This window comes from Chionomys nivalis, chromosome 12 (assembly GCF_950005125.1).
Source record: "Chionomys nivalis chromosome 12, mChiNiv1.1, whole genome shotgun sequence".
NCBI classification, from domain to species: Eukaryota; Metazoa; Chordata; class Mammalia; order Rodentia; family Cricetidae; genus Chionomys; species Chionomys nivalis.
The window spans coordinates 47,905,109-47,959,465 of record NC_080097.1 but is presented as its reverse complement, the minus strand read 5'-3'; the positions used below and the strand labels follow the sequence as shown (position 1 = coordinate 47,959,465).

The following is a 54,357-nucleotide window of genomic DNA, read 5'->3' as shown; positions in this document are numbered from 1 at the left end:
TTCTAGACATAGGGAAGACAATGGGATCTGTATGCAGAAAGAGCTACTACGTGTCTTGTAAACATACACACTCATACACAGAGAGAGAGAGAGCCAACAGTAACATTTTGAAATGTCTTTTGGAGATACAGATATTATGAAAGTCTCTAAGCTTTTGTGTCTGATATGTTCCACACAAAAGTAACGTCAGTATATCACAGACACTGGGCTATGTATGCATGCTCCCTCGGAACACAGTGGGAATGGGGTGACTCACAAGGAACACAGTAGGCATGGGGTGACTCATTCCCCTTTGGGGGAACAGTCAAGATGGAGAAATTGTAGGACAGGAGACCCAGAAGGCGCTGTTAAGAGCAGAGAAAGGGATCATCTATCAGGAATAAAAACATTCAGATCCCACAGGGATAACTCGAGATGCTGTCTGTGTGTCGTCTCCCTCTTCCTTCCATGTCGTAACCACTAATAGAAAGCTTTTAACAAGCGGGAACTTCACAGAGAGACTCAGCCACCTAGGCATTGTTAAAACTGGTCCTTTTCTGGATGAACCCGTTTTTGAAGTCATAAATGTTAACTGGTAATGCATGGTAATTTAGTATGACATCTCTACCTGCCTCCCCCAGGCCACCCCCTCACATCCCCAAAGGCTTTGTTTATTCATTTACATACAAGCTGGTCATTTGGAAAAAACCACTAGCTTGGAATCCAGACAACCGAAGTTCTAATTTCAGTTTGGCCACTTACTGATCCATTGTTAACTTAGGCAAAGCACGGACCTCCATGAGACCCACTTTCCTCTTTCCATTTAAATTAAAGACACGCAAATGCTGACGATTTAGGAGTTATGAACCATAAGGGTGCCATGATGGCTGAGAGGGTAAAGGCATTTGCCACCAAGTCTGAGCCCTGAACCTACATGATGGGCAGAATAGGCTCCCGAAAGTTGTTCCCTGACCCCCACACATGGTACACACATGCCCACATGACAACGACACACACAAATAAACGTAAATTTAAAACTACACTATTAAAAACAAAAATGATGAAGCATGTAGGATTTGTAGGGCTGCTTAAGTTGTAGGAGAGTCCATTGTTTTAGCAAGAAAGACTGGAAAATCATTATTTTTGTTTTTGGTTCTGGGGTTCATTTTTGGTTAGCTGATGCTCATCAAAATTGCCTTGCACTGTGGCTGCAGGCATGGAATTTTGAACGTCCTGAAATTCTCCAGAACTTACAATCACAGCTACGAGATTCCTGAGCTTTACATTCATCATTTGCACATTTCCCTGTTCAGTTTTTCTCATTAGATTTCTACTGTGTTTTAGACAGGGGTTTGGAGCACAGGCTGGTCTCGAACTCCCTATGTAGCCAAAGCTGTCCTAGGACCCCTGATCCTTTTGCCTCTCTACCTTCTGAGTGCTAGGATTGCAGGCTTTTGAGCCACCACTCCCAGCTTCATATTTCTTCCTTTTTTTAATCCTTGCATTCTCTGGTTCTCACTACAAGGTGGGTGCTCAGTGCATTTAACTAATTAAATGTGACTGGATTTTAAAAACCCAAATTCAGAGTTATTCTTACAACGGCATGCCATCTGCTGGTTCCCTGGTGTATCTGTCACTCAGCTTGGGGCAGTTCCTCCAAGACTCCCTTTTCCTCTGCAGGTGCTTTTCTGCCATCCAACCGGTTGCAAATTCTTATTTCTTCCAATCCTCTTCCACCTTCTGGGCAGTCTTAAAACCTGTCACGACGAGGTTTGCGTTACCGAGTTCCCGACTGACCAGAGTAACATAACTGGGCATGCTCCGTAGAGAAGGGCTGTTTTGGAATACAACCGTGGCAAGCCTTTAAGGAACATTTTTCAAGGTTGCTGGTTTCAGGATTGGATACATTTTCCTGCTAGCATTCTATCAAGACATGACAGCTCCTCCCACTCACCCTATAGCCACACTTTCTCTCTCTCTCTCTCTCTCTCTCTCTCTCTCTCTCTTTTTTTTTTTTTTTTTTTTTTTTTTTTTATCTCCGTGCCCAATTTTGGAGCCAGCCCTCCTTGGATGCCCTGGCCAATCAAGAGACCACACATTGTTGCCTAAGAGACCCCGGATGCCAGCGACAGGATTTATAGATGATGATTGGACTGCTGGGAGCGTTGAGGTGGGGATTGGAAGGAAGCTAAGAAAGCTGCCCCAGCGCAGCGATGGCAACCCCAGAGCCAAAGGCTTGAAGAAGGAGGCCGGCAGCTGAGGTGAGAGCTGTGGGCAGGGCAGGAAAAAGATGGAGATTCTGAGAGAGCTCCCTAACTTCCCACAAGCCTTTCCGGGGCTCTTGGGATTGCAGGCTGCTGCAGTTTCAGTGGTTGCTCCACACCTATGAAATTAACAACCACCAATTACGTGCAGGTCAAACATTAGCTTTAAAAGGCATGCATTACAGCGCTTACTCGGTTTTTAACTTGTTGGATATAAGGTGAATTCGCATTTAAACCTACCCCTCCTCTATTTCCTGAGAGTGTGTGAAATTCCCCGCGCCTGGCAACATTACAGTGTACTGTGGGTGAATTATGTGTTAGAGGAGAAACTCAATCCTCGTCTTCATTGTAGCCTCCAAAGGAAACCCTGACTGTCTCGAGTATTTTCTCTGTGCCGGGTCCATTATGCTCTGAGTTTTGGCGTGCAACTCACAAGGTTTAATCCTCACACTGCCCCCACCCCCCTTCTCCACCATGACATTTCTTCCTTCCGTTGAGTAACAAATACTTATTGAAGATCTTCTATGTACCACAGCGATTGGAATTGAGATACGCAGTGTCAGAAGACAAGCCCAGAAGGGTTTCATGCTACCGTCCTTAAAGTGGTTAGGCTGTCAGTGGATCTGGACAGAGTACAGGAAAAGACAGAGGAAGGCTGAAACAGTTCCAGTGAGCCGACCCAGATTTCATGTTGAGGAGTTGGGGTCCCACAGCCATTAGTGAGATTCACAGTTTTTTGTTGTTGTTGTTGTTTTGTTTTGTTTTTTAATTAAACAGTGACTTCACTGACTGCTCCTTAAAAAACAAACAAGCAAAAAGTATTGGGTGTGGTAGCATAGGCCTTTAATCCTATCACAGGGGAGGGAGAGGCAGGTGAATCTTTGTTAATTTGAGGCCAACCTGGTCTACATAGCAAGTTCCAGGTCAACCAGGGATATGAATCAAGACTCTTTCACATAACAAAAGCAAAAGCAAGGTAAAATAAAACAAAACAAATCTCAGGGCTCGGACTACAGTTCCATGGGTAGAGGGCTCGTCTAGCATGCTTGAAACCAGCACTGCATACGTCAGGTGTGTGGTACACACTTGTGATCCAGAGCTTGGGATGTGGAGGCAAGAGGATGAGACATTTAAGGCCATCCTTGGCTACATAAGCTGTTTTGAGGCCTGCCTGGAATAGGGCCTTCGTTGAGTTATTGTGTAATGGTGACGGTGTGAACAGGAGATTTAGAAGGGCCTTCGTTGGGTTATTGTGTAATGGTGACGGTGTGAACAGGAGATTTAGAAGGGCCTTCGTTGGGTTATTGTGTAATGGTGACGGTGTGAACAGGAGATTTAGAAGGGCCTTCGTTGGGTTATTGTGTAATGGTGATGGTGTGAACAGGAGATTTAGAAGGGCCTTTGTTGGGTTGTTGTGTAATGGTGACGGTGTGAACAGGAGATTTAGAAGGCCAGATCAGATCTTACAGCATGACTCCTGGGACTCTTGCTTGGCCGTTAAACAGAGCTTGGAGCCATATATAGGGGATGGGAGTCCTGGCCTACTTTCTACAGTTTTATCCCAAGGAATGTGAAGTATAATGACAGGCTGTCATTAAAAGGCAAAGAGGTCAACGAAAGCACCAGCACCTTGTGTCTCTGGAAGAGGGTGAGACGACCGGTCTGCTTTCTCCTGGTAGACACAGGGTCTATCCTTTCTTGTGTGTGTTGTGTGAAATCCTCTGTCTTTTGAGTGGTAGCCAGTAGTCTATTCTGTGAACTTGTGTGGTGCATACAAACTATGTATACTGTTCGTCTTCTGGGGTGGAGGGGGAGAGGAAAATTGAAAAAGGATAATCACAAAAGACGAGGCAAGACACCTCCGTTGGCTTGCTTCTGTACAACCATCACCAAGGTCTGTGCCTCCTGGCCAGGCCCACCTCCTGGAAACTACAGATGCTCTGCAGAAAATCTAATCAGAAGCGGTTTTCAGATCCAAGGAACCAACGAGAAGAAAACAGCCTTGCAGGCCCTGAGGGTGTCTCTGAGCAAATCTATCTTATCTTCATTCAGAAACTGTACCCAGAATACAACGAATGGCTTGCCACACACACTGGGAAGCAAGGGAGCTTCTCAGCTTAATGCAGAGGTTTTTTTTAACCCCGGGGAAGCAGAATCTTAGCTTCCTGTGATTTTTCTCTAGGAAGGAGACTCATCGCCTTTAGCTCAGAGGCTTCAGGTTTGATTTATTTTTTTATTTTATTTTATTTATTTTTTATTTTTTTGAGTTTGATTTGATCTTTCTATAACTGCCTGCCCTGTAGGAGGCTTCAGGTTTTAAAAGAGCTGCTGTCGTAAAAAGGCAGGGCGGGCGATGCTGGGCTCGGTGACAAATACCAGTAATCCCAGCCCTGGGAAGATAGAAGAGGTGGGGATCTTGAGTTTGAAGGCAGCCTGAACTTTATACCAAGTCCCTGTCTCAAGATAAAAACAAGCAGTGTACAATTTTTACCAGGGCAGATCTGAGCTTGGTGGAGGTGTTTGCCTGCTCACCTGCACCTGTATTTCTGGCTGCTAGTTAACAATGCTGCAAGGAAACCATTTCCTATGCCTTTTGAAACCTAGCGAAAACTGGAGTGACTTAGATAATGAAACATTAGGAGCCGAGAAGCGCCCAAAGGCTGGTCCGAGCCCAAGCTATGGCGGCAGGGTGCAACCAAGGGAAGGTGTTGATTAATGGACCTACCAGGGTGTAAAATATTGGCTCCATCTTCAGCTCTAACTTAAACTTGAGTGACTATTACATGTCAAGTGAGGACCTCAGAGATTTCAGATGTGGTGAATGGAGAAACCCCATCTCAGCTGAAAAGTAATGCATTAAAAAATTTTATGCATGTTTTTAAGGCAAAGCCTCATTAGACTATGAGGATGACTTTGAACTTCTGGCCTCTCACCTCTATCTCCTGAGCACTAGTATTACAGGCATATGACACCATAGCTGGTTTATGTGTTAGTGGGGTTAAACCCAGGGCATCGTGCAAGCTATGTAAGCACTCTTTTCTCACAGAGTTACATTTCCAGCCCAGTTGGTTTTTTATTCTCTCTCTCTCTCTCTCTCTCTCTCTCCCTCCCTCCCTCCCTCCCTCCCTCCCTCCCTCCCTCCCTCCCTCCCTTCCTCCCTCCCTTTCTCTATTTTTTTCAAAACAGGCTTTCTCTGTGTATCTCTGACTGTCCTGGAACTTACTCTGTAGACTAGGCTGGCCTCGAACTCACAGAGATCTGCCTGCCTCTGCCTCCTGGGTGCTGGGATTAAAAGGTTTGCACTACTACTGCCTGGTTTCCAGTTGGTTTTTAATTTGTTCAACATTTAATGCTATAGGGTCATGTATGGAGCCCCAGATCAGGCATTTATAAAGATGCCTTGACCATAGTTCTACCTGTGTGGGTAAACCCATCTTCAGAGAGAAGGAAGGGTAGAAACACCGAGGGCAGGTACTGAATCTTCAGTCCATTATAAAATATTCCATCATGGCTCACCAAAGGGCAGCTTTTGGGCACTCTATAAGTGACAAGACTGAAAGAAGTTACTAGTTACTCAGGCCACCTGCCCATCAGCCCCCAGCCACCTTGTCAAGACCTTTTCCTCTTTTCCAAGTATCATTTTGGAGGTACACATACATAGGATTTAAAAAACTGCACAAGAGCCAGGTGATGGCACACACCTTTAATCCCAGTGCGTGGGAGGCAGAGGCAGGCGGACCTCTGTGAGTTCAAGGTCAGCCTGGTCTCCAAGAGCTAGTTCTAGGGCGGGTTTCAAAACTACAGAGAAACCCTGTCTCGAAAAAAACAACAAAGAAAAACAAAAATTGCACAAAGTGGGTCTGGAGAGATGACTCAGAAGTTAGGGTGCTTGGTGCTTTTGTAGAGGAGCCAGGTTCAATTCCCAGCACCTGCATGATGATTCACAACTATCCATGACTCCAATTCCAAAGGATCCAATGCCCTTTTCTGACCTCCTCAGGCACCAGATATACACACATGCACACATGTAGGCAAAACACACCCAATAAAATAAATCTTAGAATTGTTTTTAAATTGCAGAGCCAGTATTAAAAACAAACTGTACAAGGTTAATTTTATAAAAGGTTGCAAAAGCAGAAACAACTAACAAATGAAGAAGAGGAAAAGGGCAGGTCGCTTCTGGGAGGCAGATGAGCAGGCACAGCACTGCAATCTGCTCAAGTCGCTAATATTACCCTCAGTGACCACCTCATGCAGAAAAGGGCAAGCCCATCTGTGACTTGGTCCAATCACCATCTGTTGTCAAGGAAGGGACTACTGGTGGCCCCCAAATGAATAAAAAAACCAGCAACCGCACACCTCTAAAGTCAGCCAACCAACCAGCAAACTGCACACCAGTGAGGAAAATAATTCCTCAAGGAAATTAAAGTACCTTAATTAAAAGTAGGTAGACTTTATACCAGATAACTAAAAACAACAGATTTCCCCCGGTAAACACATCTGTCCATCTCCAAAGGTGTGGCCGTGCACACTACATCAGTCTACTCCTTGAGTGCGTATTAGACTGGAACTTTTTTACCTCCCTGCTAAGAGTAGAGGAGGAGAGCTAATTTCACAAAGACAAAAATTAGGTATCTGGCCGGGCGGTGGTGGCGCATGCCTTTAATCCCAGCACTTGGGAGGCAGAGGCAAGTGGATCTCTGTGAGTTTGAGACCAGCCTGGTCTACAAGAGCTAGTTCCAGGACAGGCTCCAAAACCACAGAGAAACCCTGTCTCGAAAAACTTAAAAAAAAAAAAAATTAGGTATCTGCTTTGAGATAGGATCTCATAGGGTAGCCATAGCTGGCCTGGAACTCTCTGTGAAGAACAATGTGGCCTTAAATTCAAAAAATAATCCCCCTACTTCTGCCTCCCAAAAGCTGGGATGAAGGATGTGGGTTTTTTGTTTGTTTGTTTTATTGTCGTTTGTTTTTGTTTTTCCATACAGGCTTTCTCTGTGTAGCCCTGGCTGTCCTAGAATGAGCTCTATAGACTAGCCTGGCCTCCAACTCAAGAGATCCTCTTGCCTCTGCCTCCTGAGTGCTGGGATTAAAGGTATGTATCACCACTGCCTAGCTAAGGGTGTGTTTTATGTTGCACTGTGACTAAATTTGAAGCATTTCTCTTTCTGGCCAGTGAACTTCCGTTCTGAGCTAAGAATGACTCCGTACATCCATGATTCAGTGGTCTGATCCCTGTACAACTCACCATCTATATGATCTTGGGCAGGATGGGTAACCTCAGTGAGCCTCATTTTTTTTTCCAGTGGTCTAAGTAGCTAAAACTCACAATTGCTCCACCAGCTCATTGTAAACTTGTACTGAACATATGTATAAAGTCTTTGACATAAGCAAGACTCTTGGTAAATATTCTCCCCACCCATACCCTCTTTTAACATACAAAAAAGTTGTAATTTTTTTTTTAGTTTTCAGAAGGTTCTATAGTTCATTTCTTCTGATAGGTGTAGTCTTTCTGATGGAAGAATACCAGATCCTTTCATGATGGCCTTTGCACCTCCAAAAAGCACTGATGGCTCCAAAATGCAGACAAAGATGAGCACCTGGACACCCCTAAACCATCAACTTCTGAATGACCAGGTGAGCAGTCAGAGTATTTTATTATTTGGGTCCTGGGCGGGGGGAGGTAAAGTCCTGATAATCAGAATATGAGCACAAATTGTTGAAGATGGTACAGTCTTGGAACAAAAGACAAAACAACTTTATTTGTGTCTTTGTATGTGGACAAGACTAGAAATAGAGTTCTGCCCAAGGGAAAAGTCATTGTTCTTTCCTGCATTATCTACCCTAGGTGTGTCTTCTTTTTCCCATCACTGGTTCTTCTTGGAGCCAACAGAATTTGAGGGAGGGGATGAAGGATGTCTAGGAGGGCTTCCCCTGAAAACCAATCCCCGAGTTTCTGGGTAAACTTCTAGTTTATCCATTTAGTGAATACATACATTTCAGCCGAGTACTCGGTGGTACTGGTGTTCTCCTGAGAAGTCTATTTCCCAGTTTAATTCTGAGGAGACACAAGTAAAATACACCCGGTAGAAATTGCAGCAAGTGGCCGGGGTGTGGGAATGGCGGAGCTCTGGGGTATTGTCTTCCTGCTTCTGCGAGTTGCAGAACTCTGATCAGTCTCTGAGCATCAGGACCACACCCGCTTGGCAACGAAACACAATCAGTTTCATTGTGTAAAACTGACCTCACTATCTTCCCTCTCCACACCAGTCCTTCCTCCAGGTGAGAAACCCCACTTTATACCATCACGAGGCCATAAAAATCTCCCCTTTCCCTGCCAGGTGTGGGATTGGATTCTTCACTCCAGTTTACAGGCTAATAAGCGAGCCTGTTGCAGGCGGAACAAAAGGCAGTACTATCTCACAGTAAGGGACACAGGGATCTGGGCAGGGACAAAGAACTTCCAATCACAGCAGAGCTGTCAGGGTGAGCATTCTGTATCAAGCCTAAACACTGACTCTCTCCTGGTTGACCTCGGCCAGCTGAGTGATGCCCATCACCCAGATAGATACATGCCTGGCACACGGTGCTTTTCCTGACAGTTGAAGACCAATGAACCCAGGGAATCTAATCTTCATAGTGAACAATGACCATAAAGTCCTCCCTCTAGGCTGCCTTCCTGCAGTGTAACTTGGAAAACAGGGCCAAGTGAAGAGTGCTCGGTGCCTTCCCTTCTCAGCATGCCCAGACTCTTAGGATAGGGAAGCCATGGAGTATTAGATCCCTACACACCGTTGCCCCTCTGTCCCATCTGTTCTCTGGGTCTCTGAGTCTTCTCTCTAGGTCTAGGCAACCCAGCTCCACGTTCTTAGGTCACCTCCTGCCACCAGCCTTGCCAGGCACAGTACAGTAACTCCCTGGCTGTCGTCGCTGCGCCCACTTACTTTTCCTCTCTTAAGGCTCCAGAGAGATCTTTCTAAATACCAATCCTATTAGATGAGACTGAAAATGGGATTTACTCCAAAGAGCAAATTCCAATCCCCCACGCATCCCTGAGGTCCCTTCAGGTCCTGACCCACAGCCAACCTCCCAGCTTCCAGCCCTGTCTCTACTCCCTGGCACTTGAGGCCAGACGGGTGAAGTCCACAGTGCCCTCATCACCTCACTGCTTCCTGCCTCCTCTTTGTTCTCATTGCTGTTTCTAGATTTTCTGTTCAACGTCAGCCCTTCCAGACTGACGTTTTCCTTCCCCCACTCTCTGAAGACATAGGTCTGGGTGTGGCTTCCAGAACACAAGTCCAGTCCTCTTGCTGTTCTGTGTGTGTGCTTGCATGTGTGTGCACTTGCGTATGTGCAATTACAGGTGTACATGTGCATGCATATATACGGAGATCAAAGGACTTCAGCTGTTATTCCTCAGATAATGCCCTACCTTGGTTTTTTGTTTGTTAGTTTGTTTTGTTTGTGTTTGGTTTGGTTTTGGTTTTTCAAGACAAGGTTTCTCGGTAGCTTTGGAGCCTATCCTGGAACTAGCTCTTGTAGACCAGGCTGGCCTCAAATTCACAGAGATCCGCCTGCCTCTGCCTCCTGAGTGCTGGGATTAAAGGCTTGCACCACCATCGCCTGGCTCTAACTCGTTTTTTGAGACAGGGTCTCTCATAGGCTTAGATCTTACCAAGCAGGCGAGGCAGGCTGAGCCCCAGGGATCCCCTTATCTCTGACTCTCCAGGACTGGGATTTAAACACAACAGAACTCCTTGTGTTTTTTTGGTTTTTGTTGTTGTTGTTGTGTTGTTTTGTTTTTTTCCAGTTTGAGTTCTGGGGGATGCAGTTGAGGTTATTGTATTTGCAACCGCGTGTTTCATCAATTGAGCCCTTCTGGAGCTCAATTGACTTTTATCTTTGGGCCCTTCTAGCTCCTTCCTTGGCTGGAGTTGGGCTATTGTTTCTGCAATCCTAATGAAGTGTTGATCCCTCTTGGCAAAGCCCATAGTTAATCCTGGCTCATCTTGGAACTAGGAACTTTCTCCTTCTCTAATGTGAAGCAGGAGTAAAGGGAAGAGGGTTGCGTAAGAGATTGGAATCCTGAGAAATAAAGTGGAGAAAAGCTAAAAGGGAAAAGATCTTTAAAAAAAAAAAAAGACCCAAGACAGGAGAGAGAGGGAAGAAAGGAGGCCTCGGGAACAAAAGGATGGGAAGAGGCAGATGGAGCTTGGCCTCATAGTGCCAAATGAACGTATGGAAATCTTTTTCTTTCTGCACAACAATTATTTGTCGAGCACCTGTTGTGACGCTCGTAGCTCTCCGACAGTTTATATCACAGTTTATCCCTCCAACTTCAGTGTCAGATTTGGAAATCTGTTTTCTCTTTGAATTGTGAAGGTTTTGCACATGTGTGGAAAAGTAACTTGAGTTGAAATACCAAGTTGCTGAGTGTCTTGATTTTCAGAAAGTTTCCCAGGAAAGTCTCAACCAATTTGGCCACTGTGAAGAAAGTGTATCTTAAGCTAGGCGTGGTGGCATATCCTTTTAATCCCGGATCTCAGAGGCAAAGGCAGGAGAACGTCTGTGAGTTCAAGATCAATATGATCTACATAGTGAGCCACACCAGCTAGTGCTTGTGGCTGGAGAGATGGCTCCACAGTTAAGAGCACACATTACTCTTGCAGAAGATCATAGTTCAATTCCTAGCACACACATGGGGTGGCTTACAACTTCCTGTACCTCCAGCTCCAGGGAGATCTGATACTTTTGGCTTCTTGGAGCATTTGCAGTCACATGCACATACCTACACACAAACATAATTAAAATCAAAATTAAGACTCTTTTAAAAAGTACCTTCAATGGTCCCCAAAGCACCTGAGTTCTTGTTGTGGGTGGGGCAATAGAGGAAGATCCTTTATTTTGGCAATCCTGGGAATTGAACTCAGGGCCTTGTACACGTGAACCAAGGGCTGTCCCACTGATGCTCATCCCCGGCCTTGAGATGAGCACCTAGGGATTAACCCTAAAGAAGAGGGGAGAAAGTGTGATGGCTGCTCTTGCTTCTCAACTTGACTACATCTGGAATTAACTAAATCCCAAGTGGCTGGGAACACATGCGAAATATTTTTTCTTAATTAAATAACTAAAGATGGGAAGATCCATCCTTTAATGTGGACCACATCTTCTGGTGGCAGCCAGAATAACATAAAGGACACAGAAGGAAGCTTGCTCTCTCTGCCATCTTGTTCTCACTAGCAAGTCCTTTCCTTCACTGGCATGAGAGCCCACTTCTTCAAGATTCTGGCATATACTGAAGACCAGTTGAGACATCCAGCCTTGTGGACGGAATGACTACTGGGTTCTTGGACCTTCCGTTGGTAGACAGTCATTGTTGGACTAGCTGGACCACAGCCTGTAATCCACTCTAGTAAATCCTAGTAAATTCTGTTCCTCTGGAGCACTCTAATACAGAAGGGAAGGGTGTAGGCTTGGAGACAAGGAGGAAGGGGAGCTGCAGTGCAGTCTCCATGATGGCTCCACTGTCCCCATAGGACACCAGCTGTCGTGATCTCAGGGAGGCCTGGCCATTATAGTTGACACTGCCCTTCAGTGACCAGCTGCTCTCCCTTCCAAGGTCATGACCTTGGCCAAGACAGCTTCTTTGGGCTCCTGGCTGTCAACCAGCTGCCTCCCAATGGATACTAAATAAACCCCTCAGTTCTAGAAAAGATCAATACAAAATAACGAACATGGCATGGTTTTATCCTTGTTCTTTAATGGCTTTTGTCACATTTAATGAAATTTTTTAGAGAAAATACTCATCATTTATAACTCCCATATTCAAAAATATCATTTAGTCATCTTGTTTCAAATGAATTTTTTAAAAATATATGCCATTGTGAGCTTCTATTTTTAAAAAATATTTTACTTTTAGTGTATGTGTGTGTGTGTGTGTGTGTGTGTGTGTGTGAGAGAGAGAGAGAGAGAGAGAGAGAGAGAGAGAGAGAGAGAACACATGCACAGTTGGCCATGAAGTCCAGAAGTCATTAGAGTTCCGAGACCTGGAGTTACAGACAGTTGTGCCCAACCCTACTGGGGTGCTGGGAAATGAACCCCACATTCCACGTAAGAGCAGCACATGATCTTAATCACTGTGCCATCTCTTCAGCACCCACCTTCTTTGGGGACAGGGTATCATGTAGGCCCAATTGACCTTGAACGCAGTAGGTAACCACAAATAACTCCATCCTTCTAATCCTCCTGAATTTACCTCCCTAGTTCAAGAGTTATAGGCCTGGGGCTCTAAGCCCCATTTATAAGAGGCCGGAGGTTGAACCCAGAGCATTATGCAAGCTAAGTAAGCAGTCTAGTGAGCTACATATCCAGCCCTCCATTTTGTCTTTTAATTTTTGTCTTTCCTCTGTTCTGTGGCAGAACGTAAAATACATAATAGCCAAGCCAGCCTAAAATAAGAGACTTAGGGTTCTAACTTCACGGCAGGTTTTCAGCTGAGAGACTAAATTCAAATTTAGATTACTTAAAAAAAATAAAAGCATCATCAAGGTGGGCAAATGCAGCAGATTACAGAGTAATTTGGGCACTGAGGATTCCTAGGGGAGAGTGTTGTAATAGTACCTATGCTGCCAGCCAGTGTTGTAATTAGAAGGCTCTCGTTCCCCCACATGCAAAGTTAGCCATGAACAGGGATGGGCAGGATAATTGCCTTGACTCTAGCGATTATTTCGCTCTTGTATATGCATCCCAAAACATCATGTTGGCACACCTTAAATACATATAATGTACAAACATGAAAAGTGCGCATCCCCATTGCTTTGGTGCGTGATTCCCACTCATCCCACAGTGCCTGTAAAAAGGGGAGTTCTGGGAGGCGGCACCTCGTTGCCATCCATCGATCATAATTTAGGATTTCCAAAGTCGCTCCCTCCTCCACTGCAGTGATGCCACCCGAGGAAATATGTAATTGCAGTGTCAACAGACTAAAATAACAACCAAGGGATTTTTGACTTAACAGCAGGCTGCGGGTAAACTGTGATATAAACAGACTGCAGCCGTCTGCGAGAGAAGAGCCATTTTAATATTGCCATTTCAAAGAGATAGTCTGGTTTCCAGCTCCTGAAAAATGAAGGTCCTGATTGCACGTCTTTGGAATGAAAATTCACTCTAGTTCAGGGAACGTAAGAATGCAGATCCAAATGAGGACTGGCGGCAAAATGATTTGCCCCAAATTATATATATTATATAGTTATCCTTATAAGCTATAATTATAAATTATATATATAATTTGTTTATATATGTAATGTATTAAGGGCAGACTCAGCCAGATTGGAGTCCCCTTGACTTTGAGTCAGGATGTGTGAAGCAGGAGAGACTGTTATATAAGCTCATTGTCTCCCCTTTCCTCCTCTCTTCTGTGGTCAGTTTCTCCTGGGTAGTGATACTGTCTGTGAATGCCTGGGATTGCTTGGAGTCTGAATAGATATTGGTTTTTCCTTTCCTTTCACTGCTTGGGCTCAATCCCAGAACCTCACAGATTCTTAGACAACACACTTCCGCTGTGCTGTGTCCCCAATCCTCCCTTTTTACTTTCTAAGACACAGTCTCATAAAATTACCTAAACTGATTTAAACTCACTCTGTAGCCTAGACAGGTCTTGAACTTGTGATCCTCCTGCCTCAGCCTCCTGAGTAGCTGTGATGATAAGCCTGCACCACCAGGTCTGGCTTGGACATTGTGTTTGCTTTAGCCTGCTGCATGATGGAACCCATTTCCCCCCTCATTCCTTTCCTGATACTTTCTATGGACTATGCATCTCCCGTCAATGTTACCATGAGCCACACCTTCAGGGAACACTGTGATGGTGCAGCCAGATCCCCTTTTGAAAACTTATTGATGATATCAAGACCCAGTCTTCTTCCCACACCAGGCAGAGCACTGGCAGAAGTTCCACAACGATTTAGGGCTGCAGGGGTGGTGGGATCCACCTATAATCCTAGCACTCAGGATGCTGAGGCAGGGGAAGCATCAGTTCCAGCCATCTAGGATATATAGTAAGTTCCTGGCAGCCAGGATGGAGAAGACCATGATTATAGTGAAAAACCAAGGGCAGAGTTGAGCTGAATAGTTAGTTCAGTACCAGGGTCCCTCCTTCCCTTTCTTTTCCCCATCCTTCCCTTTTCTTTCTTTCTTTGTTTTGGTTTTGTTTTGTTTTTTTGATACAGGGTCTCTTGTAAGCCTGACTAGCCTTAAACTTACTATGTAGTTGAAGATAAACTTGCATTGATCCTCCTGCCTCTGCTTTCCAAGTGCTGGGAGCGCAGGTGTGTGCCATTACGCTTGACCTTTGTTCTTTTTGTTAGCCCAATCATGCCCCAAACTTCCTATCTTCCTACCTCTGCCTCCTGAGTACTGAGACTACAGTCCTGTACCAACCACCTTGCTCAGCTAGACCTAGTGGTTGGTTTATATTTTTTAAAAAAATGTGAACAAAGTAACTTTTATGGGAGTCTGTCTGTCCTATCTAAAATAAATAAGTTGAAGAAAAAGCTCTTTAGGTTTTTTTATGATTGTTTTAATAGTTTTATTATTTATTTTTATTATAATATTTTAAAAATATTTTTATGTGTATATGTGTGTATGGTATGTTCTTCCAAGTGCAGTGCCTACAGAGTCCAGAAGAGGGTATTGATCTCCTGGAGTTGGAGTTACAGGTTGTTGGAAACTGCCAAACGCTCTTAACCCCTGAGCCATCTTTCCAGCCCCTCTTTAGGATTTCTTTCAGCTCTACCTCCTGTGCCTTCAGAAACCTTTTGATTATCATTGTTTGACCAGCAGTGTCGCTGAGAATCTGCCATGAAACCTGTTCTTGCTGATTCTGGGGAGCATCTTTATAGGGAGGTAAAATGAACAGAAACTACTAGAGACACAACCAGACACTCTCACTGGATATAGTGGTACACGCCTTTAATCCCAGCACTCGGGAGGCAGAGGGAGGCAGATCTCTGTGAGTTTGAGACCAGCTTGGTCTACATAGTGAGTTCCAGGTTAGCCAGGGCTACATAGAGAAACCCTGTCTCAAACAACAAAACACAAAAACCAGATATTTTTCAGCCGCTGTGGGGCATGAGTAGAGCAGAAAGGGGAGGGGCCCTGGGCATCAGAATTACATCAGCATTGGCGGCTTGGCTTGTGCATGTATTGCTAGAGGAGAGGGAGCTCCAGAAATATTTGAATCCAGAATTAGTTTTGTCTCTTCTGTGTTTTCTACGTTCTCTTCTATTTGCATGTGCAATCGTGAATTTATCTGTTGTCATTATTATGGGATCATAGCATCCCGGCGGCAGTGATTGGGGTGGGAAGAGGCAAGAGTCCTTATCCTTCTCTAATATGCAAGAAGTATCTACATGTGGGGTGTGAGATTCCTCGCACAGGAGAGTGAAGGCACTCATGACACTCGTTGAAGCTGCTCTTTCAGCCCCCATTTCAATATGTCTTTGACGACCAGAGTGTGAGGGTCTAAGAGAGCAAAGGTTGGCCTGCTGGCAGCATGAAGCCAACTTCTCATCCTCCACAGTGAGGAAGGAGCAAAGTCTGCATAGCCTCTCCTAGCTGGAACGTCCCTGCAGGACTGCTCGAGAGCGGTAACATTGGTCCCCATTTGAAAGCTGACAGAGGGTGTCTGTGTTGGCGTGGGAGACACAGTCACATATGTTCATTATTCTCTCTTCCTCTCTGTATAACTCCTCCTCTGCCAAATATACCCATGTTGGTCTTCTTCTCTTCGTATGCTCAAATCTACATATGCTCTGAGGCTCAGAAAAATATCAACCTATACTTTTACTCACACTGTTCTGTAACACCCATAAGGCCATCAGTCACATCCATTGGAATGTCCTGTCTCGAGTACTTGCAATATGCTATACCAGCACTCTACTCGGATGTGTCAAATGCGTAGGACATGGTTTCTAACCCAAATAGTATATAAGAACAAACCTATGCCAACACAAAAGTGTAAGCCCAGAGGCACACATACAGAAATTACTAATTTTAAAGTTAGTAAGCTCGTGGATGTTCATATATGTATGTATACACTGAGGACAAAAGCAGGACTGGAGAGATGGTTGGTTAGTAAAGTGCTTGTTTGGCAAGCATGGAGACCTGAGTTCGATGCCCAGAGCCTGCAAAGAGTTGCACACAGTAGCATGCATTTATATCTCAAGATACCCAGGGCTCGCTGGCCAGCCAGCCTAGCCAAACTGATGAGCTCCAGGTTCAGTGAGAGGCCCTGTCTCAAAAAATAAGTTAGGGAGAGATTAGGGAAGATACCTGATGTTATTGACCTTTGGCCTCTACACACACAGAGACACACAGACACACACACACGAGAGAGAGAGAGAGAGAGAAAGAGAGAGAGAGAGAGAGAGAGAGAGAGAGAGAGAGAGAGAGAGAGAGATTGGGCCAGTTTGGGCTCTAAGTTGAGGTCTGGGCCAACCTGATCTATAGAGAGAGACCATGTCTAAAAGAAAAAATGGAAGGAGGATAGGAAGAAAGAGAGAATGGGAGAACGGGTTACTTCTTTCCTATGAATTACGCCATGTACAGAAACTAAAAAGAGAGGCCTTGCCTAGGTTAAAAGTAAGTAAAGTGGGCTGGTAGTGTAGCTCAGTGGTAGAGTGCTTGCCCAGTGTGCTCACAGCCCCAGGTCTGCATGAACTAGAAGTGATGGCAGTGTCTGTAATCCAAGCACTCTGGAAGTAGAGACAGGAAGGCCAGAAGTTCAAGGTCATCCTTGGCCTACATAGAGAGTACAAGGCCATTTAATAAATAAATAAAATGCCCTCTCAGAAACACAACCTGTCTCTTCATACTCGGTTGAGGCGGCAAATCCCTACTCACCAATCCTTCAGTGGTGTTGTTTATAGTGGGTGTCTTGAGCCACGATGCCCCAAATGACCCTATTTTCTTCTGTTTGCTGTAGGTGTTTGAAGAACGAAGAGCTCTGCTTGGAAAATGGGTAAAGCATTTAAAATTATCCAGGGCTTCTGGGGGATATCTGAGTCAAAGTACTTGCCTAGCCTGCACAAGGCCTTGCATATAATCCTCAATACCACAAGATAGCTAGATGAAAGAAAGAAAAAAGAAAGAGAAAGGGAGGGAGGGAGGGAGGGAGGGAGGGAGGGAGGGAGGGAGGGAGGGAGGGAAGAAAGATGATAGAAGATAGAGATAGATAGATAGATAGATAGACAGACAGACAGACAATAAAAATAAAGTATGCCTGTTTCTGCACCATGGGATATTGTTGGTGGAGACTGCTTGTTTGTTTCCTGGCCACTCAGACCCTAAATAATCACACAAAAAACCTATTCATTGCAATACTGGTTGGCCAATGGCTTAAGCGTATTTCTAGCTAGCTCTTATATCTTAAATTAACCCATTTCTATTAATCTGTGTATTGCCACGTGGTTGTGGCCTACCAGTAGGGTTCCGTCCAGTGTCCAGCGTCTGTCTCCTGTGGCAGCTACATGACTTCTCATTGACTCTGCCTATTCTCTCTCTACGTCTATCTGCTTGGAATTCCCATTTTGCCCTATTCTGCGCTGCAATAGGCCAAAAGCAGCTTCTTTATTAACCAATGGCATTCACAGCATACAGAGGGGAATCCCACATCAGTATCTTATCTGTTTTGGTTTATTCACGCTATTGTAATGAAAACCGTAGGCCAAGTGGTCATTTATTTATTTTTCTTAGTTCTGGGATTTGGAAAGTCTCAAGATCAAGGTGCTGGTGATGGGTCTGTTGAAAGCCCTCTTGTGCAGCCATCTTGCTGTCTCCTGAAAGGGCAGAAAGGGGGAAAGAGTCCTCTGGGATCTGTTTTGATCCTGTTGAGGGCTCCGCCTAGCAAAGGTCCCACCTAATACCCTCACTTCTGCAGCTTAGGATTTCATGTTTGTTTTAATTTTTATTTAGATTTATTTTATGTGTGCATGTGCACCGTATGGGTGCCTGATGCCCATGGAGGCCAGAAAAGGGGTGTATGCCTTTAATCCAAGTACTCAGCGAGGTAGAAGCAGGTGAATCTCTGAGTTTGAGACCAGCCTGGCCTACAGAGTGAGTTCCGGGACAGCCAGGGCTACACGTAGAAAAACCTTTGTCTTGAAAAACCAAATAGACAGACAGACAGACAGACAGACAGTAAATATTTCAAAGTGTGAATGTTTCAGGACACAAACACTCTGTCTGTAACATTGCCTTGGTGCCATGTGTACCTAAGGCAGTGCCAGCTCCTTCCTGAGAAGCATGACTGATAATTTCCATTTAGAGTCTCCCTGGAAAACACAACTCATCCATCATGTTAACAGACATAATTTAATCAAAAGCATTGGTGAGCGGATATTGAAGAAAAGACTCAGGAAGGGATTGATGAGAGTCAGTGGAGAAGTGAGCTGATGCCAGCCTTACTCGCCCCAGCCCAGCAGGGGACCCACACTCCTGAGGGGGAACGGCAGGCATCCCAGCCAGTTGGTTCTTATATATCCAAGGAAGCCTGATGATTCAAAGTCATCTGGGGGAAAGCTGGAGTGAAGAGTCAGGGTAGAGCTGACAGGAGCAGCGGGTGAACAGAAAGGAGCATGTCTCTCTTTCCTCAGTTTCTCCCTAGTGCCTCCCTCTTCATGGGCAGCATTCAGCTGAAAGCTAGCTGTCAGCAGAGAAATATGGCCATGGCGTTCCAGCCTCCTGGAACCACAGAACTAGTGATGTGGGTCTGAGAGATGATGTCTATAACTGGTGCAGTTCATTCACGGGGCCCCCAGCATCCGGGTAGCAGGTGCACTATCCTGTGTATACTTGAACTTCCGCATGAGAACACTAACAGCTTCGTGCTTCTGCCTAACGAGCTACAGCTACCCTTCATCATCGGAGAGGACTTTCTCATCTGTTCCTCTAACGAGGAGACAGAGTCCCAAAGGTCATTATCCATTACTGAATAATGTCAAGTTATGTGTTTCTGGGCAACAAATTACTTGTTGAATTACTCTACAGTCGCAACTAAATATTTTCTGCTACTCAAGAGAATTGAAAACATATGGTCATACAAAAACTTGCACATGATTGTTTATAGCAACGATATTCAAAATAGTCAAAAGCACAAATAATCCAAATATCCATCCACAGGTAAATGGATAAGCAAAACATGCTGTGTTCATATGATGGGGTGTTATTCAGCCGTAAAAGGGAAGTATTTCTGATACATACTATATATCATGGATGAGCTTTGAAGGCATTGTGTGCTAAGTGAAATAAGCCAGTTTCAAAGACAAATATTGTACAATTCCACTTTATATGAGGTACTTAGAATGGGCAAATTCATAAAGCTAGAAAATAGAACAGAGGCGACTAGGGTTTGGGGAGCTAGTGTTTGATGGGTGTAGACTCTTGGTTTAAGAAAGTTCTGGAGACAGGTGGTAGTGGTGATTGCACTATAATGTGAAATTATTTAATGCCACTGTATACTTAAAAGCCTGTAATCCCAGCACTTGGGAAGCAGAGTTGGGAGAATCTATTCAAGAACAGCCTCAGGCTACGTACCACGTTCAAGGTCAGCCTGGGCTCCTGAGACCCTGTTTTCATAAATCAATCTTCTCCTACTCACCCCCCCAAAAAACAGTTTAAAATAGAATGAAATGTTTAAACAGAGGTTTCTCTGTCCTGCCCTGTCCTGTAGCCACTTCCAAATAATTACTCAGAGGCTTATATTAATTATTAATATTTGACCAGTAGCTCAGGCTTATTACTAGCTAACTCTTACATTTAAATTAACCCATATATTTTCTATATTTTTCCATATGGCCCAAGGCTTTTTATCTAATTTTCAGCAAGTCCTACTTGTTTGACACTGACTGGCATCTCTCCTGACTCAACCCCTCCTCATCTGAGTTCTCAGTTGATTGTTCACCTAATCTTATCCTTCCTGACTATTGGTCAAACAGCTTTTATATTAACCAATGAGAGGAATATATTCACAGCATACAGAATGATCATCCCATAGCATAAATGCGTATGTATTTCTTTTTTCCAAATTATTTTATCTTTAATAATCTGATGGCAATTCAAAACAAGAAAAAAATGGTAAAGTCATTCGCATTATGGTTGATGCCGCTGTGAGTGCCCCATTCACCATCCCAGGTGAGGATGAGCTTGGATCCAAATGACTTCATGACTCCCAGACCAATGTCTTTGGTTACTGAGTCTCTGAAAGGCAGTAGATGACAGCTGAAAAGTTAAATGTAGGGACCTCAGAAAACAGGGTGCCATTTCTGCTTTTTTATTTGGGGGGGGGTATAAAAACGAGCTGAGATTAGATAGTGGTGATGACTCTGTGATCTTGTAGCTATACTAAAACACAGTCAGTTGTATACTTTATTTCTCATTTGTGTGTGTGTGTTGTGTTGGGTGGTGCCTTATAAGGGCACATGTGGCACAGTGCTCGTATGGAAGTCAGAGGACAACCTTGTGGTGTCTGTTCTCTTTTCATCTTTACATATATTTCTTTTTTTTTTTTTTTTTTTTTTTTTTGGTTTTTCGAGACAGGGTTTCTCTGTGGCTTTGGAGCCTGTCCTGGAACTAGCTCCGTAGACCAGGCTGGTCTCGAACTCACAGAGATCCGCCTGCCTCTGCCTCCCGAGTGCTGGGATTAAAGGCGTGCGCCACCACCGCCCGGCTATTTACATAGATTTCTGAGATCAAACTCAGGTCACCAGACTTATATGCCATGGCCCTTTAACGACTGAGCCATCTTACTGTCCCTCCACCTTACTTTTTAAGGCAGGATCTCTTATAAATCTGGAGCCCCTGGATTCCACTGGACTGGCTGGCCAGTGAACCCCGGAGATTCCCATCTCAACCTCCCCAACTTTGAGATTACAGAAGTGTGCAGCCACACCCAGCTTTTATGTGGGTATTGGGGGTCTAAATTCAGGTCTGGCAAGGCAAACCCCTTACCAACTGAGCTATCATCTCTTAGTCCTTCAAAGTCTTCAAATTTTAAAAGTTTTATTTTTAATTGTGTGTATATGTGAGGGGAGCAGGTATTGTAAGGGATGGGTTTTATCTCAGAAGCCCCAAGACCAAGTTCTCAGCACAAAGGAGATTTATTTGCCCCAGTGGGACAAAGGGCAGGTAATTAGAGACAAAGACAGGAGATAGAGGACTGGGGAGACTAGGAAGGGAATGGGAGAGAGAGAGGTCAGGGAAATTTGTCCCAGAGTGGTTCTGTTTGATATTTAGAATAGCAACAAGCAAAATAACAGTGAGAAACCTAAGCTGCATGTAGAGTGCACTGTGGAATTACCTGTAATTCCAGCACCCCAGAGGCTGAGGCAGGATTGTGAGTTCAAGGGCAGTCTGATACACGATGACACCCTCTCTTTAAAGAAAAACAAAAAAATCCTTTGTAGGGCTATGGAGATAGCTCAGAAGTGTGAGGATGGGAGTTCGGGTTCCCAGAATCCAGATAAAGTCCAGATGGGTGTTGTCTCTGCTTGTAAGTCTAGTCTTTGAAAGCAGAGCCAGGATCCTCAGAGCCAGGTGGCCAGCAAGATAACCCTGTGAGCGCTGGATCTGGCTGAGACCCTCACTTGATGTCTCCAGTGATAGGTGGTGATTCCCAGCATCACACACACACACACACACACACACACACACACACACACACACACACACTCCACAAGCCTCCCAAATCACCTCCCTGTCCTTGCCATTCATTGTGAGATTGGTGAACTTTCGATAGCTCAAGCTACAGAAACTCTAAAAATAGCGTGTTCACAGTTACTAAGAATACCCCACAGAGCTGCATCCTTCAGGAGTGAACTGTCTGGCAGTGGGATAAGAGAACTCTAATGGCTCCAGCCTCACATCCTCATCCCTTCCTTTTATGCTTTGTATTTTATTGAAGAGTTGATGCAAAAAATAAGGGAGGTTGCTAAATTCCTGCCCAATGAACTCTGCGTGGATTAGCTACTTCCTAGTTTATTCTAACACCTTCTAAACTCCAAAGGGATTTTTTTTTCCCCTGCTGCTCAGTATTCTGAGTCACCACCCCCACCTTGACTTGGTAGGGGTTCAAGGAATGCAAATTCATTTTCTATTAGCTAAAACAAACACAATTAGAAAGGAAAATCCCTGAGGCAAAACACACCTATCTGAGCCAAATGTAAATTATCCTGGACTTTCTGGATCAGTGAAACAAATGAAGAGTCCATGTAATTATCTTTTTAATCTCCAGGGAGAGTGTTTCAGTGTTCTCCTTTATTGGTTTTTATGATCCTAATGTTCTTTTATATTCATTTTAATTCACACTATAATGTGAGTTCATTCTCTTATGTGGCACTAAAGAAATCTGGGGAGTTTATCTTGACTGATTCATGTCAAAGCACAGAAATGACAGCTTGATGCTTTTGAAGTGTCTTGCACATAGTGTATGTAGATTTAACCACCTACTTATTGCTTTTAAAATCTCCATGGCATTTTAGAATAATAGGTGTCACTTATACAATGTAAACACACACATACACATGCATATATATGTAAACCTCACGATAGTATATAATCCTCATAATATCCCTACAATGTAGCTATAGTGACCCGCAATGTATAAATGAGGACATTTTGAATATTACAAACAGTAGAAAATTGAGAGCAAGTCATTGAGTATTCTCTTCTGTCAAATAATCCAAACTCAGAACATATAAACAGACTTTACATGAGGTAAACTGTAATCCAGGAGAGTTTCTAATAACTCTGAATAAGTGTTCGGAGGGAAGCAGAGGAAGTGGGACTTTTACAGACAAGTTCCGAAGTCATCACAAGGTGATTTAAATTGTTGAAAGAGAGGCTCCTTTTGAAGTTGGAAAAGAGTACAAGGGCCGGAGGGGCACACCCTACAGGGGCATATCTCACATCTGTACCCCAACAAAAATGAATCGGCACACATACTGTGAAGGAGAATTTTAACTGTCAGCTTGCCACAACCTAGACTCATTTGAGAAGGGAATTTCAGCTGAAGAACTATCTCAACCTGTGAGCATGTCTGTGAGCATTGTCTTCTAAGTAAGACCATCTCCTGAACATGAGCTTCTCAACTGTATCAGACAGGAGAAAGCTGGCTAAGAGCCATCGAGGGTCACTCATTTCTCTCTGCTCTTCATACACACGTTTATTTGTTATGTTTCCTAGTGTTAGGTCATGTGTGCGATGACAGAACACCTCAACCAGAAAGCAATCCATGGGAAGAAGGGTTCATCTTAGTCCACAGTTCTGGTTATCGTCCACCATAGCAGGAACATCAGTGCAGTAATTTAAAACAGCTAGTCACATCTACCGTCAAGAGCAGAGAAAGATAAGTGCACGCGTGCATACATGCTCAGCTTTCTCTCAGCACTTAGATAGCACAGGATCCCCTGCCGAGGGAATGGTGCCTCCCACTATAGGCTGTGTCGGGGTCCGACGCCCCAACATAAACTACTTTTCCCTCTCTGTATCGGCGTGGAGGTGCGGGAAAAATTGAGACACAGTTCACACAGCAAATCGGAAGGGAGTCCCAGGCTTCATTCATTCCTGAAGATCACCCGCGTTTATTACTCAAACACCTTTTATTCCCCAAGGTAAACCAAGGTGGAAGCTCATTAATATTCTCTTTCTAGGGGTACCGGGACTGCAGTCCCATCCACAACTCACTAGCTTGGAATTCACACCTCTTCCCAGGCAATCTACATAATAACAAAAGAGAAGGAGCGGTGCATCCTGAGCCTTTTGTTAGGTAGCGACAGCCTGTCTAGAGGAATTGCTTTAGATACCAACTATGGCCTGAGAACTTGGCTGTCACACCGTGCAGAAAATATGGGCCTACAAGGCTGGATCATCACACATCAATTAACATAATCAAGACACTCCCCCTGGGACATACCCAAATGGCAACCTGAGCTAGACAATCCCTCAGGAGACATTGTCTCAGGGACATACCCAAATGCCAACCTGGTCTAGACAATCCCTCCGTGAGACTCTCTTCAAATGATTCTAGATTGTGTCAAGTTGACTATTACATATGCACTGAAGGTCTGGGCCAGATGCGTTCTGTCCAGTGCATGTGGTCTGGTCACATACATGGAAATGCGAGAAAGGATAAGTCCGTGGTGAAATACGGAATTTACCAAACTGGTATAGCAACAAACGCATGCTATGCGCTAGCAGTCACTTACTAAACTCACTTTCTGTGCTGGTCTCCTCCTCAGGATTGATCAGAATACCCATGGGACTCTCTCTTACTCTGTTCCCTCAGTTTGACAAATGGACAGACTCTCAAAGGAGAAGAATCCTTACAGGCCTTCTAGAGCGCTGCTCCCTGGCCCAGCAGAAGTTCTGCTGTCGAAAGCTGCAGGAAAGAATTCCAGCGGAGGCCCTGGATTTTACTACCAAGCTGCCAAGAGTGTTATCTGTCTATATCTTTTCCTTCTTGGACCCCCGGAGCCTTTGTCGTTGTGCACAGGTAAAGGCAATGGGAAGGCACATGGCATTTTGTTGGGACAGCCTTAGGAAACTCTAAGAGTGGAATAACCTTATGCATGGGCATAAGACGAAGTGATGGGTTTTATTCTGCAAAGTTTGAATGAATGGCCGTTGACCTTGTTTTTTTATATTTAACTCTGTAGACTTAGAGGGTGTGTGTGTGTGTGTGTGTGTACACACCAGGAGTGTCAGATGACGAAACTGCTAGCAATTATACTCATAAACGTGGTTCCTCAGCAGGACGGCATTGCCACCTAGCACACAGCTACAATAACAACCTAGACTGTGCAGTGCAGGGTGCCTGTGTACACAGCTATAATAACATCCCAGATTGTGCAGTGCAGCTCACCTGTAAATGGAAAGGCACAAGAGAGGGCGTTTATGCGATGTCTACTAAGAGATCAAGAGTGACAGATGCTAAGCTGCATAGCTGTGAACTCAGCACTTGGAAAGCTAAGGCAGGAGAACCGTTGTGAGTTCAGGGCTATCCTGGGCTATAGAGTGAACCCTTTCCCAAAAGCAAAATAAAACAGAAAGATAGGTAGAACGGAATGTGCCAGTGTACCCTTAGAGGGCTTAGGGAAAAAAAGAAGCCAGTATTTCTTACAAGTGTTCTTTACTATATGAAACTGAAGTTGAGGGGCAGGAGAGATGGCTTAGCGGTTAAGAGCACTTGCTGCTCTTGCAGAAGATCCAGGTTCAGTTCCCAGTGCCCACATGGCAGCTCACAACTTGTCTATAATTCCAGTTCCAGGGCCCTGACTCCTCTTCTGGATTGTATGACTATACGTACACACAGGCAAATACTACTACATTTAAAGTAAAAATAAATGTTAAAAAAAATACTGAAAAAAAATAAAGCGGAGTTAAACCGAGATAAAACCTTGTAGAGCCGGCTTGGTGGGGCATACCTGTAATTCCAGAACACCTCAGGAGAATCAAAAGTGTTTTATTATCGAGCTACTCCTCCGAGGCAAATGACAGCAGTTCTCTGGGGTCCCTCAGCGCAGCTCCGCACTACAGGAAACAAGGCCGTGAACCTGAGGAGGCTGCTTTGTTTTCCCAGGTGAGCTGGTACTGGAAGAGCTTGGCTGAGCTGGACCAGCTCTGGATGCTCAAGTGCCTGCGCTTTAACTGGTACATCAACTTCTCCCCGACGCCCTTTGAGCAGGGCATCTGGAAAAAGCACTACATTCAAATGGTGAGAGAACTTCACATCACCAAACCCAAGGCAAGTTTGAGACGGAAAGCGGTAGCAAATTCTAGAACTCATGAGTCAAAGATCCAGCTTGAATGTAGCAAAGGGAATGGGTCAAAGGACATACCCGCGACTCTGAATCCATCTGAGGTTTCATAGACCTTCCCAGGATATTCGTGTTACAGAGCACTCTTACCTACTGCCCTCCAACCACAGCTACCTGCAGAGGTCAGGACTGGGGGTGGGGAGTGTGTGCTCCTCTCTGATTTCTCGTCCTGATTTATGTGCCAGATAGTTCTGACGTGGGAATTCTGCATTATATTCAGTAGTTGTCAGCATGGGCCATTAGAATTTACATATTCATATTTGTTATGATTCTATAAGATGAGCTGAAGTTTGTTGGTTGGCCGGTCAGTGGAATAATTAGCTCATTGTTTGAGACAGCATCTCCTTATGTGGCCTAGGCTGGCTTTGATCTCAAGAGCCTCCTGCCTCAGAATTAGGGATATGTGCCAAAATATGTGAGTGTTTATTTATTAGCTGACACCCAAGGTTTAACTCTGTCCTTCATAATCATGTTCACACATGTGTTCACAGACACACATGTGAGTGCACACACACACAGACACACATTCATTTGATATGAATAGTCACAGAATAAAAAAAAGAAGAGATATGGGATCATGTTAATACAGATATGCAGGCCAGGCGGTGGTGGCGCACGCCTTTAATCCCAGCACTTGGGAGGCAGAGGCAGGTGGATCTCTGTGAGTTCGAGACCAGCCTGGTCTACAAGAGCTAGTTCCAGGACAGGCTCCAAAACTACAGGGAAACCCTGTCTCGAAAAACAAAAACAAAACAAAAAAAAAAAAAATACAGATATGCAAACAAGTTGTTTAACAAGGTTCAACGTTCATTCATGACAGAATTCCAGAAAAATCTACATCCAGACTGGGAACATAGCTCAGCAGCAGGCCCAGAGCTTGCCTGGCATGTGTCAGGTCCAGCATTTAACCAGACTGCCAAGACAAAAGACTTGAAATGTTAGGAGCAAAACTTGCTTATGTCACTGTTGTGGATTTCATTATTGTCAGTTTGTTAGAATACCAAGCATTGTGCTTTTCAGAATTAATGATTTTTCTGCAGTTTACTATTACTTATACTTACATACGTCCCAAGTTTTTTAAATTATACCATATTATTTCATTTCTAGTACTATTATGTTAATTGCCTTTATCATTGCTATGGCAAAAGCAACTCAGAAAGAAAGGCTTACTTTTGGCTCTCGGTCTATAGTGATGGGAAGTCATGACTGAAGGATGTTGAAGTGGTTGGTTGGTGGGGTGTTCTGTGTCATGTGGGTCAATTGAAGAGAGAGGTCCCTCCAAGATGAAATTTCAGGCCTGTGTGGTTCCGCCTCTGATTAACTGAACCCGGAACAGCCGTGCAAAGGCCGATTTGATTGTCACACAAAGTTGTTTTTTGGGTAAAATATTTCCTCATACCGAGATCCCTGATCTAACCGTATGTCTCTCTAAAGGAGAGCATCACGGACCCTCGTGACTTTAGTCCTTTCCTGTGGATGTTTGCAGCACACAGTAGTGCAGGAGCCTCGGGTGCACCAGAGGCGTCTTGTGACCACAGTTACGCGGAGGCTGCAATGCTCCTTCAGAAAAACATTCTACAAGCAATCACTGTTTTCCACAAAAATTCTTCAGGGTTAAGGGACTTCTATAAAACAGCTGTTCATTATAGTGTCTACTCTAGGTAGAGCAACACTGCTAAATTCCTACAGCAGCTGGTCACGTGCCTCCACAGTCAGAAAGCTAAGAGCTGGATGCTGGTGTTCAGTCACCGTCTCCTGTCTATCCAGTCAGGAACCTCAGTGCCCAGAATGATGCTGCCCCAGTTAGGCTGGATCTTTTCACTTCAAATAGCCCAGTCTAGAAACGCCCTCGCAGGTGTGCCCAGACGTTTGTCTCCTGAGTGACTCCAGATCCTGTCAAATTGAGAATATCAACCCTTACAAGGGATAAAAGTAGAACTCCTCCAGCAAAAAGACAAGGGTTTATTTCTAAATAAGCTAATAAAAATGAATGTCCCTTCTAGATGAGGTCTGTACAACCTACAGAATTACACAAATATTAAATGTCTTCTTTTTATATTTATTTATTTATTTATTTATTTATTTATTTATTTATTTATTATGTATACAATATTCTGTCTGTGTGTATGCCTGCAGGCCCGAAGAGGACACCAGACCTCATTACAGATGTGGTTGCTGGGAATTGAACTCAGGACCTTTGGAAGAGCAGGCAATGCTCTTAACCTCTGAGCCATCTCTCCAGCCCCCTTAAATGTCTTCTTAGTTGCCCATAGTGATGGGTAATCTCAATTGTCAATTTGACATGCCCGGATTGACCTCTTGCCGTGCCTGTGAAGCATTGTCTTGATTGCTCATGTGGGAGGGCCCAGTCCACTATGGGTGGTGCTAACCCTAGGCAGCTAATCCTAGGTGCTAATCCTAAACTGTATAAGAAAGGTAACTGAGCCTGAGCCTGGAAGCAAGCCAGCAAGCACCATTTGTCCATGGTTTCTGCATCAAGATCTTTCCCTGATTTCCCTCAATGATGGACTTTAACCTGTAAGACGAAATGAATCCTTTCCTTCCCAAGTTGCTTTTCTGGCCGTGGAGTTTATAATAGCAGCAGACGGCAAACTGATACAGCCATAATCATTCATTAACTGAGTAAATATTTATCAGACGCTGTTATGTGCTAGGTGCTAAGACTACAAAGATCCTAACCAGGTTTCCACAGGACTCAGTCTAGGAGCCATGCCATACCCAAATAAACACTGTCATTGAAACACTTAGTTACTAAGGATAATCTCAGAGTAGAAGTGACTACCACAAACAAGGAGTGGCTCAAACAGTGAATTTGCTGTGCTTGGGGAACTAGGGGATTGTTTCTCTCTCCATCCTTCCTTCTTTCTTTCCTTCCTTCTGTCCTTCCTTCCCTCCTTTCTTTCTTTTTCTTCCTTCCTTCCTTCCTTCCTTCCTTCCTTCCTTCCTTCCTTCATAACTTCGTTATTTTTGGTGGTGGAGCTGGGTATGAAATATAAGACCCTAGCGAAGATTCTACCAGAGAGCTACACCCCAGTCCCAACTGGGGAAATTCTTGATTTTTCACTCACAACTGAAGCAAGTCGATTTACGAAGCAAAGCCTCCTTAATCTCTTAATGAACAAAAATTGAGCTCTTAATGGCTTCTTAACATACCAGTACCACTTCCCTTAGGCTAAACCCACATTGAAAACACTTTATGAACCAGGCACACAAAAGACAGACTTCTAATTTTGGAAATTAAATAGAATTATTCTCGGGGAGTGGCTTGGCTTTGGATAACTGACACAGCTACAGTCTACCCCTGTGCAACTTGAACTTGTCTGTCTGTTAGCTCATTAAGGGTAGAGTGCTGGCGGGGGGGTAGGGGGTTGTACCCTTCTATGAATATATTAACTGCAGTGTGACAGGCTAGGTAATGGGTGGTAGAGCTACAGGATAGGATGAAAAGGTTTGATATGCAGACTTGAAGTACGATAGACTTGGATTTGAATTCTGGAATCAAATCGAAATCCTCCTTATGTCCTTATGGGTCGATTGAATAGTCTCTTCTAGCTTCAGACGCTGACTCTGTAAAATAGGAGCAATGATGAGCTATCTTTAAATTACTGTGAGAGTTGGGAGTGGTGCTCACACCTGTAATCCCAACGCTTCTGAGACTGGAGAAGAAAGATGACAGTGATCTCAAAGCCACCCTGGGTCACAGACTGAGACACTGTCTTTGAAAGCTAAATAAGGCAGGTGACATGGCTTGTCTGGTAGAGTGTCTGCCTGTCAGTCAGGAAGTCCTAAATTCAGTCCCCAGCACTATACAAACCTGGCATAAGAGACCCGTAACCTCAGGGCTCAGGAGGCAGAGGCAGGAGGATCAAGAGTTCATGATCGGGCTGGAGAGATAGTTCAGCGGTTAAGAGCACTGACTGCTCTTCCAGAGGACCCAAGCTCAATTCCCAGCACCTACATGGCAGTTCACAACTCTCTGTAACTCCTGTTCCAGGGGATCTAACAACATCACACCAATGCACATAAAATAGAGTTAAATAAATCATAATAAATTATTTAAAAAAAAGAGTTCATGACCACAATAGGCTGTATAGGGAGTTTGAGGTGAGCTTGGGCTACACAAGACCCTATAAATAAATAATAAATAAATTACTGTAGCGATGGAATAAGAAAATGCAAAGGAACTGCTGTGCACGTTCAAGTACTCCTGGGACTGGGACTGCTGTGGTCCTCGTAACCTTTACCACCATTATCATCTTATCGTTATCACCATAGTGAAGATGAGAATGAGGAGGAGGATGGTGGTTAATATGTTTGTGTTCTTTGTTCTTGGTGGTGGTGTTATTCTGGTGGTCTAAGGGTATAAATAACACACTTTCTTCCTCTAGACGCCTCCAAAGGATGGGTTCATAATTGCCGACGTTCAGCCCGTTCCCGGCAGCTCTCCAGAGGGAAAGCCGTCCCCTTGGTTAGCTTCGCGATCCTCCGCCTCCTTAAAAAAGAAGAATAACCCAGGGGAGAAAGAGCTTCCACCGTGGCGATCGTCGGATAAGCATCCTACTGATATCATCCGCTTTAATTATCTAGACAACTGTGACCCCGAACACCTCTGGCAACGGTGAGACGCTCCGTGCCCCTCTCACCCTATTGGTTTTTCAAAATAATTGATTGACATTTGAATAGATGAAAGGAAAAAGTGATCCCAGAACTCGCTGTTAACTACAGAAGCTTTTCAGTGGGTCGATGTGGACTAAACCACTCTAACAAGTTTGCCCTTTCCACCGCCATCCGTCTACTTCTTATAGCTATAACGACTTAGCAGTGCAACCTACTTACTGTTTTAAATACTGTGTGTGCGTGCACCACGGCACACGTGTGCGGCGGTCAGAGGACAACTTTCAGAAGTCAGTTCTCTCCCTCCACCCTGGGTTCAGGGGATCAAACTCAGATCATTAGGTGTGTATAGCAAGGACTGCTACTCGCCGGGCCATCTGGCTAGCCCATTGTTAAATATTTAAAGTTTTATTTAACTATGTATTTGTGTGCATGTGCTGTGTGTGTGTGTGTGTGTGTGTGTGTGTGTGTGTGTGTGTGTGTGTTGGGAGGGATGCCTGTGGAGGCCAGAAGAGGCCTTTGAACTGGAGTCACAAGTGGTTGTGTGCTGTTCAGTGTGGATCCTAGGAACTAAACTTCAGTCCTATGAGAAAGCAGGAAGAGCCCTTAACTGATAAACCATTGCTCCAACCTTAGATGTCTTGTTTTAATATTTTAATATTAAAATAACCAAAACCAGCCAAACCAGCCAAAACCAAACCCAACTAGCATCGTGTGGTTCACACTAGATTTTTTCCTTTTCCTTCTTATGCTTCCTTCCTTTACCAGTGAATAAGCAAACAAAAGGAGGGAAGCACAAACTTTGACCGCCACCCTCTCATGCAGAGCGTGAGGTAGTAAGACAGCCACCTTTCCCTACCTAGCTAAGTAGGCATGGGCTTGTAAAGATCAGACCAAGTCTGAGGCAGCCTGAGCTAAGCAATGAGACCCTGTCTCAAAATTTAAACGGCAGTTGAGATATTAATGATATACACCTGTAATTGTAGCACCGAGGAAGTTGAGGCAAGAAGATAGCACATTATGGCTAGCCTGGGCTATATAGAGATATCCTGTCCTAAAATCAATCAATCAAACAAACAAAGAACCCTCAGACCAACAACTGTAGTATAATGAAGTAGAAAGTTAAGTTATGTGTAGTAAAATATGACAAATTATTGAAATGAGATGGAGACCGTGTGGTTCATCACTATGATGCTAATCTCTCGACTTTCCTGCCTTTTGTTTGTGGAGATAGAGTCTCCTTTTGTAGCCCAGGCTTGCCTTGCACCTGTGTTCCTCTTGCCTCAGAACCCTGAGTGTTGGGTTTATAAGTGTGTGCCACAGTGCCTGGTTTTCCTGTACATTTGAAATTTCTATATATTGATGCTCTCCTTCAAAATATAATTTGATGGCTTCATTTTTCCTACATGTGACCAAGCTGGATGGTATGTCACTACTGACAAAGCCAATTTAAGCCAGTTTTAGGAGTAAACATTGTCAGGAAGATACCTTCTAGTCCTGAACCTGAAACAGAATGAATGGGGGATGCAGCTGGGCGTCAGGGTCCGCAGCAAGCAGCTCTTCTGGGGGCACACACGGGATTGCAAAAAAGTGTTAAATTCTCTGAGATGTCTTAGATTCTGGCTTCAAAAAAAAATCTGTATTAAAGCCAGGTGTGGTGGCACATGCCTTTAATCCCAGCACTCAGGAGGCAGAGACAGAAAGATCTCTGTGAGTTAGAGGCCAGCCTGGTCTACAGAGCAAGTTCCAGGACAGGTAAGGCTACACAGAGTCTCTGTACTGAGGAAAGGAGATGGGAGAAAGTTCTAGAATAACCAAATGCAGCTTGACTCTTGAGGGGGGTCCTAGTTAAAAGTACAAATGGGAGAGAGGGAGACAAAAGAAGGGAGAGAGGAAGGGAGGAAGGATAGGAGGGAGAGAGGGAGGGAGGATAGGAGGGAGAGAGGGAGGAAGGATAGGAGGGAGAGAGGGAGGGAGGAAAGAAACAACAAAAGACATCCTTGGAACAACTGCAGACATCTGAATACAGACCATGTACTAAACGATATTAAATAATGTTTCTTTCCTATGACACATTGGTGTTAGTGTGGCTGGGTAGACAAGAGTCTTCGTCTTAGGAGATGAGTGTTGAAGTACTGGGGGGAGGGTGTCATTTCTGCAACTAATCAAGCCACCACCACCACAAAACCCACTCTGTACATGTGGAGGGTGCAGTGAAGCAAGCACAGCCAAGTGCCATCAACATCTGTTTAAGGCTGAGACTGATGCCCTAGTCTCCTAGCTCTTCTGTCTATTTGAAACTCCTCAGTTAAAACTTGAGCGAGGTCTTGAAAATGAAGTGGCAAGTAATATTTGGGCAGGCACATTCTTTTTAAATTAAATTTTTATGACAGATATTCAAATATAGACAGATACATAGATAGATACATGGATAGATAATCAACATTAATTCCTTACCTACTCTGCCCCTCTCCTATATGATGATGCTGATGATTAAGCCAAGGTCTACTATGAAGCCCAAGTTAGTTTCAAATTCCCAATCCTCCTGCCTCAGTCTTCCCAATGCTGGAACCACAAGCATTCATCACCATGTCTGGATCCCCTAAATAATGTTTTAAATAAATAATGTTATATTATTCCATATAGGACTTCCTTCATATGTCATACATATACTTCTATCTGTTTTCTTTCTTCTTCCTCTCTTTCTCTCTCTTTTCTTTCTTTTTTTTCTTTCTTTGTTTGGTTTTTAGTTTTTCCAGACAGGTTTCTCTGTGCAACAGCCCCGGCTGTCCTGGAAATCAATCCGTAGACTAGACTGGTCTCAAACTCACAGATCCGCCTGCCTCTGCCTCCTGAGTGCTGGGATTAAAGGCGTGTGCCACCACTGCCTGACTCTATCTTTATTCTTAAAATGTAAAGACCCTCTGTAAAAACCATAACCTGACACCATCTTTATCTAACTCAAGAAATAGCTCCTTAATCCAGTTAAGGGTCATCAGCATTCAGCATTCCTTGAATGTCACACAGATGTTTGACTTTTTAATGAATGCTTTGCTTAATAAGGTTCCAGATATGGTCTAAAATATGTATTGTATTTGACCCATGTGTCCATTCTTTTTTAAAAAATATTTATTTATTATGTATGCAATATTCTGTCTGTGTCTATGCCTGCTGGCCAGAAGAAGGCACCAGACCTCATTACAGATGGGTGTGAGCCACCATGTGGTTGCTGGGAATTGAACTCAGGACCTTTGGAAGAGCAGGCAATGCTCTTAACCTCTGAGCCATCTCTCCAGCCCCCAACGTGTCCATTCTTGCCCTGAATTTTAAGTTAACCTTCTGTTGGGCCTTCTCCTCTTCCGTTGTTCCTGCCCATCCTGCTCTCTCTCCTCCTCCTCGTCCACCCACCCCTTGTAATTTGTTATAGAAATTGGGCCATTTCTCATGCTCCTCACATTCTGGAGTGTCCGCCGCATCTACATGCATCTTCTCATGTCCCCTGTCCTCCATCCCTGGCCACACTGATAGTCAGAATCAGGAGCTCTAGAATAGATTTACAAAGACACGCACCTTCATTTCTGTTCCCTTCTGTGTTGTCGGTAACCATGGAAGTGCATTACCTAGACTCACTATTTCAGGCAGGCAGACATATTCTAGAAAGGGCCAGAAGGGAACTATTTTAGACTCTGTAGGACATAAGCTCCGTGGCACAACTGCTCAGCCCTGATAGCAGAGCCTGAAAAATTTCCTAGACAGTCCCCACACAAAAAAAACCACAATTTTCTAATACAAGTCTATGAGCAACAGCAGGCAAAAGGCTTGACTTTGCTGTGGGCCACGGATTGATGGCCTTTACCTTCCCCTAGCATGTGTGGTAGCAAACACGTGTTAATACTAACACATTATTACTGAAAATAGCTTCGGATTTACTGGTTTGTGCTTTTATCTTTGGCAGATACCCTACTAAGAATATTCAAACAGGCTGGGCGTGGTGGTGCTCATCTTTACTCCCAAGTCTCAGGAGGCAGAGGGACAAAGGCAATCTCTGTGAGTTTGAAGTCAGTGTGGTCTAAATAGTGAGTTCCAGGCCAACTAGGACTACATAAATAGACCCTGTCTTAAAAAGAAAGGAAAGGAGACAGGGAGAAGAAAAAGACTATTCAGATAAATCTCGGCATTAAAGGCACAGGAAAAACTGCTTTGTGTATGGCAGTGCCACCAGCTTCATAGACAAGATCAAACTTGTTTCATTTTGCTTTTTGTTATTTCCTCTCTTTTATCTTAGTTTATGCTCTGGAGAACATTTTAGATGGTTCCAAATCAAGTATACAAAATAAAGTTATGGCCGGGCAGTGGTGACGCACGCCTTTAATCCCAGCACTTGGGAGGCAGAGGCAGGCGGATCTCTGTGAGTTCGAGACCAGCCTGGTCTACAAGAGCTAGTTCCAGGACAGGAACCAAAACCACAGAGAAACCCTGTCTCGAAAAAACAAAAAAAACAAAAAACAAAAAACAAAAAAACAAAATAAAGTTATGTTTGGGGAGTCTAGCTTTTGCCCCTCTGCCGCCATATTGTTTCCGGGGGATTCATACAGGAATTCCACCTATGGATACCAGTTTTTCAAATTTTTGTATCATTCTTCCATTTTAAAAAAGTTCAAAAAGCTGAATATGGTGGTGCTTCCCCGTGACCCCAAAGCTTAGGAGGCAGAGGCAGGATGATCAGCCGGAGTTTTGAGGCAACCTGGTCTACACAGCAAGTTTCAGGAGCAGTCAGTAAAGGGTTATATAGTAAGATCCTGCCTCAAAAATAATAAAATAATAGCCAAAAATTACAAACAAAAGTAATAATAATATTTAAAAAATAGAAAGTACAGGGGTTGTTGTTCTTACCAAGGACCTGAGTTCAGTTCCTAGCCCCGGACATGGCAGCTCATAACTGCCTGTAACTTCAGTTCCAGGGGATCTGACGCCCTCTTCTGGCCTCACAAGCACTGCTTATAATACATATAGGCAAAACACATACACATAAAATAAAAATAATGTTTTAAAAAGTACTGGCGAACAGTAGGCGTGTTATGTTTTCAGATGTCTCCTTCTGAGATAAACGGCAGGCATACAATATATTCGCCTCTCTTTACCTGGTTTTCTTTCTTGTGTGTCATTGTATCCTAAAGCTCACCCTACAGTTGTCTATAGAAATATTCTGCCTTGCCGGGCGGTGGTGGCTCACGCCTTTAATCCCAGCACTTAGGAGGCAGAGGCAGGCGGATCTCTGTGAGTTCGAGGCCAGCCTGGTCTACAAGAGCTAGTTCCAGGACAGGCTCCAAAACCACAGAGAAATCCTGTCTCGAAAAATCAAAAAAAAAAAAAAAAAAAAGAAATATTCTGCCTTCCTTTTCATCACTCATAGCTCTCCATTGTGTTCTTGTACCAGGGCTGATTGACCCAGCTCTCGATAGACAGACAGTTGTCTTATTTCCAGTGGTGTACAGGCAGTCTTTAAATCACAGGGCGTCAGAAGTCAGACGGAAAAAATAGCTCTGTGAGCTGCTGGAAACTCCAAATGATCGGTTATAATTTTCCCATCACTTGCAATTTTGCAGAAGAAGAAAAAGAAACGAAGTGACCCCAGACTTCAAGCGGCAGTTTCGAGATAAGACAAACAAGCTTGAAGACGGTGTCAGGCTCAGGAAAGCACGGTCGCTGGTGAGTCTGCTTCTGAATCTCTCCCCCTATCACTGGTGGAAATTACCCTGCTCCCTAATCCTATTTGCGAAATTGAATTTGTTTGCTAAATCAGAATCGTCAAGTGGTTGTTTAAACCTTGGTCTCTGGGGCTAGCGGTGTAGCTCAGTTGCTAGAGCGATTGGCAGCGCGTACCAAGTCCTGGCTCCCATCCCCGGCACAGCGGAAAGCTCACAGTGGTCCACGCCTGGAACCACAGCTCTTGGGAGGTAGAGGTGGAATAATCAGAAGTTCCGAGTCATGTTTGGCTGCACAGCAAGCTCAAAGCCAGCCTGGGCTAAATAAATAAGTGAATAAAGCGAATAAAAAAAATCTGAATTAAGAATTTTTCAGTTAAAAAGCAGTTAATCAGCAACATAATAATGTCAGTAATTGTGACTAGGGAATACAATTAATTTGTAGCAGACTTCCCCAGATTGTGATTTGGGCCACAGGGGATTCCTTCTTTATCACATTATGAGAGGTTTTGGAGCAAAGTAGGAAGGAATGCAGGTGGAATTAAAAGTGCATGTAATGGAATGAGAATTGAAAGAGAAGCCGAGGACACACTCCAGGAAAATTAATACAGAATGGATATCAATTGGTGGGATAATCTGCACCCTCTCGGGAGTAAATCTCTTCCGCAGCTCTGCTTGAGAACCTGTTACTTTCTGCTGAAATGTACTTTCAAGTGTTATATTAAACACACACACACAAGAGAATGAGAGAAAGCTTCTTAAAATAGACCTACCTGGGTGCTAGAGACCAGTTCTACTGCACTGGGGGAGGCTCCGTGTAGACAAGTGTAGCCTGTGGAGCTCAAACCAAAGCTGTAGAGCTGTCCATGAGTCTGCTGATTGAAAAGATAGATAGATAGATAGATAGATAGATAGATAGATAGATAGACTGACAGACACATAGATAGATAGATCATAGATAGATAGATAGATTGACAGACACATAGATGATAGATAGATAGACTGACAGACAGACAGACACATAGATGGATAGATAGACAGACAGACAGACAGACATACAGATAGATAGACAGATAGATACATACAGACATACATACGTAGATAGATACATAGACATTATGGGCCTTCTTGTATAGGCCATTATAAGGCATTCTGCCTAGTTTCCATCCCACTAAACAAGGAGGAAGAGGAAAGCCGCCAAAACAGAATCTGAACCAGATGTAGTAGCCCACTCCTGAATTCCAACACTCAGGAAGCTGAGGCAGGAGGACAGCTGTGAGTCTGAGACTGGACGCAAAATACCAACAAGACAGAAATAGAGGGAGGGGAGGGGAAGGGAGAAGGAGAGAGAGACTATGAATCTGAAGATAAGAGTTGGTGGCAATGTATGATTAGAAATTATCAAGGCAATTGAGTGTTTCTCCTGCTTCAAGAGCACAAAAATCTGTGGCTTTTGACATAAACCATCTATCAAACACCAGCAGAGATTTCTTAAAGTGTTCATTAGAATTCAAAAGTGGAAGGATGGAGATGTAACTCAGCTGGCGGAATGCTCACCCAGCATGCATGAAGTCCTGGGTTCAATTCCCAGCACTGCACAACCTGGTCATGCTAGCTCAGACCCATAGTCCAAGTACTGGGGAGGTGGAGGCAGGAGGATCAGAACTTCAGTGTTATCCTTAGTTACATAGCAAGTTCAAGGCCACCCTGAGCTATGTGAGACCCCTTTCCAAAAAACAAAACAAACCCCAAAGACCAAAATGAAGGCATTAAAAAGGGGTTAGGTGTGGTGATGCACCCTGTAATCCCAGCACTGGGGACGCTGAAGCATGAGAAGCACCAGTACAAGTTCCAGGCCAGCCAGAGCTAGACCAAGGCAAGGTGCTGCCTCAACAACCTAGGTAAATAACTAAATAATAAGCCATGAAGAAGTTGTGCTAATTAGGGCTAAGAAGGAAATCCAGATGAATTAGTGATAGAGAACAATTAACTATTACTAAACACATGATTATTATATCTACTTGTTTTGGTTTTGTAGGCATGCTAATTATAATTACCACATACATTTGGTAGTTTTGATAAAGAACATGGAGTGTAATTAACCCCCCGACCAGAACTATGCTGTGGTCTTTGACTCATGCCTGCGATATGCTGGCCTGTGACAAGCCTGGCTGTCGGGCCTGCAAAGTAAGGGTTTAGGATCCCTCTCCATAGAGTGACGGTTTCCATCACTCTAGGTTACAGGTCTGGGAAGGACAAAGCCACACGCTGGTGATGCAGGACCCTTGTGACAGTGAAGGTGTGCTGGAGAAGCCTGGAGGGGGGAGGGAGACATTACTCAGGGGTCCCTGGCTGGAGAGGCAGCAGCGTGTGGAGGGCCACGCTGCTTTCCCTTTCCCCGGGTGGAGTGCGCAGGACTCAGCTGCCGCTGTCGAACACGAGCCGCTGGCTAGAACTGGCGGGTTAGAGTCAGTGCCCAATGTACCACGTGATTGCTGCGGGGGTTCCCGAAAGAGGAAGACTGGTCCCCACGCCCCATGTTGGGTGCCAGATGTTAAAAGAGGGGTGAGGATGCAAGTCAAATAATCCGAAGCTAACTCCAGAAGATTCCAGTTATAATTCTTTATTATAAGGGCCAAATTCACGGAACAGGAGCAAAAAGGCCATAATGCGGGGAACCAGAGAGAGAGCGAGCCCTGGGTGTGCCCGTGGTTTTCTCTGGGTACCCAAAAGGTCATACCCTAACCTAGCCTCTTAAAGGTGATTGACTAAAGGAGGTTCCCCATCATCCCCTCCCCTAAAGAAGGGGAGCATCATTTGAATACACTCCAAATGATTCCCATGAGGGACTGGGATAGGAAGTTCTAGGATTCTTTCAACAGGTTGATGGGGGAGAGAAACAGGTGCATGTGTGTGATGGGGGAACCGGTGCTCACTACCCAGACGAAAGTGGCATCACCTTAACCAGAGGACTGTCTGAAACTATGATAACTGAAGGCCTGTGGTTCCGATCCTGTGGGAGAGGCGTGTGTGGTAGTGGAAAAAGGCAAAGTGTTGAATAGAAAGGTCTAGGGAAGAAGGAAGCACAGGCGTACAGAAGAATGCAGTGAATAGTCCACAGGCCTGCTGCAGGGTCCCAGCTGCACTGGGAGACCAGCTTCTCCTCTGCCTGTCACTCCTCAGAGCAAGCTGTGACGGGGCTCTGTCTAGAGAGAAACATCCCCAGGGCACGGCTTCTAATTTACACATGGAGCGCTGTGAGCTTGTCCAGTTCCTGCTTAAAGGGTGTGAGCGTGGATGTCGTCTTTTTCTTGCGTTCTCACTTCTACAGGAGATCGCCAGGGGCTGCCTGAGATATAGCCGGTTCCCTAACCACTTTTTGGTGTGAACATCTGTTAGACGATGGGAATCAAACTGAGATCTGGTTGGGGATGCTTTGAAATTTCCAAGGCATCTTGGGAAACTTTCAGACCTAGCGAGAAATCCCCATTACTATCAGTAGTGATAATATTCCTCACCAAATAGACCAGGTTGAAAAGAACAAACACCACAGTGCCTCATCTTATTTAAACTTCAAAGATTTTCCAGTCTGGTATCAACACACACACACACAGATACACACAGAGATACACACACATACACACACCGTTTTTTCCACATCTTAACAGCTGACCTCCAAAAGCCATTTAGGGAAGAAGGGAGCTGTCCCTTTGCAGGGAGACTTTGGGGAGTTTGTAGAGAGAAGTGGGGCTCCAGGGGCACAGTGTTAGCAGACACCTGGATGCAGAAGAGGAAAGCCTAAGCCTACCGTGCCTGAGGTCAGGGAAAGAAGCTAGTTTGTTACTTCTGTCTGGGGAAGGGAAGTGGAGGGGAGGGGGAGAGAGGAGGGAGAAGGGGTTGGGACTGAAGGAAAGGAAAAGAAGGGTGGAGGCAGAGAGCAGGAAGGTGAGAGGAGAAAGAGAGGGAAGTTGAGATGGGTCATGGAGGGGCCAGGACACGAATGACCCCTCTTCCCCGTTTCAAGTAAGCATGTTTGCTACTATTGGGGTTTAAACCTCCTTCCACCTCTATGGGAAATTCTATTTACTTTATACATACAAATAAGATCTTGAAAGTCTCAAAGCCCAAGAAAATAAAAAAAAAAAACTCTTGGAACAACACACACACACACACGAAATCAGGATATGGGTATCAGATTTCCTGGAATTGGACTCCGAGGACCATGAATGACATCTTTAAAAAATTTTTTTTGAGATTTTATTTATTTTAATGTTTGTGTGTTTTGCCTACCTATAATGTTTGCACTCCACATTGTGCAATGTCCACAGAGGCCAGAAGAGGGCGTCAGAGCGTCTGGAATTGGAGTTACAGGTGGTTGTTAAATTAACTATGTGGGGCTGGGACTCAAACCTGGATTCTCTGAAGAGCAACCGGTGCTCTTAAATACTGAGCCATGTCTCTAGCTGGCCCTCTACAATCCCCACAAGCCCCCAGTTGACATATCCTTTTGATCTTCCCTTCCCACCAGGTCGAGCACTGGACTTTTCCTTGGAAGTTAGTCCTTGCTTTCCAGGTCCTGCCTGGGCTGGGGATTTCAGAAAGTGGTTGAGCCTTTAATTACCTGCTTACACTCTCTAATTGCCTCAGATAAGACCAGCTAATTCCAGCCTCCAGAAGGCAATTACCTTCCTCACCTCTTTTCAGGATCTCTTTACTCTTGGTGTCCTTTTTTTTTTTTTTTTTTTTTTTTTTTTTAATGTTTCTTTGATCATTCTCTTTTTGTTTTGCTGAATCAAGTGGGAGAAAAAAAAAGAAATGTGCTCTAAAGAGATTCTGGGATGGGGAGAACCCAGGGTCCAGTTTTAACTCTCTAACAAGCAATCTCTTACATCTTGCCCGTGTATAAAATGAGAATCTGAATGGCAACATTGTTAAAGAATATTCTAGGGTAGGAGATAGAGAGATAATTCTTTGGTGCTTGCCTTGGAAGAATGAAGACCTCAGTTCAATCCCTAGAGCCCATGGGGCGGAGGTGGGGTGGAGAGAGCCAGGCATGGTGGTGAGTGCCTACAGTCCTTCCTTGTGCTAGGTAGGCAAGGGGGAGTAAATGTTTGATGCTTACTGACTAGCCAGCATGGCCTCATTGCTGAATCCTCGGCCAGTAAGAGACTCTGTCTCAAAAAACAAGATAGGTTACACCCAAGGAACCACCCCAGAGGTTATCTGGCCTCCACCTGCAAACGCAAACTTGTGCATACACACAACATTCTAGACTGAATCCTGACTCTCCAGGATCCCCTAGGCTTCTACTGAATGTGTTCATGCTCATTTTTCCTCTTTCCTGGAGGCCACAATTGTGATTAAAATTACATTAGATAGAATACCAAAGGTAAGTCATTCCATTTGTGAATCCAAATTTTAAGCCAATAATTCTTGTTTACTCTCTCGTCTTTTTCTTTGAACTTTGGAAAATATGGTTCCTTAAGACTGAAGAAGTTACAAAAGAAAATTTAAAGTGGTTTCCTTGCTTCAATAACTGCTTTCAAATTCCGGCAAATCCTCCCCATTTTTTTTTAAAATAACATCTATTTGGTTTGGATTTGCAAAGCTACCCATTTCCACAGGAGAGATTTTAAAATCCTTTCATTCCACCAAGGAAACATCTGGGGATTTCATTTGGAAAGAAACAGAAAGAATGTGGCTAGACATGGAGATAAAGTTGGGTTCTTTTCCTAAATGACACAACTGTGGGTGAGTTACTTAGTCTCTCTAAGCTTCATTTTCTCCATCTGTAAAATGGGAATCATGGTTTATCTTGCAGGGTTATTGTTAGCACATACATATAAGGTCTAAGTTAAGGACCGTGTTAGTTTCTTTCATTGTGGCTGTGCTAAATACTCTCACAAAGGCAGTTTAAGGAAGAATGGATTTATTTGACTCAGTTTCAGCTTGCTGTCCATCGCAGCAAGGCTCTCAGCATTCAATAAAGCCTTCCATATTCCTCCCACAAAACTGTCCAAAGGCCTAAGAGCCACATAATCAGGTGTTTACAGCAGCAAAAACACATCTTGATACTGATTTCTGTTTCTTTTTCTGATGTGATAAAATACTCAGACAGAAGCAACCTATGGGGGAATCGGTTTATTTAGCTAGCAGTTCTGGGTTATAGTTCATCATTGTGGGGGAAATCAAGGCAGCGGGAACTCGAAACAGCTGGTCTGTCGCATTACATCCACAGTCAAGAGAAGAAAGCAATGAACAGATGAGAGCATGCTGGCACTCAGTGTACCCTCCCCATTCTATACAGTCTGGCATCCTCTGCTTGGAATGGCCCCACCCATAGTCAAGATGTCTCTTCTCACTTAACTTAAGACAGTCCCTCACAGATAGACCCAGAGACCCAGCTCACAGGTGACTCTAGATTTTGTCAAGTTGACAGCCATCACAAGCACCTACGATGGTAGGGGCACCTAGTCCTCCTCCAGTGCTTGCTATCTTTCTTGTTTACTTTGCCATCTAAGAACAGATTGGAACTCAGATGGCCTATGCACAGTGCCTAGTATCACTATTTAAGAAGCTTGGGAATTTAACCCAGGGCACTTCAGCTCCCTGAGGACTATTTCCTCATCTGGGAAAATGGAGACAGTTGACAAGACTGATCCAGGCTTGGGAGGAGGTGAGGCATTTAGCATAGTTCTTAGCTCAAAGTGGGGCCCTGCCAGTAGTTGGCGGTCATGGTAATATGCATGGCACTTCTCTAATCTGCAAAGCTCAGGCCTCGTTTCATTTCTGTTTGCTGTACGCACCTTAAGGGGAGAACGGTTTATTTGGCTCACAATTCCAGATGACAGTCCGTCATTGCAGTAAAGTCAAGGCAGAAACTAGAAGCAGCTAGTCACATCCACAGTCAGGAACAGAGAGAGAATGGAGCCAAGCATGCTTGGTGGAGAGCATGCTCAGCTCCTCTCTATACTTACACTGGCCAGAACCCCAAAGCAGTGCCATCCTGTGTTTCTCTTTCAGCCTGGGTCTGACCACATCAGTTAGGCAAATAAAGACAAACCCCCATGGGCATGCCCCCAGCCAACCCGACGTAGACAGTCTCTCACCGAGACACCTTTTCCGGGTGATTTCAGATTGTGTCACGTTGACAACTTTCTGAGTGACACCACAGAATATTCCACACCTGACCTCCGAGCATGTGTCACGGTAAAAAAAAAAAAAAAAAAAAAAAGTAATGTGCATAGAAGACATTCCATAAACTTGCCTTCAGGATACATGTGTGCAGTGTATATAAAACATTCGTGAATTTCCTCTGTAGACTCAGAGCCCATCCCTGAGGCATCTCATCGTCCAAATGCGAATAGCCCAGAATCAGATCCTTCTGCTCCCAAGCTTTGCAGATAATGATTAGTGTATGAGCAGCACAGTTAGAGACCGAGTCACACCTGGGGCTGCAGAGCAGCTGTGGGAGACAGCTGCTGGAAGCAGACAGAGGAGGAGTTGGAGGAGGAGCCCTGCAGCCAGAAGGCAGAGTTCAGGGACTCCAGACAGAGGCAGGAATGTTCGGGCTCTGCCATCTTCCCCCAGTTTCCTCTCATCTCTGCTTTGTCTTCCAAAGTGGGCGGGGCTGGGTTCAGTCATGTGCTCGCCCATGACTTCATTAATGAAGCCCTGGGTTCAATCCCCAGCACACACACATAAGCTGAGTTTGGCGACCAAACCTGTCATCCCAACACTCAGGTGATAGAGAGAGGAGAATCAGAAGTTTAATGTCAACCTTGACTACGCGAGGTCAAGGCCAGCCTGGGCGAGAAACCCTGTCTCAAAACAAAGTAAAAATGAAGTGCACGCCTTATGTTTTCTTTGCCCATATGGCCTTTGCACCACTGTGTATTTGGACATGAATGTATATATGTTGTGTGTCTGTGTACAGTCCCTGCACTGGCTCCTCAGAAGTCTTGCACTTGACTCCATTTTCCCAGACTGAAGCACGGAGTGGACCGAATACACCACCACCAATTCTCTCTATCCGTGTTGGTGCCCAAAAGACCTGGGAACCCCTGTCTAGAGCCTGCATTTCTCAAAACTGCTGAGAGAGCTGAGTTCCGTCTTGTTGCCCCCATTATTGGTGTACTAGATATAATGAATGACCTCAACATTTCCCGTTAAAAGGACCTTCCTGCTTCTCTGTCACCAAACGTTTAGACATATGGCAAATGGCTATCTAAACAAAAACATTTGGCACAAAGTAACATCTACCTAGGATCTACCAGAATAGAATTTTGCTTGTGAATTATATGTTGTTAGTTATGTGCTTGTCTGTGATGACAGGTTTAAATCCCTACTACCATAGTGTTTAAACTTTATATAAACATAGATAGTGGGGGGATGCATTTGTGTGTGCATCTGTGTTTATGTAGTTTGTGTATGTATATATGCACATAGGTGTGTACACATGTGTGTGCATGTGTATGCATATGCATATATATGTATGTGAATGTGCATAAATGTGTATATGTCTATATGTGTGTATATGTGTGAGTGTGTATGTATATTTGTATGTATTGTACATGTATGTATATGTGTGTATGTTCCAGCTGTACCCATATTCTCCCAGTTTTCTTTCCTCTTTGCTTTGCCTTCTGAAGTAGGAACCTGTGGCTCAGTCAGTCGTGTGCTTGCCTAGCATTCATGAAGCATTCGTACATACATGTTTATGTATGTATATATATGTATTGTGTTAATTTATCTGTATATATGTGTGTTTATGAATATATATATATATATGTATATGTATGTTTGTGTGTATGCATGTGGATTTGTATATGTGTGTATTATGTGCTTTAGGAATTTTAAGAAATTATGTGTGTTTATGTTTGTATATGTATATTTATGTTTATACATATTGTTATGTGTATGTATTTGTATATGTATGTATCTATTATGTATTTGTGTATGTATACATATCTATTAGTGTGTATGTGTATATATGTGTCTGTGTGTATGTCTGTGTGTGCATGTGTGTGTATCGTGTGTGTGTGTGTGTATACCATTTGGTATATGAGGCATCATTGGAACTCTCCTGGGAGTCAGTGTGCTGAGATGTGGCTGTTTTGGAGCAGAAGTCAGCACACTGCCCGGGTTGTATAGCCCATGCATATTTTGCAACATGTCTGCTTTATTTCCCCTACTTGGATGGCTGAGTGGCATAGACTTGAAGTCTTGGGTTAAAATTTCAAAACCATGGCTAAATTGCCTCATCATCTTCCTCCGCAGCTGGCAATTTCCCCTCAAGATAATGAAGAACAAAGCCATGCTTGAGGCGTCCAGATGGCGCTGATGATGTCCCTCTGCTCTGTCCTTTCTGTTTCCCCAGAACAAGAGGGGAGGGAAGGGGACACCCTCCCGTAGGTGCTGACCAAAGCAGGGTCCCTGCCAGATGGGCCTGAGCAGCTTTCTGGGCTCCCAGTGACAGGACAGGGCTCTTCCATACAGAGCAGCAGCTCGGCCTTCACCCCTCGTAGACGCTGCCCCCCCCCCAGAAGGAGCCCCTCTCAGTAAGGGCTCCTCACTCAGTGAAACCTCTTCTGCACTGACGGTCACCAGCCATTGCTTAGATCATCTCGCTTTATGTGATTCTCACAAAAACCTTTTGTTTTCATAATTTTCAAATAATAATTACAATCCACATTTAGACCCAGGGTTATATATCACCTTGAACTTGGAGTCATAATACAACACATAAGGGATATGATTCCTAAACACTGAGGGGGTTGGTGATGTCTTCCACACAGTGAATACTTGCCATGTCCCCGCTGTCCCTCTGACACAGAATCTCATTGCTGGCCTCAAACCAATGAACTTAAATGATTTTCCTGCTTTGGCTTCCTGAGTAGTTGGGACTATAGGCACCTGCCTGTGCTTGGCTCTGCCACTGTGTTTACCTCCCTTCCCCCACATTACAGGGGTGCTGGGAAGATTATGTGAACGAGTGTTTGATTCCAGGCACTTACATTGATGGCCACTGGCTTTCCGGGAGAGCTGGTGGGACACCTTATGTATATTCTTAGCGCTGTATTTCCTCGTTCTACAGACTCACTAACTGCCTTACCTAACTCTCTTCATTGATCCATGGACTTATCTGATGGTGTTGTCCATGTGGCTTTTCCAGGCGGCTGCACATACATGGAAAATTCTTAAGAAATCAGCTATAGGATGGAGAACGCAGGTCTGTGTGCCAACTTATTCATGCAGGTTGTTTCCTGCTTGCCGCTTGTTTGGGGCACCGCTGTTTCTTGGGTCTCAGTTTCAGCAGTCTCTGGATCCTCTCATCCACTTTTCCAGCACCCAGCCTACCGTCAGCATTTTCTGTGCCTGTTTCATAATCTGCCCGCTGCAGCCATTGCTCCAAAGGAAGGAGACACTGGAGTGGCTCTCACTGAGTCAACAAGTATTCTGCAGGCACTGGACTAGGGACACAAACAGGATAAGACAAATCCCTGCCCTCCGGTGGCTCGTAGGCTAGAGGGCAAAAGCTCCCAACTTTTGAATTAATAATAGGAAGAAATAATTAGGTGTCTAATTGTAGCTATCTAAATAATTAGGTAGGTGCAAATTGTACCAATATTTATTCACTGAAGCCAGAAACTCAGCAGACATGTAGGCTTGAAGAACTTGTGGGTCTCCAAATGAACCATTCAGGGGAGGTCTAAATGGAAGATCTAGAATCGCCGTGATGATCTAGGTACCAGATACCCAGGAAGAAGGTCAGTTACAACAATTCCATGTTCAAAGCCCGAATTTACAGCAGCTGTGGTTAGCTGCACAAGACCGGCACAAGAAAGGGCCGTTCAACAGTCCATTGTGAGTGGGGGATGGGCTTGTGAAGTCTAGCTAAGGAACTGTTAGCATTGATGGCTGCTGGCGGTGGGGAGGGCAGGAGTCATTTTTCTTCAGTGGCGTGGCCACTGTGAGTTGCCCATGTTCCAGTAAACACTCATTAAACTCATTGGAGTGTTATAATAAAAATGTAAAAGCCACAGGCTAGAGACATGGCTCAGTGGTTAAGAGCACTGGCTGCTCTTCCAGAGGTCCTGAGTTCAATTCCCAGCAAGCATACGGTGGTTCACAACCATCTGTAATGAGATCTGGTTTCTCTCTTCTGGCCTGCAGGCAACATGCTGGCAGAAACTGTATACATACTAAGTAAATAAATCTTTAAAAAAAAGGCAGGCGGTGGTGGCGTATGCCTTTAATCCCAGCACTCGGGAGGCAGAGGCAGGCGGATCTCTGTGAGTTCGTAGACCAGCCTGGTCTACAAGAGCTAGTTCCAGGGCAGGCTCCAAAACCACAGAGAAACCCTGTCTCGAAAAACAAAACAAAACAAAACAAAACAAAACAAAAAATCTTTAAAAAAAAAAATTAAACCCCATGAAAGTAGAAGGGTACTTACTGAGAAGAAAGGGTTCAGAGGGAGTAGGAGGGGATTAGGGAGGGCAATAAGGAGTGAATCTGAGCAAAATAAATTATATGCATTATGAAGTTATCAAAGGATAAACAAAGATATTTTTATATAGTACTTTTTTAAAATATGTATTTATTTATTTGTTATGTATACAATATTCTGTCTGTGTGTATGTCTGCAGGCCAGAAGAGGGCACCAGACCTCATTACAGATGGTTGTGAGCCACCATGTGGTTGCCGGGAATTGAACTCAAGACCTTTGGAAGTGCAGACAATGCTCTTAACCACTGAGCCATCTCTCCAGCCCCCAAAGATATTTTTTTAAAGAGAGAGTAACAATATCTAACCCTGTGTTTTGTTTTTTTTAAATATTTATTTATTTATTATGTGTACAATATTCTGTCTGTGTGTATGCCTGCAGGCCAGAAGAGGGCACCAGACCTCATTACAGATGATTGTGAGCCACCATGTGGTTGCTGGGAATTGAACTCAGGACCTTTGGAAGAGCAGGCAATGCTCTTAACCACTGAGCCATCTCTCCAGCCCCCTAACCCTGTGTTTTTATGTTGGTGTGTATGGTGTGTGCACATGTGCATTGTGTTTCCATGGGCAACACTTGTACTTTATGTGTGCTTTTGCACCTGCATTTCCTGTGAGGATCGTGAACACACACAGGGTCTTTAGAAGGATACAAAGCGGCAGATAACCTTGGTTGACCTTGTAAGATGGGGCACGGTGAATGGGGGATCTCACTGAGCCCTTCCTCATCTTTTCAGTATTAAATTATGCAGAAAATTAATCCCAGCACTCGGGAGGCAGAGGCAGGCAGATCTCTGTGAGTTCGAGACCAGCCTGGTCTACAGAGCTAGTTCCAGGACAGGCTCCAAAGCCACAGAGAAACCCTGTCTCGAAAAACCAAAAAAAAAAAAAAAAAAAAAAAATTATGCAGAAAGGTAGCCTATGCAAACAATAAAGAAAGGGTGAACAATCACAGAGCCTACTTGGAGACGCCGGTTAAGGAAGAAGCCATGCGCTGGAAGGAGGGTTAGTGAAAACAGACTCGACCTAAGGTACCTGGGGGTCAAATGAACCACTGAAATCAGGACTTCTGTCACCTCCCTAAAACTGACCTTGTTGCTAAGTTTATGTTTGAGAAGGTGGACATTTCAGGGGTCTCGGGGTGGGGGAGTAGCAAAGATCAGTAGGAAGGAAAAGGCTTGGGGAGCCCTGGTGTTGGATGAGGGATTTTCTAGTTATCATTTCAGCCGTAGTCAGATGTTGCAAACCCAGACCCAGCACTGTAAGGGTTTGATTCTTTTATGTATCTTACCGCTTTTCTCTTAAATCTTATGGCTCATGCCTATAATCCCTTGAGAGGCTGAGGCAGGAGGATTGCTCTGAATTTGAGACTAGCCTATGCTATATTGGTATGTTCTGTGCCAGCCTGGGCTACAGTGTATAAGACTGTGTCTCTTATACACACACACACACTCACACACACACACAGCCACAACAAAAAACAGACATTAAAGTCTTAAAGTGGGTTTGGGGTGATGGTTCCATTGATAAAATGCTTGCCTTGCAAACACAAGGACCTGAGTTTATCCTTAGCACCTGTATAAGGTATGTTTGTGCGGGAAGCTGGTGATGGTGGTAAACACTTGTAATCCCAGAGTTGGGAGGGTGAAGACAAGCTTCCTGGCCTCTCTCACTAGGCAAGTTCTCGGTTGTTGAGAGACCTTGTCTCAAAAATACAAGGTGCATGGCACCTGAGAAATGACACTGAAGGTTGTCCTCTGGCTCCCACATGTACATCCACACACCTGCACGCACACACATGTGTGCACACACATGCATGCACATTCACACACCCATGCGCACCTACATACACACACTCACAAACCAAAGCAAACAAACCAAACTCAGTCTTAAACTGGAGAGGGAGTCTGTAGCTGTTTTCTGGGACAAGAAGAAGAATGGATGTAAAAATACCAGCTACCCAGAACTGCTCTCAGCGGGAAGGAGACAGCCAAGAGTCTGGACAGGTGGTGACCGCTGCCACAGAGGAGCAAGGCAGGGGGAACTCCTGGGACCTGCCACCATGAAGACGGAGAGTGGCAAAGAGCCTGCCCAGGCCTGTGGCTGCCCCAGGCTCAGGAGCAAAGGGCTCCTCCACTCCAGTGACAGATGAGCCGGGCTCAGTAATAGGATTAAAGCTGAAAGCGCTACAGGTGAGGGTGACAAGCCCGTTCTTGTTATTGGCAGAGCCAGGCCTTGTCCTCATCCAGCAGGCAGCACCGTCTTTATTGTTCCTGACGGGGCACAAGGGAACACTCCAGTCTGTCTTCTTGCCTCATGTGGATCTGGAAACAACTGGAAACAATCACTCTATGGTTGGTTGGTTCGTTTGTTTCCTCAGCGTGGTGTTGAGGATTGGACCCAGGGCCTCACACGTGCTAGGCAAATGTTCTACCACTGAGCTGTATCCCTAACTCGCTCTTTTTTTTTCGTTGTGAGACAAGGTTTAGTTAAGTTAAAATCAACTAAGTTAAGATATCCAGGCTGAGCTAGAACTTTCTGTAGCCCAGGTAGACTTTGAACTTTAGCCTTTCTGCCTCAGCCTCCTAAGGAGCTTGTACCACAGGCCTGCATGAGGACCAGCCTCTGTAGGGATCATAAGACAATACTGAAAACGTCAAATGAGAGGCAGTTCTATGCTCTCATCCCCCTGCCCCCACGCTTGACACTTTGACATTTTGAACTTAGCCACTTGCTTTTTCAACCCTAGTTTTGTCTACCTTTTCTGGGAAAAAAAAAATCGCCATTCTACATATTCTGGACTTCTTTTTTGTTTGTTTGTTTTTGTTTTTTTTTTTCGAGACAGGGTTTCTCTGTGGTTTTGGAGCCTGTCCTGGAACTAGCTCTTGTAGACCAGGCTGGTCTCGAACTCACAGAGATCCGCCTGCCTCTGCCTCCCAAGTGCTGGGATTAAAGGCGTGCGCCACCACCGCCCGGCCCATATTCTGGACTTCTGTAGACAGCACCTGTGGACCCAGTGAAGTGCAAGACCCCAGCTTTGCAGGCAGGGAGATCAAGAGTCACAGAGATGAACGCTGATGTGCAAGAGCAAGCAGTCAATGGGGCTCATTAATGTTCTGGGATCCCACTGATGGAGGAACCCCAGAAAGTGAAGGCATTCAAAATAGGTAGGCTCATGCATACCTGCAATCCCAGCATCTGAGAGGCAGAAGCAGGAGGATTGCTATAAGTTAAAGGTCCGCTTGAGCCACACACAGAAATGTTATCCCCAAAACACAAAGATAGGGCTGAGGAGATGGCTCAGTCAGTAAACTGTTCTCTGTGAAATCGTGGGATCTGGGTTTGATACAAGGCAATGCCCACATAAAAGTGGACAGCGGTGGCTGGCGTGAGTCTGCAATCTCAGTGTGGTGGTTTGAAAGAAAATGGCCCCCAGATGGTGGTGGCACTATTAGGAGGTATGGCTTTGTTGGAGTGGGTGTGGTCTTGTTGGAGGAAGTGTGTCACTGTGGAGGTGGGTTTAGAAGTCTCATGTGTGATCAAGCCACACCCAGTGTCTCAGTTCACTTCCTGTTGCTTGCGAGTTAAGATACAGGACACTCAGTTACTTGTCCAGCACCTTGCCTGCCTGTGTGCCACCATGTCGCACCATGATGATAGTGGACTAAATCTCTGAAAATGTAAGCTACCCCAATTAAATGTTTTTCCTTTATAAGAATTGCCATGGTTCTGGCAATAGAAACCCTAACTAAGACTCCAAGCATACCTGTAACCCCAGCTCTGGGAAGACAGACAAGAGGGGTGCTTCCTGGCCAGCCAGTCCAGCTGAATCAGCAAGCTCCAGGCCAGTAAGAGACCATGCCTCAGAAATCAAGATGGAGAACAGTTAAGGAAAATACCTGATGTTGATTTTTGACTTCTGCGTGTACATGTGTGTGAACACACATATAAAACATTTGAATCTCTAGGTATAGTCATGCATGCCTATAAGCCTAGCACTCAGGAGGCAGGAGAATCAAGTGTTCAAAGTGGCCAACCGGGGCTATATGAGACCTTGTCTTCAAGAAGAAAAAAGAAAAAGAAAAGAAAGAAAAAGAAAACATTCAAGCTTCTAGGAGAAGGTGGACCTTGAAGAATAAGTTAGCTGTAAGGAATCAGGCAGATCATAGTGCAGAAAGTGCTGGACTCTTCTACATGATGCGTCCTTGAGGGACAGTGAAGGGGCAGGTTAGCTGGATGGGAGGGCAAGTGACAGCCATCACTGGTTTCTGAATCAATGAAAATAAAAAGTAAAATTTTCCAAGATTCAAAGGAAGCCTGCACATGTCTGTCAGGGCATACGATGGATTAGTGATCCCACATGATCTGCCAGGATTGGGGAGGGTGGGGACACACTGCAGCCATGGGAACTGTCTTTCATCATTTGTATTGGAAATTGCAAGATATTTATTTTACTTTTTTCTGTTGTTTTTTATTTTGTTATGAGTCAGGTAGCCTAGGACTATGTAGCTCAGGCTGGCCTTGAACTTTTGGCAGACTTTCTTCCTCCTATTTTAGATAGCTGGGATTATAGATGTTGGCTTGAGGGCCAACTTTTTGAGTTTAATTTATTATTTGAGATTGGGTCTCACTGGGTAGACCAATCTGGCTTCAGATTCACAGAGAGCTACCTGCCTCTGCCTCCCAAATGCCCGGCTTCAAACTTTACAGAGCACGTCTCTCTTGCCTCAAGCTCAGCTTGCCTTTTCTTTTTCCTCTCTGTTCCTCCCTCTTCTGGTTCCTGCACACCACCAGATGTCAAGGAGAGAGCTCTTGTCACTGTGAGTCTGGGTTGGGATGTCAGCCTGGGCCATCTGCCTTGTTGGAGAGTGTGCATGCGGATGGGTAGAGTGAAAAGCATGGGGGCCATGCTGGTGGTCCCTGGTCTAAGACGCAGAAGTCTCTGGAGCCAGCTGTGACATTGTGCTGTGTGACTGTGGACTGTAGCTCGCATGCCCGCTCCTCCGTTTCATTTGCTTGTAAAATGGAGATTGTGAATACTGCCCCTCCTCCTTCCTGCCCTCCCTTTCTAGCTCATGATTTTCTTGAGGTTCAAATAAAATGTGGTGGGGACTGGGGAGATAGCCCAGTCTATAAAATGTTTGCCTTGCAAGCATGAGGACCTGAATTTGACCCCCAGCCCCCATGTAAAGAGCAAGGTGTGGTGGTGTATACCTATAATCTCAGCACTTAGGAGGGCAAGACAGGGGGCTCACTGACTGGCCGACGTGGCCTAATTGATGAGCCCCACACCACTGAGAGACCAGGTATCAAAAACTCAAGGTGGGTGGCTCTTGAGGAATGAACTCAGTGCATGTGTGTGTGTGTGTGCGTGTGTGCGTGCGTGTGTGTGTGTGTACATGTGTTTGTGTGTGCATGTGAAAGCAATTTTGGGGGTGAAAATTTACTAGTTATAGAGTTCAAAATGAAGTCTGCTTGGGAGTGATGTAGGGGTTACTGGGAAAGTTTGGAAACCCTCCTCTTCCTTATGACTGCCTCACGCTGCATCAAGGCATTATAAGAAGTTTAATTGTATGACATCATTTGGCACTTCAATAACCTTCCCTCTATTTGGTACTTTTCCTTCCCTAGATGTCCCTGAGTTCCCATCCAAAGGTTCCAGTTCGCCCCGCCTGGCCTCTTCATCAGCCAGTGGGACCCTCAGATCCTGAAGCAGCAACTCAGATTCTCACGGAACACTTTCCCAGACACCCTGGGTTTCAGTCACTCCCCGCAGAGGCTCCAGAGGGGAAACTGACTTAAGGATGGAAAAGGAATTTTCTTGAAAGGACAAGGTATTCTTCACAGCTGAGAGTTGGATTCTAACAAGTCCCTCCATTAAAGTCTTTTTTTTTTTTTTTTTTTTTTTTGGTTTTTCGAGACAGGGTTGCTCTGTGGCTTTGGAGCCTGTCCTGGAACTAGCTCTGTAGACCAGGCTGGTCTCGAACTCACAGAGATCCGCCTGCCTCTGCCTCCCGAGTGCTGGGATTAAAGGCGTGCGCCACCATCACCCGGCTCCATTAAAGTCTTGATTTATATACCTTGTGAGTGGTCCTACGAGTCTATCTTGGAAAAGGGAACGAACAGCAGAAATGGTAACGAGTGCAGAACCTTGGGAATTTGTCAGTAGATATGTCAGCTTTGATGAAGGGATATCTGATGACCTCGTTGATGATACTGCGCAAGTCGGGGTCCTAGAGGGAAGTGACATCCCCAGGGCTCCTAGAGTAGTTGGTAAAGGAGATGCTTAGAATGTTGGATCTGTAGCACAGACAGAGGTTTTAACAACAGAAATGCATTTGCTCACAGTCTGGAAACTGGAAGTCTGAGATGATATGTCAGCAGGTAACGCCGAGGTCTCCT

At 44.6% G+C, this 54,357-nt stretch overlaps 1 protein-coding gene across 3 annotated transcripts; it reads left to right on the top strand.

The window, feature by feature from the left end:
* Positions 1–2,121: 2,121 nt before the first annotated feature.
* Positions 2,122–54,009, top strand: Fbxo16 (F-box protein 16). 3 transcript variants are annotated; one of them, XM_057786440.1, is made up of 9 exons: positions 2,122–2,240; positions 7,745–7,880; positions 17,224–17,259; positions 24,580–24,786; positions 25,873–26,037; positions 30,520–30,749; positions 36,352–36,454; positions 52,750–52,775; positions 53,587–53,726. In XM_057786440.1, exons 2-9 carry the CDS (start codon positions 7,782–7,784, stop codon positions 53,594–53,596), a joined length of 876 nt encoding a protein of 291 aa, XP_057642423.1. In that variant the 5' UTR covers positions 2,122–2,240; positions 7,745–7,781; the 3' UTR covers positions 53,597–53,726. The 3 variants fall into 3 exon arrangements, with proteins under 3 accessions (XP_057642423.1, XP_057642421.1, XP_057642422.1); XM_057786438.1 differs by lacking the exon at positions 52,750–52,775 and having other exon boundaries at positions 53,587–54,009; XM_057786439.1 differs by lacking the exons at positions 2,122–2,240; positions 52,750–52,775 and having other exon boundaries at positions 7,790–7,880; positions 24,533–24,786; positions 53,587–54,009.
* Positions 54,010–54,357: the final 348 nt, after the last annotated feature.

Excerpts from the sequence above, each read along its gene's own strand:
- Fbxo16 (XM_057786438.1), top strand. The coding sequence starts at position 7,782 with ATGATGGCCTTTGCACCTCCAAAAAGCACTGATGGCTCCAAAATGCAG. Across the intron at positions 7,881-17,223 it reads ATCAACTTCTGAATGACCAG|GTGTTTGAAGAACGAAGAGC; the intron begins GTGAGCAGTCAG and ends TGTTTGCTGTAG. Across the intron at positions 26,038-30,519 it reads TTCACATCACCAAACCCAAG|ACGCCTCCAAAGGATGGGTT; the intron begins GCAAGTTTGAGA and ends TTCTTCCTCTAG.